The sequence below is a fragment of the Miscanthus floridulus genome, chromosome 2 (genome assembly GCF_019320115.1).
Source record: "Miscanthus floridulus cultivar M001 chromosome 2, ASM1932011v1, whole genome shotgun sequence".
In the NCBI taxonomy this organism is placed as follows: Eukaryota; Viridiplantae; Streptophyta; class Magnoliopsida; order Poales; family Poaceae; genus Miscanthus; species Miscanthus floridulus.
In genome coordinates this window covers 152,992,680-153,063,486 of record NC_089581.1, presented here as the reverse complement: position 1 = coordinate 153,063,486, position 70,807 = coordinate 152,992,680, and the positions used below count along the sequence as shown (strand labels likewise).

The 70,807-nt window shown below is 46.3% G+C and overlaps 5 protein-coding genes, 1 non-coding gene and 1 pseudogene across 11 annotated transcripts in view; 3 read left to right on the top strand and 4 right to left on the bottom strand.

Moving 5' to 3' along the window:
* The window catches only part of LOC136540158 (intracellular protein transport protein USO1-like), a 5,993-nt gene extending 5,364 nt beyond the window's left edge, over positions 1 to 629 (bottom strand). For all 3 annotated transcript variants that reach the window (XM_066532158.1, XM_066532159.1, XM_066532160.1), the window contains exons 1-2: positions 370 to 629; positions 76 to 267 (exon numbers count right to left, since the gene is read on the bottom strand). In XM_066532158.1, coding sequence (XP_066388255.1) covers positions 76 to 267; positions 370 to 525 — 348 coding nt within the window. In that variant the 5' untranslated portion in view covers positions 526 to 629. The remainder of the gene's footprint in view (positions 1 to 75; positions 268 to 369) is intronic.
* Positions 630 to 2,937: 2,308 nt separating this feature from the next.
* Positions 2,938 to 4,045, top strand: LOC136537282 (uncharacterized; annotated as a pseudogene).
* A 29,636-nt stretch (positions 4,046 to 33,681) lies between these two features.
* On the top strand, positions 33,682 to 36,878 carry LOC136533429 (receptor-like protein kinase HERK 1). Its single transcript, XM_066525985.1, has 2 exons — positions 33,682 to 33,917; positions 34,015 to 36,878. Exon 2 carries the CDS (start codon positions 34,200 to 34,202, stop codon positions 36,753 to 36,755), a length of 2,556 nt encoding a protein of 851 aa, XP_066382082.1. The 5' UTR covers positions 33,682 to 33,917; positions 34,015 to 34,199; the 3' UTR covers positions 36,756 to 36,878.
* A 190-nt stretch (positions 36,879 to 37,068) lies between these two features.
* LOC136533422 (calcium-transporting ATPase 4, endoplasmic reticulum-type-like) lies at positions 37,069 to 42,473 on the bottom strand. Its single transcript, XM_066525976.1, has 8 exons — positions 40,812 to 42,473; positions 40,461 to 40,527; positions 40,249 to 40,370; positions 39,643 to 39,921; positions 39,163 to 39,540; positions 38,918 to 39,027; positions 38,587 to 38,815; positions 37,069 to 37,910 (listed from the first exon to the last, which is right to left on the bottom strand). The coding sequence occupies exons 1-8, from the start codon at positions 42,234 to 42,236 to the stop codon at positions 37,335 to 37,337; spliced, it is 3,186 nt and encodes a 1,061-aa protein (XP_066382073.1). The 5' UTR covers positions 42,237 to 42,473; the 3' UTR covers positions 37,069 to 37,334.
* A 9,485-nt stretch (positions 42,474 to 51,958) lies between these two features.
* Positions 51,959 to 52,150, bottom strand: LOC136540996 (U2 spliceosomal RNA). The gene has a single exon (XR_010780112.1). It is a non-coding gene; the product is annotated as a U2 spliceosomal RNA (small nuclear RNA).
* A 5,824-nt stretch (positions 52,151 to 57,974) lies between these two features.
* LOC136540157 (protein SIEL-like) lies at positions 57,975 to 63,389 on the bottom strand. 4 transcript variants are annotated; one of them, XM_066532154.1, is made up of 8 exons: positions 62,830 to 63,389; positions 62,624 to 62,710; positions 61,871 to 62,104; positions 61,580 to 61,771; positions 60,623 to 60,763; positions 60,397 to 60,483; positions 59,719 to 60,170; positions 57,975 to 59,403 (listed from the first exon to the last, which is right to left on the bottom strand). In XM_066532154.1, exons 1-8 carry the CDS (start codon positions 63,214 to 63,216, stop codon positions 58,497 to 58,499), a joined length of 2,487 nt encoding a protein of 828 aa, XP_066388251.1. In that variant the 5' UTR covers positions 63,217 to 63,389; the 3' UTR covers positions 57,975 to 58,496. The 4 variants fall into 4 exon arrangements, with proteins under 4 accessions (XP_066388251.1, XP_066388252.1, XP_066388254.1 ...); XM_066532155.1 differs by having other exon boundaries at positions 62,849 to 63,021; XM_066532157.1 differs by having other exon boundaries at positions 62,624 to 62,706; positions 62,849 to 62,953.
* Positions 63,390 to 65,389: 2,000 nt separating this feature from the next.
* Positions 65,390 to 68,253, top strand: LOC136540156 (ABC transporter G family member 5-like). The gene has a single exon (XM_066532152.1). The coding sequence runs from the start codon at positions 65,502 to 65,504 to the stop codon at positions 67,884 to 67,886; it is 2,385 nt and encodes a 794-aa protein (XP_066388249.1). The 5' UTR covers positions 65,390 to 65,501; the 3' UTR covers positions 67,887 to 68,253.
* Positions 68,254 to 70,807: the final 2,554 nt, after the last annotated feature.

The following is a 70,807-nucleotide window of genomic DNA, read 5'->3' as shown; positions in this document are numbered from 1 at the left end:
CGCCTAATGAGTCCGGATCACGCAATGCCATCCAAAAATTTCTGGAAAAGCCAGCAGCCAGGGAGGGATGCTGACCAGCAGGGGCGCGGTCTGGTCCGTATTGTCCCCAAGTTGCGGCTCCCGCACCGCCTTGGTCGCGCGCTGGGTCTCCTTGAGCGTGACGAGCCACCGGCGCAGCAGCTGCACCCGCTCGTCCCCTTTGTAGGTGAGCGCCGCCTCTTCCAGCCTCTTCGCTGCCACCTTCACGCTCTTGTAGTTCCGGTTCCCCTGCGAGAGAACAGGCGCAAACCCTAGTCACGGACGATCGCCGGGAATGTACGGACAATGCGGCGGCCGTTGATGAGAGCGGAGCTAGGGGGTGGTCGGTACGGTGATGAGCCTGGCGCCGCCCGCGACAGCCTGGCCGGCGTGGTGGACGCCACTGACGACGGTGTCAAGGGAGGTGCGGACGGTGCGGGTGAGGAGGGAGCTGCGACCGCCGCTCGCCTCCACGGCGCGGTGCACCGCGCTGCGGAGCCACGACATCGCCCCGCGCCCCGGTCGTCGCCCGTCGGCTTCCCCGCCTCTTCACCCTCGAACTCTCGTTAACACAAAAAAGCGGAGAGCGTCTCGTGCGCGGGAGGCGGGGACGCGAGCGGAGCAAATGCGCCGATGCAGGGGGTGCTCTTCCCGTCCCGGTGGTGCGGTGCGGCCTACGAATGCGTGCGCCCGCGAGAAATTTGGCCCTGTTTAGTTCCACCCCAACTTCCAAAAAGTTGCTACAGTACCCGTCACATCGAATATTTGTGGCTTATGCATGGAGCATTAAATGTAGACGAAAAGAAAAACTAATTACACAGTTTGGTGGGAAATTGCGAGACGAACGTTTTGAGCATAATTAGTCCATATTTAAACACTATTTGCCAAATAAAAACGAACGTGCTACAGTAGCTCCAAAATCCAAATTTCGCGAACTAAACGAGGGCGGGCTTGGACAATATTGCCATTGAACCCTCTTCAGCTGTGATCAGCCGCCGCAGCGGTCGGTCCATTCATAGCTGCAACATTCCCTACATAAATCTTTTTTTTTTTTGCGATTCCCTACATAAATCTTTCAGCTGCTAAGCCACAAAGAAGGCGAACAAGCCTATCTCAAAAAAAAAAAAGCGAACAAGCCCAATGTTATTATCAATCTTTTTTTTTAATGTCATTTGGTTCATTTGTTATTTATTTAATGAGTTAAATGCATCAGCGATCCTCGAACGTGTAAGGACGTGCCATTTAGATCACGAACTCTCAAAATGCATTTTCAGGCCCTCTGATTTTTTTTTCACCACAGGTCCATGCCGGCAGTATTTTACTTACGTGGCATGTTAACATGGCAATCATTTTTACATCTAACCTCTTAGGTTTACTTTTCTCTGAGGAAATAGACCCTCTCTTTTCTTCCCGACTGTAATCTTCATCTTTTCCATTCCATACACCAGCCATGGGCCACGGCTGCAGTGGTGGAAACAGCAAAAAAAATAAAAGAGGGGCCAGACAAATCTATGGAGTACCGATAATGTGAAGCCATGTGAGAACCTTTGCTGTCAATGTGAAGTTATACCATCAGTTAAAACATACGTACTGATATGACCCTGCAGTGCTTCCTCCAGCATGCACGCATCGCCGGTGTCGACCTGGACGAACTCGGATTGGCCGAAATTAAAGCTTAGCTGCAACGGATTTGCCTTTCTCCCTGGCAAAGTGGCAAATCAAATTAAAACGGAACAACAGCACCTGGCATCGATTCATTTCATCCGCGGCAGAAAAGGCTAGACTGTTGCACCTACCGGTTGTTGCCTCCGACGAGGATGTCGAGGTCGGGGCGGAGCCTGGAGAGCGAGGTGGTAGTGGTCCGTGGATCCCCCGACGTGGCCGGTGCCGCCGAGGCCCGAGGCCGAGCATGAGCACGCGGCCGGTCATCCAGGGCTTGCTCCTTTGTAGCTCCACTGGGCTTGGGCGGCGTCCATGGAGCCGGAGGGTGCTGGCGCGGCCGCGGTGGCGGGAGCGGGAGGCGCGCACGCTCTCACAGCGATGCCCACGACGCCCATCTCGGTACTGTGCGAAACTGCGAATGCGATGCGACGCGAGTCTCCTCTCGTCCGTGATGTTTCCTCTGCTTCCAATTCTGACAGATGACTGCTCGCTTAGCTGATAAGTCATGAACCATGACTAAAAATATTGTTGACTGATTTATTATAAAAAATATATTATTCGTTGGCTAAAAAAATATAGCTTATAAGTAAACATGACCAGAAATCACACGACGGAGATCTGAAATCTTCCACGCTGCATGCTGGGTTGTGGGCTTGGCCGCACAGGGGCATCAAAAAGATTTTCGCCGCATGGGGGGAGGGGCCACGGCCCCTGCTTGCCCCCCTGGTTCTGCCTCTATAAATCCCGTTCGGTTTACCCTATATTCAGCTTGTTCGACTTCTTTTTTCAGTTGGAACAGTGTTTTTCTCTCACAACAATTCAGTCAGAACAGTATTTTTCAGTCAGTTTCAGCCAAAATTCTGCCAGCCGAACGGAGCCACATATGGCTGCCCACCCACCCCATCAGAAATAGCTCCAACACTGAGTTTTTTTTCTCGAATACGCAAAAGATTTACGTATCATTATATTAAGGAGAAGAGTTTAAAGAAACATACAACGCGCTTCTATCGAACGCCGAAGAAGATCGACCTAACACAGTCGAAGCTAGACCATCTAGCAAAACCCAAGACCCCTCGGCTGGCACGTCCACAGCTCGCGACCCATGATGAGAGCCACGCTGGGATTCACGGGGACTGAGTATGGGTGCGCTCACGCAGCAGGAGCGCGCGGTAGGCAAGAGAGGCGAGGAGAACGACATGCCATGGCCATGATGTCATCGTCCAGCGAGGAGAGAACGAGCAGCTCCATGCGGCAAACATGGTGCCCGCTGGCGCATGCTGTCATAAGCAAGATGTCACGCGCAGGCACGAGCTCAGCCGCGGGTGCTACAGGGGCGTGACATCGGCCTCCGGTGCAAGCGGGCACAAGATCGAGCCACCACTACAGGCGCCGCCGCTCCCGCTCATGGCACGCCCCATGGTGGGGGCACCCATGGCGCTCGCCGACGCATGGCCAGACGGGAGGAGGGGAGGCGGCGGTCGTGGCGGAGGCGGAGGCGGAGGTGGAGGCAGAGCGGCTCATTGCGCTCCTGCCGTGTGCTGTTCATGCTAGCCTCGTCGCTGACCTCGATGTCTAGGTCATCGCGCGATTGTGCCGTGTGCTAGAGCATGTTCCACGACGACGGCAAGTTCCGCCTCCTGCCCACCTGTTCGCACGACTTCCACTCCCGCTGCGTGGACTCGTGGCTTCGTGCGAACCCAGATCCTATCCGCTATGTCAGCGTGAGAAAGAAGAATGATAAAAACTCAGTTTGTATTTCATCAAGGCTTATGCCTATATACATGTACATCACGGTCATAACTAGCTAGATGCAAGGAGAGCCAAGGAACGTATGCATGTACATCTATCGGCCAGAACTAGCTAGACTCAAGGAGAGACTAGGAACGTGCTAATGTGCGCTAACACGCTGTGCCGCACCTCCATCGCACTGCCCCACCCACCGCTCATAGACCTCCTCCGTGTGGAGCTCGGCAGTGTCAGCAGCCACCGCTCCAACGAGGATGTTGCGGCAGCCGTCCGCGCATACCTGCTCGCTTGTGGCGTCCCCAACTCGGCGTCGTCAGAGTACCTCGTCAAGTAGGAGCTCCAGGTCATGCTCAAATTGAGCCCGCGCGCCACTGCCGGGTCCAGCGACCCACCAACCCTGTAGTCACATCAGCAACAGCAGAACAAGCTTGCCGCAGTGGAGCACGGGCAGCTGCCGTCGTCGTCGTCCGTGGGCCTGACCCCTACGGCATCGTTCATGTCAACAGCGGAGCGGTAGAGCAACTAGTGGAACAGCTGAATGCACCGGTGCAGCAGCAGGCGCTGGAGCAGCCGGTATGACACTAGGACCGTGATGACCGCTAGTGCCGCACGGGCGTGATCTTGACCGCCAACTACGCATGGTGTGTTGTTGTCGACATAGGCGAGCCCCCATGGGTATGACCTAGCCACGCCACCAAGACTTGTGAGGAGGGGCCGACGAGCTTCGTGTGCAATCGTGGAAAAATAAGTAAAGGAGACGCAAAATGAGCGTGAGGGGTTAAATGCAAAATTGACTGCCATGTTGGCATGCCACGTAAGCAAAATACTGCTGACAAAGCGGTATGGACCTACGGTGAACCAAGAATCAAGATAAGGGATCTAGAAATGCATTTTGAGAGTTCGTGGATCTAATGGCACACCCTTATAAGTTTGAGTACCGCTGATGCATTTAAGTCTTATTTAATTGATTTCGGTAAAGAATATTCGTGAGCTTTCATTTTTTTTCTCCTCTATAGTCAATTTACTTGTGGAGATGCTATCGCCCGGACGTACAACGCCTAGGACTTGTTTGAATGTAGCTCCATCAGTCAACGGTTAAACAATTCCACCAACCATGGGCTGGCGTCGCGGTCCACCAACGGGAGTCCAATCAGGCTGCTCATAGTAACAAAACAACGAAGTGGTATCCCTGCCCTACACGCATAAGAGAGAAAGGGAGAGCTCACGCCCGAGTCCGCGCCGCCATCCCTTGGCGTGCCCCATACATCGACCCACGTCGTGCCCCATTCACAGTTTGAGAAGGACGCAAGGCAGCAGAAGGCGAGGAGGAGACACCGAGACAAGGCAAGCAAAAGGTGAGGAGGGAGATGCAACACCCGATCTACTTTTAAAATATCCAGATGCAACACTTGCAACATATATATAAAGACATATGAAACACTTAAAGCATTAGTCTGAAACACTTGCAAGAACACCTAAAAACATTTGAAAATCATTCCAAACATACGCAACGTCCACATAAAACTACTTGTAACATATGTGCAAAACATATGCAACATCTAGATAAACACTCTTGCAACAAACATCTGAAAAAATAGAAGAAACAATGGGAACAGACATTAGCAACATACGTGTACAACCAATGCAGCATATGCAACATCTCGATCAACTTTTTGCAACATCCATATGAAACATTTACAACATACCTCTAAAAACATCTGCAATACTTGAAACAAATGCTTGCAACATTTACTTTCAAGCGCAACATTTACTTTCTACTTAAGAAATGGAGGCTTGCCGGACGTGTGGAGTTCACTTGAGGCAGCAGCGCCGTCACCACCATCGACCAGCGCCACCATCGACCAGATCGAATTCGCCTGCCACGAGGCCACGTGGGGACCCCTTTGTGGCCGTCGGTATCATGGGCTCCACGTAGCCCCTGCAGTCAGCGCCACAGTCCCCACCACCACCGAATCTCTCGCTACATAGTGGATCTAGTGGAAGGAGTAGCATGGCAGAGTGGGGCGGAGACGCGTGATGCGAGCGAGTGGCGCAAGCGATGCCGCGCGATGTGGGCGATCGGTGTGAGCAGGTTGGTCCGTCTGGATGGACGCCTGACTCTAATCATTGGCCACATTCGCTTCGCTGAAAAAACAAGCCAAAACACTATTCCAGCTGATTTGTTGTGAGAGAAAAACACTATTTCGACTGAAAAAAAACAAGCTAAAAAAGACGGATTATAAGAGAAGCGAACAGGGCCATTATTGATTTACTGGTGCCTTTATCATTGATAGGTGGGGCCTAATGCTTATCAGACCCACCTGGCAAATACATTATGTAGTTAGAGCCTGCTTGGTTCATTTCTAAATTTTGCCATGCCAAATATTTGGCAAGCCATGATTTTGGTTAGTACTTGGTTTGTTACCAAAACTTGCCAAACTCTCAAATTTGTCTTGCCAAATCTATGGAATGTGCGGGCTCTAAAACACCTGAGCATGGAGAGTTGACATTCAGACATTGGTGGACAACATGAAGATGTTTGGTTGCAAGTACTACAAGCATAGAATTGTTGATCTATTCTAATCACATAGTCATAGATCTAGCCGGGTACATCTTGTAAATGGATAGCATGTCCTAGTACATGAACTAGACAGAGATTAGAGGGAGGAGTAGTGCTAGGTTACCGACCATCGTAGGCCTTTGATCTAGAGGCGTCTGCCATGGGCGTTGCGTCGGTGTCGCCACGAGGGCAGCGACGGTCGGTGAAGACGGTGTCGGTGATGGCCGGTGGTGACCGGCGGTGAAGACCGGTGGTGGCGCGGTGCAGTGGTGGCGGTGACGCAATCCGGTAGCGGCGCGGCTGGTGGCTTCCCATCACTGGCTGTGCGCCCTCTAGATCGGATTAGGGATTTTGGTGGGGAGCTCGGCTTAGGCGAACCTCATACTCAGAGCCACCGGCCCCAACCTCTATTTATTGCATAGTGTGACAGGGGTCCTCCGCCATAGTGGGCTGGGTGCCCCCGATCAGGGCGTGGATCAAAGGCCCAACTAGGCCATTAGACCCAGTTTGGGATTAGAGATCAATCTAACAATCTCCCCCTTGATCTCCTACCATCTTTTAATTTTATATCATTTACATTTGTTCATTACATTACAGATTACCGCATAGAGCATATTTCATCATCACGATCAATTGCTGATAGATTTAATAACTACAACGCACCACTCTGTTCTAGAATAGATACTTAACTTTGGGCCTTCTTTTATCTAGGAATTATAGGCTTTCCCTTAAACCCATGCCGGTTACATGTTCTCTGAACATGTTGGGTGGTAAGCCTTTTGTAAGCGGATCCGCGAGCATCTTTTTGGTACTTATATGCTCAAGACTTATGACATGACCCCGGACTTTATCTTTCACAACATAATACTTTATGTCAATGTGTTTAGTAGCACCACTTAACTTATTATTGTGAGCATACTATACTGTCGGATTATTATCGCAGTATAACTTAAGTGGTCTATAGATGTCGTCAACCACCTTCAAACCGGGTATGAACTTCTTTAGCTAGTTCATCTGCCCCATTGCCTCATAACACGCTACAAACTCGGTATACATTGTAGACGATATAGTGACGGTTTGCTTTGAGCTTTTCTATGAAATAGCTCCCCCTGCGAGAGTGAATACATATCCAGACGTGGACTTTCTATCATCTTCCGCATAATTAGAATCTGAATATCCCACTATATGGAGTGAATCTAATTTTCTATATGTCATCATGAGGCTTTTCGTTCCTTGCAAATAACGCAAGACTTTCTTTACTAATTTCTAGTGTTTATTCTAGGATTGCTCTAGAATCTACCAAGTAAGCCGGTTACAAATGCCAAGTTAGGGCGCGTACATACTTGAGCATATTGCTAGCTTCCGACAGTTGAAGCATATGGAACCATTTTCATTTGATCGATCTCATACTGGTTCCTAGGGCATTGAAAATCCCCATATCTGTCGCCCTTGACTATAGGAGCAGGTGAGGGACTACATTTGTGCATACTGAATTTCTTTAAGATCTTTTCTATATATGCCTTTTGTGATAGCCCTAATACCCCTTTACTTCTATCTCAGTGAATCTCGATCCCTAGAACGAACGAAGCTTCACCAAGATCTTTCATATTAAATTTTAAGGACAAAAACTTCTTTGTCTCTAGTAGTTTACTGACATCACTACTAGCAAGTAAGATATCATCCACATATAGGACAAGGAAGATAAACTTTCCATTCTTAAACTTTGAATATACACAATTGTCATCTACATTATCTTTAAACCCAAAATTCCTTATTGTTTGATCAAACTTCAAGTACCACTGTCTTGAAGCTTGTTTTAATCCATAAATGGATTTCTTTAGGCGGCATCTCATTCATTTTTTTCCTTCCATGACAAAACCTTTTGGTTGTGCCATGTAAACATTTTCCTCCAAGTTCCCGTTGAGAAATGCCATCTTTACATCCATCTGATGTAATTCTTAATCGTAATGTGCCACTAATGCCATTATGATTCTAAAGAAATCCTTACATGAGACTAGAGAAAAGGTCTCATTGTAATCAATCCCTTCTCTTTGCGTAAAGCCTTTTATCACAAGTCGTACTTTATATCTCTCTATATTCCCTTAAGAGTTAAATTTTGTTTTGTAGACCCATTTACAGCCTACTGTTTTGGCTCCTTTAGGAATTATTTCCAAGTCCCAAACTTTATTGGCATTCATAGATTTCATTTCATCTTCCATGGCCTCAAGCCACTTTAATGAATGATCACTTCTCATGGCTTCTTCAAATGAGGTGGGATCATCCTCCATTTGAAATTCCTCAGTGTTGTATACTTTATAGTCAGTAGGAATAGCTGATTTTCTAACTCTTTGAGACCTTCTAGAGGCCTCCACATTTAGCAATTCTTCTGTTTGAGGCTGTTGTTGCTTCCCCTCATGTGTGACAATAGGTTCTACAGGATCCTAAAGAATAGGTTCCTCATCGTCATTCATTGTTGTCACAGACGGAATAACAACAGGTGCTGGCACCACAGCATCTTGCACTATCGGTGCAGCGACAGCAGGTAGTGAGAAAAATGGCTCATAAATCATCAGAGTGGGCGCATACACCTGCTTCTCTTCAAGGTCAATTTCTCAAGCTACCATGCCCCCCTCATCATTTCATCCTCTAGGAAGACAGCGTGTCTTGTTTTCACAAACTTTGTATGTCTATCTGGATAGTAGAAATGAAAACCTTTTGACTTTTCTGGTTAGCCAACAAAATGGCAACTTACTGTTTTGAGATCTAGCTTCCCAATGTTTGGGTTAAATACTTTAGCCTCAGCATGACTCTCCCACACACGTAAGTGATTTAGTGAGGATACTCTTTCTGTCCATAACTCATACGGTGTTTTGGACACCGACTTACTTGATACTCTATTGAGAATATGAATGGTGATTTTTAACGCCTCCATCCATAGGCTCAACGATAAGGCGGAGTAACTTATCATACTACGCACCATATCCATCAGGGTACGATTGTGTCTGAAAGGATCAAGATACCCAAGAAGGGGGTGAATTGGGCTAATTCTAAAATTCTTTGCAATAATTAAACCCTACGGTTAGCCCAATTAACCCCTTATGCCTAGAAAGTGTTTCTATTGATCTACCGCACAAAAGTTTAGCAAACTATTTTCTAATCCTACTCTAGCATGGCAATTCTTTGAATGTAAAAGACAAGAATTGAATTGCTCAAAGTAAAAAGAGAAGAAGGAACGCGGCGATATTTTGTCGAGGTATCGGAGAGTCGCCACTCCCTACTAGTCCTCGTTGGAGCACCCACGCAAGGGTGTAGCTCCCTCTTGATCCACGCAAGGATCAAGTGCTCTCTACGGATTGATTCTTTGACACTCCGTCGCGGTGAATCACCCACAACCGCTCATGACTCGAGTTGGGTTATCCATAAGCTCAGCTGGATGATCACCAAACTCTCAATTACCACCAAGCCATCTAGGTGATGGCGATCACCAATAGTAACAAGCACAAACTCTCACTTGACCATGACAAGCCTAATGAGAAGGGTGGATGCACACTTTGCTACTCTTGCCTTCACTAATGAGGGCGCTCTTTGAAATTCTCAAATCTCAATCACCTCACTAGGACCTTGCTCTTCTTGGCACTCTCAAGGGTGTTTCTCAGCTGTTAGAATGAGCAAAAGTACCCCACACACGAATGGAGGAAGTATTTATACACATGGCTGAAAAACAAACCGTTATGTGCCTCTACGGGGTGACCGGATGCTCTGGTCATGTTGACCGGATGCTCCGGTCAGTTCTCCCCAAACTCTAGTGTTTAAGTTATGACCGGACGCTGGGTAGCGTCCAGTCAGCACTGACCGAACATGTTCGATCACAATTTTTCCTCTCTAGAACCTTATTGGAGTCGACCGGACGCTGGGACTCAGCGTCCGGTCACTCACCTCTCAGCATCCGGTCGCACCAGATGAAATTACCTTGATCAAATAAACTAACCGCACTCTGCGCTAGCGTCCGGTCACTCCAGAACCAGCGTCCGATCAGCATTTGACCCTCCATTCAGTTTCAACTCTCGATCATACGTGAATAAAATTTGCTCCAATGGATCTAAGGGCTTTTTAGTAGCTACCTAGTGCTAGATTTAGCAAGTGTGCACCACACCTAACTCACTAGACTCACTTAGGTCAAGCTACCCGTCCATACCCCCTTAATAGTATGGCCAAAGGAAAAACAAAGTCCTAAACTACTCTAAGTGTCTCCTCAATACCAAACAACACTTAGACCTAGTCCATCCTTTGAAAACCAAAACAATTTCCATCGTAGGGGCATGACCACCATGATAGCCTAATCGATCTCCATTACCATGACCTAACTTAATTGCCTCTACAAAACACACGTTAGTCACAGTAATCACATATTGTCGTTAATCACCAAAACCCAACTCGGGGCCTAGATGCTTTCAATCCCCCCATTTTTTGTGATTGATGACAATACCACCTTGAGTATGTGAAAGAGATGAGGTTTTTAACATGCTTGGTTCATATAAGCTTTTGACAATAAGAACAAAAGTGTTAGGCAAGCTTATATGACCCAAGCCAATACGATGTACTCAAAAGATATGAAATAAGTAAGAGTACAAGTAATAAAGCTCATTTGCATCAGAGTAAAACATGGAAGCAAAGCAAATGAGCATAACACAAGTGATATGACATATAAATAATTCAAAGTAGAGTGCACACATGTCACATATCACATAAATATCACGATCACATTAATATCACGATTATGATCACACTTAAGTAGTTCAATGCATAATAGTAAACATGAATGCATAATGTATCACATATAAAACTCTAAATATAATAGATAAGCTATAAGCTAATAGATAGGCTCACCTAAATGTATCGCCCCCCTAAGACTAACTTACTCGATCCCTCTCCCCCTTTGGCGTCAAACACCAAAACCTAAGGGTCGATCAGTGGGGCTGCAATGGACGAGTCAGGTGCTGAGGTGCGAGGAGTGAGCTGGAACTATGTGCCATCATCATCTGATCCTGAGCTCTGAGCAATTTGACCCTCTATAGCTGGAAGCGATGCTGAAGCGGTCTGGGTCGGATCTATAACTAGCATTGCCTGCTTTGATGATGCAACTGACAAAGGAAGCGTCTCTATAGTCTCGATAATAGGTGCAACTATGGAAGGACCTGGGACATATAGCTCTGGTGGAGTAGGCTACCCTTTCAACTCACTGAATGAAGCACCAAGGCTCCTGAAAACTGGGGTGAGCACTAACGAACTTTGAGGCAGAGTAAAGCCCGTATGAAGAGGTGTGAACTATGGGGCTGGCACTAGCGAAGCAAACCACTAAGACACTTGCTCTATAGGTGAAGGAAACTATGGCGCTGGCGGTTCCTAACTCTGAAGCCCACTGGGCTAGAAAGCTGGAGTCATAGAAGTGGTGGCAGGCTGACCGAGCTGGGGTGAAGGCTATGGTGGTGGAGCTCCAATAGCTATCACTACATGCTGCATAAACCCAAGTAGCTGCTGCTGCATGAGAAGCTACTGCTGATGCATGGCCTGTAGCTACTGCTGTATCGCCTGCAGCTGCTACTAGATCGCCTGTTGTCGTCGCTGGAACTCATCCTGCTGAGTCTAAAATTCTACAAATGTAGCAGCGGTGTCCTAAGCCTAGCGAGCCTGATCCTGCCTCGTCCGCTCAAGTATAGCAAGTAGAGTGGGATCTGTCTGTGGTGTAGGTGGAGCTGAACTGGAGCTACCGGCCTCATGATCATGTCATCGTGGAGGCATCTAAGGGATAGGCTGGTAGTCATCATCTGAGCTATCACTGGGGTCGCTCGCGACCATCCCCTCCTACTGAGCAGCTAACTGCTCCTCCTTAGTAGCTGTTATGCCCCTGATGATCTCATCCTGCTGGGCTATAGTCTCTGGCACTTCTAGACGACGGCGCGGCTGGCTAGGAGTCCTCACTGTACTATGGCGGATCATTTGAGTTATGTTGTATGTAGAGAACTCTGTAGTAGCACCACTATACTCTGCCAGCATCTCAGGTGGCCTCACAGTAACTGCCCTGTGGATCAAGAATGTAATCCAGTGAGCATATGTCAGCTGCCTATGACCCCTAAACCCCTCTACAGTAGTATCCTCCATCTTTGATAGAAGGAGATCTCAAATGTCAAACACAGTCTGCTGCATCAGAGAGTTCAGTAGCCATAGCTGTATGTGAGTGAAGCCCTCATGATACAAAATTGGAAATGAGAACTTGCTACCTGACGAACCGGCAAACCAAAGAACAAGGAACAGATCGGGGAACCACCGGATCAGCACTGTGAAGCTAGGGTTTCGGCGAAGTGCTGCGACAGCCAAGAAGATGTTGGGTAGTGGATTAGGGCACGGCATGGAGCAATGTGGCACTGGTGCTTGGCTATGGTGAGGGCGGCGTTAGGGCACGAGCTCGACGGCGTTAGGGCAGAGGCTTGGTGGCGCTAGGGTAGAGGCGCGGGCACTGTGGTGGCGCTGCGGTTGAGGCACGGACTGGAGGCGACGTGCTGGAGTGGCTGTGCGTAGACACGGTGGCGAGGGCATGGGAGCAGGGCGACGTGGCGAGCTTACTGCACGGCTAGGCTTTGCGTGGCGCGGTGGCTGGGGAAAATGGTGATGTCGGCGCTGGTGCTGTTAAGGGATTAGGTCACAGCGCGTACGGCAGTTATATGGTGATTCCCCATGAGACAGAAAAGGAAACAGAGAAGAAGTCCTAAATCCACACGATTTCTACTGACCGGACGCTCTGGTGGCAACGGCCGGACACCGCCACCTAGAGTTTGGTTGATTCTAGAGCGGTCCAAAACCCATGGAATCACGACCGGACGCGTCCGTTGAACCCCAATCGGACATAGCCAGAGTCCGGTCCACACTGCTTTGATTGCCTTCGCCTGATCGGACGCTGAACCACCATCTGACTGGATGCTGAACAGCGGAGTCTGGTCACTCCATCGCAGCAGGTTCACCTCCTGTGAACTGACCGGATGCTAGACTTTAGAGTCCGGTGCAGCGTCTGGTCACTCTTTTTCCAGTAAATCTTCAAAGTCCTTCGTGCTGCCTGTTCCCAATCAAGTCCCAAAATGAATAAGACCCAAATAAATACCGATTGGGACTGATATGAGTGACCTCTCTTAACCCCTCATATTTTTTAAAATATTTTGCCTTAGGCTATAATTCTTTTTAAGAAAATAGGCAATAAGAGGGCAATTGAAGAAAAATGACAAAGCAACATTCATGCATATGCAATGCAATACTTGAAAGTAAATCTAGTTGCTTGTCAAGTTTGATCCAAGGTTAAGCTTCTTCACACGCTTTACGGCGGTTATCTTAACCATGTTAGACAAGCCCTAAGTGCATTACCATAAAGTAAACATGTTGTATATTACAATGCAATGCAAAGGACAACACAAGCTCAATTTTTAGTAAAGTTACTAAAATCAAGAACATTGAGCTCATTCCGCAATCGACAAAAAGTCGCCTCATCTAACGGTTTTGTAAAGATATCCGCCAATTAATCCTCGGTCCTTACACCTTCTAATGAAATATCATTCTTTGCAACATGATCTCTAAGAAAGTGATGGTGGATATCTATGTGCTTGGTGCGAGAGTGTTGAACTGGATTATTTGTAAGTTTTACCACACTTTCATTGTCGCACAAAAGAGGTACTTTTTCTAGAACTACACTATAGTCTAGCAAAGTTTATTTCATATAAAGTATTTGTGCACAACAAGCACTCACAGCAATGTATTCCGCTTCGATGGTAGACAAAGCCACACTATTTTGTTTCTTGGAGGACCAAGACACAAGTGATCTACCAAGCAAATGGCAACCTCCGGATATGCTTTTTCTATTCACTATACAACCGGCATAATCCGAATCAAAATAGCCAACTACTTCAAATATAGCTCCTTTTAGATACCAAATGCCAATGTTTGGTGTGTGCTTAAGATACCTAAGGATTCTTTTAACGATAATCAAATGAATTTCCTTAGGATTAGCTTGAAATCTAGCACACATGCACACACTAAACATGATGTCAGGCCTAGATGCGGTTAAATATAACAAGCTACCAATCATAGAGCGGTAGAGAGTTTGATCAACCGTGTTACCTCCCTCGTCTAGGTCGAGATATCCATTAGTTAGCATTGGTGTCTTGATTGACTTATATTCATCCATCTTGAATCTCTTGAGAAGATCATTTGTATATTTCTCTTGAGAGATGAAAATCCCTTCTCTCATTTGTTTGACTTGAAAACCAAGAAAGAATGTAAACTCTCCAATCATTGACATCTCGAACTCCTTCGACATCAACTCATCAAACTCTTTGCAGGAATCTTCATTTAATGATCCAAAGATGATATCATCAACATACACTTGATAAATAAAGATATGTCCATCAAGATTCTTGGTCAATAGTGTGGTGTCGACCTTCCCAATGGTGAAGCCTTTCTTAATGAGAAAATCCTGAAGGCGCTCATACCAAGCTCTTGGGGCTTGCTTAAGCCCATATAGCGCCTTGAACAACCTATAAACATGATTAGAATATCTAGGGTCTTCAAACCCGGGAGGTTGATCAATATAGACTAGTTCATTAATAAAGCCATTTAAGAATGCACTTTTCACATCCATTTGATATAGTTTTATTTCATGATGTGATGTATATGCAAGGAGGATACAGATGGCTTCTAGTCTTGCAACTAGTGCAAAGGTTTCTCTAAAATCCAAACCTTCAACTTGAGAGAACCCCTTTGCAACTAGTCTTGCTTTGTTCCTCAAAACAATGCCTTAATCATCTTGCTTGTTGTGGAACATCCACTTTGTTCCAATGACTCTTGCACCTTGTGGTCGCTCTTCAAGAGTCCACACTTTATTGCGGGTGAAGTTGTTCAACTCTTCATGTATGGCGTTTATCCAATCCAAATCTTGAAGAGCTTCTTCTATCTTAGTAGGCTCAAAGCAAGAGATAAAAGAGTGATGTTCAATAAATGAAGCAAGCTTTTGCGAGCGTGTCATTACTCCCTTTGATGGACTCCCTATGATGAGATTTTGTGGATGAGCTTGAAGTACAGGTGAATTTCTTCTATAAAACCACTTGAGGGGGAGGTTGTGAAGCATCAACATCTTGTGCTTGTACCACCATTTGCTCATGGGAGACATGAGTGTCTTCATTTTCTACTCTCCCTTCTTTTTCACCATCTTGTGGTACACTTAATGAAGAAGATGGATTGATCACTTGTACATCATCTTCATCATCATTTGGCTTGATGTCTCTAACCAGAATATTCTTCATGACCTCCCTCAATGGTTCATCACCTACATCATTAAGATTCTCATGTGCTTCTTGGGAGCCATTAGATTCATCAAATTCCACATCATATGTTTCTTCAACCAAGCCGGTGACATGATTAAATACTCTATATGCTTTGGACTTTAATGAGTAACCAACAAAAAACCAATATCACAACATCTTTGGAACTTCCCTAGGTGTTGCCGCTTCTTGTAGATGTAGCATTTACAACCAAACACCCTAAAGAAGGAGACATCTAACTTCTTCCCATTGAACAACTCATAAGGTGTCTTGCCAAGAAATTTTTGAAGGAATAGGCGGTTGGATGCATAGCAAGCGGTGTTGATAGCTTTCGCCCATAGAGCTTTGGGAGTATTATACTCATCAAGCATTGTTCTTGTAAGAGTGATCAATGTTTGGTTCTTTCTCTCAACTACACCATTTTGTTGAGGAGTATATGTTGCGGAGACCTCATGCTTGATCCCAACTTCATCACAATAGGCTTCTATGTTTCTATTGTTAAATTCTTTACTGTTGTCGCTTCTAATCTTTTTGAGCTTCACTTTCAAACTCATTTTGTGCTCGCTAGGCAAACTTCTTGAAGCATGATGCAACTTTGGATTTGTCATGAAGGAAGAATACCCATGTATATCTTGAATAGTCATCAACAATCACAAGACAATAAAGATTTTTTTCCCAAACTCTTATATGTTGTTGGTCTAAATAAGTCCATGTGAAGGACTTCTAGCACTCTTGTGGTTGACACAAAAGCTTTTGTTGGATGAGTATTTGCAACTTGCTTGCCGGCTTGACATGCACTACAAAGCTTGTCCTTCTCAAACTTCACATCCTTTAACCCTCTCATCAAATCATTCTTCATTAGCTTCTTGAGTGAGCTCATCCCAACATGAGTAAGTCTTCTATGCCATAGCCACCCAAGTGTTGTTTTGGTGAATAGATAAGTCTTTAAATTAGCATCTTCAGAGGTGAAGTCCACTAGATATAGATTGTTGTATCTAAATCATTTGAATGTCACTTGATCATCATCCTTCTTAAATACAACAACTTTCTTCTCGGTAAATAAGCATTGGAAGTCAAGATCACATAATTGTCCAATGGATAGTAAGTTAAAGCTCAATGAAGCAACATAGAGCACATTCGAGATAGAATGATCATTTGAAATTGTCACTTTGCCCAATCCTTTAACCTTGCCCTTTGAATTATCTCCAAATGTGATTCTTTCTTGTCCATCTACTTCTTCATCTAGTGAGGTGAATATACAAGGATCACCGGTCATATGTTGTGTGCAACCACTATCAATAACCTAATGACTTCCACCGGCCTTGTAGTTCACCTACACACAAGAGATCAAGCTTTAGGAACCCAAATTTGTTGAGGGCCCTCCACCTTCTCAACAAGTGACTTTGCTACCCAAATTTTCTTAGGCCTATTCTTGTTGGGAGGTCCTAAGAACATGACTTTCATCTTTCCACTAGAATCCTTTCTAAGCATGTAATGAGCATTAAAAACAAAAGGTCTAGCATGCTTGGGCAAAGATTATGGTGGTAGAGTTTGGCACTTATGGGAAAAGTGGCCTCTTGTCCACACTCAAAACATCTCTTTAGCTTTGGCTTTGACTTATATTATTGTTGAGCTTGAGCCTTCTTCTCTTGGTTTGTCAAGTACCCAATGCCACTTCTATCCATCTTCATGATGGTGTTCATTAGTAGCTCACTTTGAAGATGCTTGCCTCTTGTGAACTTGCTCAATTCAATCTTAAGATGCTCTTTCTCTAATTTAAGCTTCTTGTTCTCTTCCTTGAGAGCATCATTATTTTTCTCTTCTTTGAACTTCTTGTTCTCTTCTTTGAGCTTCTCATTCTCAAGAATCAAATCACTATCATGATTAAGAGTTTCTAGCATGTTGTGGCTTTTGATCTCTTCAAGATCTTTCTTGAGGTTTTCATTATCATCCTTGAGCTTGATAAACTTATCATAATCTTTGATCTCAACCACTTGCTTGCCCTTGCTACTAGAACTTTGCTCAATACTCTCAATGATCAAATCATCATATAATGTAGCTATATCAATCTTAACAACATCGTTAGTAGCATCATGTGGGTCATTGGATAAATATTCTTGAGCAATGATAAGATTATCATGATTAATCTTAAGAGTAGTATATTTTTCTTTTAGCATGTTGTGGCTAGTGATGAGCTCATTGTGAATCCTTTCAACTTTATCATGTTTATCTTTAAGATCTTTCTTAGAAGATTTAAGCTCCTTGAGTTTGGATGTTATAGCATCATTTGCTTCTCTAAGCTCAACACTAGCCTTTTTCGCTACATCACATTTAGCTAAAAGAGAATCATTCTTAGCTTCTAGCTTGTCATTCTTAGCTCTAGTCTTTCTAATAATCTTAGTATATTGATTTAGCAATTTGACAATATCATCATAAAAAGGTGATTCATATTCATCATCATCACTATCACTATCATCATTGCTAGCATTTTCATCATCACTACTATCATCATCATTTGGTACCTTGCATTCACCTTTGGCCATAAGGAATAGGTGTGTAGAGGATGATAGAGGTGGTGTCGGAGAAGATGATGAAGAGTCAATCATAATGGCGGCCACTTTCTCATTATCACTATCATCATTGGATTAGCAACTAGATGAATCAATGTCCGTGAGCTAATCACCGACGATGTATGCCTTCCCATTCTTCTTCTTCTTGTGGAAGTCCTTCTTCTCGCCATCTTTCTTCTTGTATGGCTTATTCTTCTTCTTCTCATCTTCATCTTCATTGCTAGAATCATCTTTCTTGCCCTTGTACTTATTCTTTAACTTGTCTTTCTTGGGCTTGGTGCATTGGTGTGCTAGATGACCAAGTTCTCCACAATTGTAGCAATCCATCTCTGAGATTGGCTTCCTTCTAGAGCTAGTGAAGAACTTCTTTTTATTGCCATCAAACTTGATGCCACTCTTGTTAAGCTTCTTTAGCATCTTGGTAGTTCTTCTCACCATGAGAGAAGACTTGCATCATCAATTTCATCATCACTTCAGCTCTCATACTCAAGCCTTACTTTGCCCTTCTCTTGGCTAGCTTTGAATGCTAAGTCTTTTTCTTTCTTCTTAGTAGAGGATGAGCCATCTTGTGATGTGATGTGCATGCACATCTCATGAGCATTGATCTTTCCTAAGATTTGTGTTGGTGTAGCGGTGGAAAGATCACCTAAATAAAACACGGTCACAATATGCCCATATTTTTTAATGGGGAGGACACTCAAGATTTTTCTTACAACATCGGATGGTTGCATTTGAGTGAGTCTAAGCCCATTGACTTCCTCTACAAGAATATTCAAATGTAAGTATATCTCATTAGCACATTCTTTAGGAAGCATCTCAAAAGAGTTAAACTTTTTTATGACGAGATGATAGCGTTCCTCATGCTCACTCTTTGTTCCCTCATGGAGCGCACAAACATCCGACCATAGTGCATGGGCGTCTTTGTGGTTCCTCACCCAGTAAAACACATCTTTGCAAATGCCTCTAAAGATGGTGTTTCGAGCCTTTGCATTCCATTTCTCATAATTCACCTCATCACCTTGTAGGTGTGTAGCGTTTTGAGGTTTTGGGAAGCCTTGTAAGGTGGCTCTAAGTATTTCAACATCTAGAGCTTCTAAGTATGCCTCCATGTGGATTTTCCAATAATGAAAATCATCCCCCTCAAAGATAGGAGGAGGTCCATCCTCGTGAGACATCTTTCTCTAGGTGGTTAAGCCTAAAAACGTGAGCATAAGGCTCTGATACCAATTGAAAGGATCAAGATGCCCAAGAGGGGGGTTGAATTGGGCTAATTCTAAAATTCTTTGCAATAATTAAACCATATGGTTAGCCCAATTAACCCCTTGTACCTAGAAAGTGTTTCTATTGATCTACCGCATAAAAGTTTAACAAACTATGTTCCAATCCTACTCTAGCATGACAATTCTATGAATGTAAAAGACAAGAATTGAATTGCTCAAAGTAAATGCTCAAAGTAAAGAGAGAAGAAGGAACGCGGTGATATTTTATCGAGGTATCGGAGAGTCATCACTCTCCACTAGTCCTCGTTGGAGCACCCGTGTAAGTGTGTAGCCCCCCTTGATCCGCGTAAGGATCAAGTGCTATCTACGGGTTGATTCTTTGACACTCCATCGCGGTGAATCACCCACAACCACTCATAACTTGAGTTGGGTCATCCACAAGCTCCGTCGGATGATCACCAAACTCCCAATCGCCACCAAGCCGTCTAGGTGATGGCGATCACCAAGAGTAACAAGCACAAACTCTCACTTAACCACGACAAGCCTAATGAGAAGGGTAGATGCACACTTTGCTACTCTTGCCTTCACTAATGAGGGCTCTCTTTGGGATTCTTAAATCTCAATCACCTCATTAGGACCTTACTCTTCTTGGCACTCTCAAGGGTATTTCTCAGCTGTTGGAATGAGCAAAAGTACCCCCACACATGAATGAAGGAAGTATTTATACACACGGCTAAAAAATGAACCGTTATGTGCCTCTTTGGGGTGACCAAACGCTCCGGTCAGTTCTTCCCAAACTCTAGTGTTTAAGTTGTGACCGGACGCTGGGCAGCGTCCGGTCATGATTTTCCCTCTCTGGAACCTTATTGGAGTCGACCGGATGCTGGGACTCAACGTTCGGTCACTCACCTCTCAGCGTCCAGTCGCACCAGACGAAATCACCTTGATCAAATAAACTAACCGGACTCTGCGCCAGTGTTCGGTCAATCCGAAACCAGCATCTGGTCAGCATTTGACCCTCCATTCACTTCCAACTCTCGATCATACATGAATAAAGTTTGCTCCAATGGATCTAAGGGCTCTTTAGGAGCTACCTAGTGCTAGATTTAGCAAATGTGCACCACACCTAACTCACTAGACTCACTTAGGTCAAGCTACCCATCCATACCCCCCCTTAATAGTATGGCTAAAGGAAAAACAAAGTCCTAAACTACTCTAAGTGTCTCCTCAACACCAAACGACACTTAGAACTAGTCCATCCTTTGAAAACCAAAACGATTTCCATCATAGGGGCATGACCACCATGATAGCCCAATCGATCTCCATTACCGTAACCTAACTTAATTGCCTCTACAAAACACACGTTAGTCACAGTAATCATGTATTGTCATTAATTACCGAAACCCAACTAGGGGCCTAGATGCTTTCAGCGTCTTTCAGCTACTCCATTCTACTGATGTTCGCACGGTGTAGAATACTAGGCTAATATGCCATTCTCCCGTAAGAACCTTGCAAAAGGTCTAGGAACTTGGCCATATGGGGTATGCCGATCGTAGTACTCCCCCCATGATTGGACCTGACTATCTTAATCTTTAAATTGTGTTGGTTTTCAACTTCTTCCTTAAATATCTTAAATTTATCCAATGCTTCTATTCTTTCTTTGATTAGATAAATGTAGCCATAACAGGAGTAATCATCTATGAATATTATGAATGAATTATAACCATCCACACTCTTTATAGGAAACAGACCACAAATGTCTGTGTGAATAATCTGTAAAATTTCTGCGCTTTATTTGTCATCTTTCTTATTTTTCTTTACATACTTTCCTTTTATGCATTCTCTGCATTGTTCTAAATCTGAGAACTCTAATGGAGGAAGAATATCATTCTTAACTAGTCTTTCTATTCTCCCCCTTGAAATATGGCCTAAATGACAGTGCCATAATTTCGACGATGCATCATGAGCTCGCTTTCATTTTCTGTTTACATCCGCAGACGAGGATACATTCTCATTGTCGCACGCAATGTTCCCATCATCGCATACAACATTCACATCATCACGTAGTGATAACAAATAAAGCTCATTTTATAAGATAGCAAGACCAACACATGCATTATTAAATGTTATCTTACATTTGTCATTTCCAAAATGGCAATCATATCCATCATTTTTCAAGCATGAAACACTAATCAAGTTTCTCTGTAAAGAGGGAACATAAAGTACACCTCTAAGTAAAAGTGTGAAACCACCAACAAGCTCTAGAGAAAGATCGCCAATAGCTTCGACATATGCTCGGACTTCATTTGCAACTTTAACGTGTCTTTCTCTTCTTTGTGTAGTCCTCGTCGAACGGAATCCCTATAAAGAATTAGCAATATGAATAGTGGCACCTGAGTCACTCCACCAAGTAGATTTTGAATACTGTACATATAGGGATTCATTTATGAACGTAATAATGTTCTCACCTTTCTTTGCCATGATTATCTTTAAGTAATTGGGACAATCTTTCTTATAATATCCCGTCTTCGTGCAATAGAGACACTAGTCTTTCTCTACTATGAACTTGTTCTACTAAGGCTGATGCAGTATGGGACCCTTTCCCTTTAACTTTGAGGAGTTAGTATTATTTTTTGTTGTTGTTGTCTTTCATATAATTGATAGTGTCACCATTGGCAGCTTTCATTCTCTCCTCCTTTTGCACACACATAGCCATGAGCCTCTCTAAGTTCCACTTCTCGGGCTGTATGTTGTAGTTGATAACAAAAGTATCAAATTCCTTTGGCAAGGAAGCAAAAATCAGATGGATAAGGAACTCTTCCTTAAGAGCCAGATCCATTGGTTTTAGCTTGGATGCCAAATTGCTCATCCTTAGTATGTACTCTCTTATGCCACTATTTCTAGAGTACCTCTCTATCATCAGTTGCTTTATTAGCTGGGTAGCATATGTCTTTGAAGACCTAGTGAACTGACATTTTATTTTATTGAGGTACTCGGTGACCGTGTCATACTCTAGGATTGAGCCCACAATTGCAGGCTCAATCGTGTTCTTTATCATAGCCAAACATTTCTTTTTGGCAGTGACCCACTTCCTATGCTTAAGGTGATAGGACATCTTTTGTGATTCAAAATCTCTCTCTTTAGTTGCCCAAGCGGCATCAGCCTCGTTTGTCTCTCTCATCGGTGCCACAGGCTCAGTGGGACACGGTGAGGTGACTACCCAATCCACCTCAGTCAAAATGAAGGTCAGGTCAATCTTTTTCTTCCACTCCGTGTAGTTGTCACCTTTAAGAGTGGGGATCTCTCTGATACAACCCATCAAGTTATATTCGTCTGAAAACACAATCCATATAGAGTGAGAACATAAACACCATAATAACAATTGCATGCCTTAGTTCCAACGTTGATCAAAATTAAAACATATAATTGTCCTCTACACTAATTCTACATCACCGTTGGATAGAAATATAATTAATGCATGACAAAACTCATAAATAACATTATAATATTGCCATTAATCAACGTTGGTCAGAATAATAACAATATTATAATAAACTAAAAACATATCCATTTTTCAAAATTAAATTCTCCCATTGGTTTGAATTTAATAATGAAACACAACAACTTTAAATACGCAGCGAAAAGCGTAAATATTCTCATTATTATTTTTTCTAGAAACTTTATAGTACTGTACTTTTCTCTGAACAAAATTGTCGTTGGATCAAAATTGTGCAGAGTTGGACATCAAAATTAATTTGAAATTCATCAAATATGTATCAAAAAGTTTCTGGAAAAAATAAAACAAAAGAACTGTTTCACTGTGCTTGTGGCCATTTCGGCCCAAAACAGCAAAAACGGCCCACGGCCCACTGCCGCTCGTGCGCTCCCCGCGCCTAGGCCACAACCTGGGCCTAGGCCGGAAAACTGGCCCGATGCTCGTGCCCGCCTGGGCCGCAAGTCGGCCCGATCAACCGGGGCCGTCCGTTCCGATCCGACGGCTGCGCACTGAGTTCGTTCGATCAAAACGGCGACGTGACGCCCTCCCCTAAAACCCTAACTCAGTCTCACTCCCTCCCTTTCCTCTCTGACCACCGCGATAGAGAGCAGAGAGCGTAGGCAGTAGCCATGGCGACCGGAGGAAGTGGCGGCGCCGCCGCGCGCCCCTTCGCTGGTGCGTGCGTCCACCCGAGGGTGAGCGCACCACTGTTGAAGGGCTGCGCTGCGGTGCCCTTGACGCCTGAGCCTAAGGTGGAGCCACACGGTGCCGTGACCTGCCTGGTCGGCGCCTTAGGTTCTTCCCGCACGCCGGCCATGGAGATGACGGGCGGCGAAGACGGTACGGTCGGGCCCCAGGTAGGAAACCCCTTCTCTACCGTCCCCTTTCTCGTTCTAGGGTTTGTCTAATTTGGGGATTATGGTTTGGTTAGGGTTAGGGTTTCACTGTTGTTCTTCCCCGTGACTGATTCGCGGGTTAGGTTTCGGCTTTGAGATCCGAGACCCTTTCTTTTCTCTGTTCTTTACCCGATTAGGGTTAGGGTTCGGTGACCCTCTTCTTTTCTTAGATCCGAACGGATCTCCTCTGTTTCTTATCGTTCACCCATTCTAGATCTAAAAGCCCTAGAAGACCTGGCTCTGGTACCATTGTTGAAAACTATTCGAAACACATGGTCATAGATCTAGTCGGTACATCTTGTAAATGGATAGCATGTCCTAGTACATGAACTAGATAGAGATTAGAGGGAGTAGTGCTAGGTTACCGACCATCGTATGCCTTTGATCCAGAGGCGTCTGCCATGGGCGTTGCGTCGGTGTCTGCGCGAGGGCAGCGACAGTCGGTGAAGATAGTGTCGGTGATGGGCGGTGGCGACCGGCGGTGAAGACCGGTGGCGGCGCAGTGCAGTGGTGGCGGTGACACAGTCTGGTGGTGGCGCAGCTGGTGGCTTCCCGTCACTGGCTGCGCGCCCTCTAAATCGGATTAGGGATTTCGGTGGGGAACTCGGCTCAGGCGAAGCTCGTACTCAGAGCCGCCGGTCCCCACCTCTATTTATTACGCAATATGACAGAGGCCCAACTGGGCCGTTGAGCCCGGTTTTAGATTAGAGACCAATCTAACAAGAATGACCTCGATTCATCTTACCTAGGTTACTTGATCTATCGAGCTGTATTCTTAGGGAGCCCATTGTGCATGCCTAATGTCATGCATTATGTAATCCAACTCTTATATCTAATACAATAATGCAGATGGTTAGTACATATTCAAGGAATATAACAATGTTAGATATGTGTCAAATATATGTATAGCTTGGTTACGCTAATAGAGTTGTACAGTAGACGCAGCCGCAGCCGCACCCAGCCCAAGTAGCGCGGCCAAGCTGCCTAATTCACAATTTGCAGTGTAGCCACGGCATCCGACTTGTGGGATGTAAAAGCAAAGGCAAAAATTGATCCCTTTTAGATTAGCTAATATAGTTAACATGGATCTTGATTTATCGGTTAAACTACATGTCATATTATGGTGCCGGATTTTGATTTATCGGTTAAATTATCATGTCATATTATGGTGCAGACAGATTTGAACCTAGAATCACTATTTAAATTTAAACGATATATATCGAAAAAAATGCTTTTGGCTTGGCCTATTAGGTGCCGCCACGTCACAAGAGGTTGGGCTTTCGAGCAGATCGGCCGCCCAAAAAAAACCTTGTGATGGAAATGTTTTGGGTTGGACAAAGTTCAGTTTTGGGAGCCAAATTGGTTTGGCAAGGCCCATGTTTGGACTGGCATCCTTCGGCGTTCGGCCTACATCCAATAGTCCGTCCACCGGCTTTTATCTGGGCTCCAAACAAGCAAAATCGTTGGCGCTCGTTGACTTGCGCCCGATCTGCATCTGGCCCGCGCAACCTGACCCAGCCACAGCCACCCATCCTCCGTCGCGGCTCCCGCAGCGCACCCTGGCGGAGTCCCGTCGCATCTGCAACGCGTGGCGCCCCGTCGTCGACGCCCGGGGGCTACTGCTCCCCTCACCTCCTGCCGCACGCCGTGCGCGGCATCCTCATCAACTTCATCGACTACCGGTGGGCGGTGGCCGCGCTTCTTTGCCCGCAGTCCGCCCCTCGTCGAAGCGACCTGTAACCGATGGTTAAACTTGAATTCTTGCCTGAGTACAGCACAAGTTTCGTGCCCATCGTCGATCACCGCAATGGCCTCCTGCTTTACGGAGGCGGCACAAAGTATTTTTGAAGTATTAAAAAAATACTCTTTCGGTTCTTTTAAGTTTATCCAGAACTACTTTTCAGTCATAGAACAATGTTTTTCTCTCCTAATATTTCAACATAAGCATCAACATAAGCCAAATTTCAGCATCAACGAACATGATGACTATAGTTTTACAGAATACTTTGGTTTTTAAAAGTTAACGGGTGTTTGGATGCAACAAGTCTTGTAGTCTTTAAAACCATGGTTTTGTCAAAACTATAGTCTTTTTGGAGTTTTAGAAACTCCACTCATGACCTCTTTTTTTAAAACTACGGTTTTGTGTCTCTTTGACTTATAAAACCACAGTTTTGTGATACTACAGTTTTCAAAAACCGTGTCATCCAAACATGCCCTTATCGTTGTCAACTCGGCAACGCGACGATACATGGAGTGCCTGCCCCCTCGCAGACGCATGGAGTTACTGGACTATGACCCTGTTCGCTTCGCTAAAAAGTTAGGCTAAAAATATTGTTCGCTGATTTATTGTGAGAGAAAAATACTGTTAAAGCGAACATAGCTTATGTCACGTACCTTCGGTTCGACCCTGCCATTTCGCCTTACTACGAGGTGTTCCGGATCCCTCACGTGCCTGAGAATCCAAGAGACGCACCGGCAACATTCGACCTGAACTGGCTCCTAACTTCATTGAGTGACACGGAACTACGCAAGACGAACCTAGTTGTTCCGCGGAGAACCAACAAAGTTCATACCGGTATCAGACGACCCTGACCTGTATCGCTTGATGGAGTGGCCATTTTCGCCATGCACACTGCGGCCTTATTTGGATACGCATGTATTCATCTCAATTTTCATGTGGTGGATTAGAGTGAAATTAAACTAAATTATATTCTATTTCACTCTAATACATATGGATTGAGATGCATCAAATAAGCTACATGTGTTCCCATGATCTCGTCAAGTACAAGGCAGTGGGAGTCAAGGTCGTTTATTTGAGAAGGCAACGTTGTGGGAACGGTCGAGGTCGAGGATGGGCGATTGGATTCAATCGTACCAATCTTTTCAGGCCCGCGCTGGCGCAATGGAGTACACTGGCGGGGAACGCTTTTTTTACATTGATGCGGTGCTTTCGTGATGAGGTACGCTTTAATTAGCTTTGCAATGTTCTTACCTAATGGTGTGTTCGCTTCAACTCATTAGTCGGCTTATCAGCTAGAATCTACAGTATTTTTTTCTCACAACAAAACAGCTTTAGCTGGCTTATCAGCCGGCTTTAATACCAGCCGAACAGACACTTCTGTTCAATCATCAAACAACCCCTATATTTTGTATTTTATCGAACTTCTTTGAATAAACACACATCGTACCCCACTATAAACACCTTCCAAATACTAGACTGCTGAATTTCGAGATTCTTGAGTCACCACATGTGCCTCGCTATTGACAGACACGATCGCCTAACGCTGGAAGAATAACACTGTTAAATCATCAAATACTAAAGTAAATACAGAAAAATAGGAGCAGTTGCATTGATGACTAATTGAGTGTAGTTTTGTTTCAATTTTCTCTATAATATTCAATGTTATTTTATCAGTTTTCTTTTGTATTGTAAAACAAACATTTATTTGGTTGTTAGACACGCTCTCACCCCAAAAAGAATATCATCCTAGGTTTAGACTAAGTTAAACTATTTTGAGCATGACTGTGTATCGTATTAACATTTGTATCGAGACCCGTTGAGCGGTCAAGAACCCGATCCCCTTCTAAGGAGCCCATTCCTCCCCTTATATCGTGAGGATGGCATGGTTACAAGTAGGTTTCGGTTCTAGTTTAAGGCTTCTACGCCGAGTGCTCAGTGTCCTATGTCTCGGCATCGTCTAGTATTTCTTTGTCGTGAAGGAGGGAGTCAACAACGTCGCAACCACTTGCTGACGCTGTTGCCATAGTCTTGCGTAAGGCTGGATAACGAGCCGGCTCGGCTCGTTTGGGCTCGGCTCGTTCTGGCTCGTTAAGATAACGAGCTAGTTCGGCTCGGCTCGTTATCCTAACGAGCCAGAAAGCCAGCTCGGCTCGGCTCGTTAAAAGCTCGAGCTGGCTCGTTAAGCTCGCGAGCCAGGTATAAAAAATACACAAAATATAATATTTGTATTTATCTAAAGTTTGAGAATAATAATAATACAAAAGAAATGAATCTAACAACCTTAAATCGAATAAAAAAATTAATATGCGCTAATATATATACAAGTATAATAAAATACTATAGTATTTATGCATCTAACTATCTTAAATGATACTTTTTTTCCTAGAAGATTGGCTCGTTTAGCTCGCGAGCGGCTCGCGAGCTGGCTCGAGTTGGCTCGTTATAGCTAACGAGCTAAAATCTTGGCTCGGCTCGGCTCGTTATCTTAACGAGCCGAGCCGAGCCGAGTCGAGCCAGCCACAAGCCGAGCGAGCTAACGAGCTTCGAGTTTTTCGTCCAGCCTTAGTCTTGCGCTTGACTTTCAGAGGCTGTCTACCGTTGTGTGGCCTTCTCGAGGCTTCCTTGGTGTGCAAGGCGCGCCCCAGCCTAGAGGGGCTGACAGGTGTAGCCCAGTGAAGTGTTTTCTAGAAATGCAGATGTATGCATTTTTTCTGAGACACGGATGTATTCATATTGAACAAACAAGTGGCCTGTTCGCTGGTTGGTTTCTGGACTGATTTGGGCTGACTGTTGCTGATTTATTATGAGAGAAAAACACTGTTGACTGGCTGGTTTGGGCTGGCTGAAACCAACAAGCGAACAGGCTGAAGTAAGCTATCTGTCAAACGTACTACAAATGGGCCCAATGCTTCATTGCGAAATCGTCTCTTATTCTACGGACTCGGTGATAAATAGTCAGTTAACCAAAATAACATTCTAATATAATTCATCTGTAGGAGTACTTGTTTATTTTTTGCGAGATTCTAAAAATCTAGCAACGGATGGAGAGCGGGAAGTCATTGGTCATTAGCGGCCAGTAGAGCACGATAGGATCATCGGCCTTGTTCCCGTTATGACGTGAAATCCGCCGTCTGCTCCTAGGCATAGGGCCACCGGCGGAACCAGGGGGGGCTAGTAGGGGCCAAGGTCCCCTATGGTCTGAATTTTTTTAAACACTCCCGCTTCATCCATCGTAGTAGTAGCTATTTTAAAAGCAAAGAGTTCGTACTTTCTCCATGCCTTATCTTCATTTTGGCTCCCTTTTACACTCTGTTCGTTTGAACTGGTTTACTTTATAAGCTATGGCTGAAAGTGCTATTGATTAGTTCGATGTAAGAAAAAAATACTGTTTGTTAGCTAATAAGCCATGACTTATAAACTAGATACACGCTAGCGAACATGCTGTTAGTTTTTTTTGGTTCCGCCTCTGCATGGGGCCGCGCGAGACCGAGGTCTCCTTGGTTGCCGCATCTTAGCCAAGTACCATGATGAATGGCGAAGGAAACTCGAATCGGTCGCTGGGTGGTGACGCGGTTATCACCATGGCTGCCATCCGCATAGCACGCGAGACGTGGCTGATGAAACAGAAAAGCGAAGGGCACGTGAGGCAACTAGCGAGACTTTTGGACGATGGTTTTTTTTATGGCCGATAAGCTGACGGATGCTGTTTTATTGTAAGAAAAAAAAACGTTATACCGTAACTGATAAGCTGAGCTGATAAGTTCAAGCGAACCGGGTCTAAATGAAATCCATCAGATCCACAAACGTCGGGCTAGACACTTGGATTGGACATGGGTAGGGTCCGGCCTAGATAGTGTGTTCGGCCGGTATTGTTGTGGAGGAATTTGGATGGTTTGGAGGAATTCTGGAGGAATTTGTGAGAGAAAAATATTGTTTCGGATGAAAAAAGAAGCGGATCAAGCCGGATTTAAGAGCACGCGAACGGAGCCATGTCCATGACAAAATTAATTTAAACTAATTATCTGGCTGCTTTAATATTCGTGCAATTTTTTTTTCAAAAGGACCATCGGAACAAACTCAATTTTGTAGGTTAGGCTTAACAAACGATACATGTATCACGTGATTAGAACACCAATAGACATTGAAGAGGGCAAACATGCGCGGCCTTTTCTTGGGAACTTAGTGAGCACAGAGAAAGGGTGCTGAAACGTCACAATAACCTTGGGTGCTCTGCCTTGTGGGAAGCGGTGCGCTTGAACTCCAGTCAACAAATTAATGGACCGTGGATTTTGGAGGATGACAACAAGGTGCTGCCAGAAGAGTGTTGTGAATGGCGCTCTGGTAACGATAATGTTATGATGATGAAGGTGGTGATGAAGACAGATTCAGTTGCACTCGCTTCCTGTGACAGAGGTCGTTTTCTTGACGATATCATTTATAGGAATACCTCAAGGTTCAGTACTTAGGCAAAATGCGTCCAAATTGTCACTAACAGCCGGTGTATGTGAGTCGTGTCCATATATCCCCTTGCATGATTGGAGAACTTGGAGAAACCAATCAAGAAACTCATGGGAAAGATCAGCAATATAAATAGGTTGCAAATAGCTCAACACTGCACGCAAGTGGCGACGTGTGTGATTGTTTGTAGCTGATCCTGATGTTATTAGATCATCAGTAATTCAGTGTGTTTGTCGTGTGAGTAAAATTTATATTACGATCCATTTTATCGTCTTCAGAATCAGTTTATTAATTTGTCGCATTACCTGTACCTACAGCTGCATTACTGTCCATTGAATTAACTAGTATTTCTCTGTATATGTTTTGTGATTGCAAGAAAATGATCGTGCCTGGCCATTCCTGATCTTAGTTCCTTAACCATGTTGGACATGCAGAAACTAATGGTTATGTGTTAACCATTGAAAGTGATATTTTCTTTACTCTACTTTGCAGCAGTAAAAAATCAGTAGTTCCAACTTTAGGTTCATAATAGTGGTCGTCGCTGTTAGTTTTTCAAAAACATGTAAATATGTAATTATTATACACGTCTCAGTCCCTTCTAGGGCAAGCACACCATGCTTTGCAGTGCACCTGTTGTCGTTACAAGTTGAAGAATGGGGATATTGGATCGTCTTCGAAGATAGGATTTGAAGGATATATGCTTTGGAAAATATGTCCTCCTCTGATCCTTACAATATGCTGTATTGCTCTGGAAGCCTTTACGATGCCATTTACGGCCAGGATAGGGCACAGCCGCACAAGGGAAGACGGGCCTCACCGTCCCCATCCCATACATAACCGCGATCCTACGCCAACCGCGATCCTACGTGCTGTTTATTTGGGCTGATTTGACTTATAGTCCAGGGTTGAAAGTATCGTTGACTAATTTAATGTAAAAAAATATATAATTTGTTGGCTAATAAATCGTAGCTTATAAGGGCAGTCCCAATGCTAGAAACTACGTATAGTTTCTATACCTATTAATTTTCATAGACACTATGTATAGAAACCATGGTTCCAATGGATAGTTTCTACAGAACAACTTTTTATCCAATCACATACACTCTCTCTCAATTCTCTACCAATCACATCCCTTCGTGTCTTGGTTTTCGTGTAGACATGGTTTCTAACTTAGACCCGGTTTCTATGATTTTTGTTCTCTCTCTTCAATAACTACCTTGCCACATCAGCAAAATACTTAGGTGGCAGTACAATTAATGCCCATAAAAACTATAGTGATTTCTATATTGGGAGTGCCCTAAGTTAAATACGACCAAACAAAGACATGTGCTAGTTTCTTGTCTGTCACTACAACTTTGACACAGACACAGAAACAAGTGGCCGCCTCCTTTTATTATTTGTTATTCCTAGGGCGTTGGTCAAGTCAAGGAAGGAAGAGAGATGCCGCGTGAAGGCGTCGCTTTCCGCCACGTCTCCGCTCATCCAGCTGCTCCCCAACACTCTCGTCCTTGTCCCTCCACTTCGTCGTCCGGTCATCCTCAACCGCAACCCAACTCCGGTCAACTCGCGTAGGCGCCGCCCCGCAGGGACCCCTGCCGGTCTGCCCCTAGGGGCTAGGGCGAGACGGTGCCCGAACTGCCCGTACCATACGTGTCCCCCTCGCGGCGCCGACGCGGCGCGTACTGGTGGCACCAGGGTTCACGTCTCCCTCGGCCGCCGCGCGTTATCCTCCAGTGCCAGTGCGCTAACTGACCAGTGGATGGAATGGAGGTGTGGGTTTACACTCATTTTTACCGGTCCTTGTGTCCACACTCCAGTGTCGTCTCCCCCGCGCGCACGCGAAACACGCAGCCCCGTCTGTCATAGTGTCATCCTCTTCGTATAATACATGTCTTTCGTCTATGATGATCAGGAACAGACAAAGCATCACGGTGCAGCGAGAATTCCTCTGAAAATAATGGATCCGATCCGATCCAGCGTGCCAATCAATCCGATTCCGTCGTGTCACGGTGCCATCTAATCTAATGAGCCCTGAAACGTGTGCATCGGCAGTGTATGATCTCGTCTCGTGGTGGGGCGCACGACGACGGCACGACAACGACGACCGCGCCTGCCCTGCCACTGCTCTGGTGGTCGGGTTGCGTGCGGGCGTGGCGGACGACGGGTGCCGCTGGAGACTTCCGCGGTCCTTCCCACCTCGCGACGCATGGATTCGGAGGGCCTGCGACTGCGAGTTGGGAAAGCAGGAGCACTAGCACCGGGCTAGAGATAATCAGACTTTGTTTAGTTGAGTAAAATTTATAAATTTAGCTATCGTGTATTTTTGTTTTTATTTAATAATTAGTATTCAATTATAGACTAATTAGGCTCAAAACGTCCGTCTCGTAATTTCCAATCAAACTGTGCAATTAATTTTTTTTTCGTCTACATTTAATGCTCCATACACGTATCGCAAGATTCAATGTGATAGCTACTGTAGCACTTTTTGGGAAAACTTTTTGAACTAAACATGGCCTTAATGCTCAGAAACGAGTGCTCGGCTATCATTATAAACCAGTCGAATAAAACCGAGAATTCCTGGTCCCTAAAAAGGCATGTATCGTATGCCGTTCTCGATTCTTCGCTCCCCCACTCGTTTTCGCCTGCTGCCAATTTGTCGCTGCTGTGAATGGAACCTCGTTGAGGTCGACGTGCGCGCACAAACGGCCGAGTGAGGACCGGCAATGAAAAGTGAAAGAAACCTGTTTAATCCGCCAACTAAACTATAGCGTTTTGTTCGTTTGGTTTATAAACCATATTTTTTTAATTTATGAATAGTATTTTTCTCTTACAATAAATTAACCTATAGTACTTTTAATCATGACTTATCAGCCAAACGAACAGAGTATATAACGGGTCAAATTTAGTTGCCAGAGATTCAAACAGTCCAACTAAAAGACCAGCTAAAGTATAACTGACTCTAGCTGTTTCAACTTAGTTAAATTTAGCTCAAGTTTAGTTGTGTATTAGCTGGAGCCCAACACTCCTACTAAAGTTTAGCTATGAGAATTTTTTGCTGAGTAAAGTTTAGCTTTAAAATTCTACTAAACTTTAGTTTGGTGGATAAAAAGGGGACTAAAGACGGATGCTTGCCTACTTGGCCTGGTGCCGTGATCTACCGTTTCTTCCTCTTGTTCAGTGATGGTAAAATGCTCATAATCATAAACACAGAAGAGGATCTAGGACGTGTGTGTGTCTATATATATATATATATATATATATATATATATATATATATATATATATATATATATATATATATATATATATATATATATATATATATATATATATTCTGTAGCCACATTCATTTACGATAATTTTATATACTAATTTACGATAATGCCAATACATATTTATGATAGTTGGGTTACTATAACACATGGGATATTTACCATAACGATATAGTAAATCACTTAGTAAGGAGTTACTATAATCTCGTAAATTAACATAGTAATTATCGTAACTCAAAGTGGCTATAGAATAAGTTATTTTGTAGCCAGCTACAGAGTAGTAGTTCTATATATATATATATATATATAGGGAGAGTATATTTAGTAGGCAGCTACAAAATAAGTTATTTTATAGCCACCTCCATTTACTATAATTTTATATACTAATTTACGATAATATCAATATATATTTACGATAGTTGGGTTACTGTAACACATGGGAATATTTACCATAACATTACAGTAAACCACTTAGTAAGGAGTTACTATAATCCCGTAAATTAACATAGTAATTATCGTAACTCAAAGTGGCTACAGAATAAGTTATTTTATAGCCAGCTACAGAGTAGTAGTTCTATATGTGTGTGTGTGAATGTTGCTAACGTCATATTAGAGGTAAATGTCCTGACCTTCCTTTAGAATTACGTCAACGAGCTACAAGATCAAATACGGGCGTAGTAGGTCTTTGGAATTACGTCAACGAGCTACCAGATCAAATACGGGCGTAGGTAGAGTTTGCCTGACAACCTGTAAACCACGAAAATGACAGGATTAAAGGGATCACGATAAAATATCCAAGCCCACCCTCTACCTGAGATCCTCGGAAAATGACAGTGATATGCTTTCCCCACTAACCAAAAGTTCCAGCGCCTCCAATATTACCTCCATGGCTAACCAAATCTCCAAGCACCAAGCACCGGTTCCGCGTTCCTGTGGGTAGGCAGCGCCTACTACCTGCTGTGCCTATCCTGCCAATTCGCAGATTCACTTTCAGCCCGCTGCCAAACAAGCTGCAGGTTTCTGAGCAGCTCCTGTCCAGTCCTGTGCTAATCATCCACCATGACTCCCATAGGGCCTTGATGCTGCCTGCCCTGCGCCGCAGCCAGCCTCGACGTCTCTGTTCCAGGGAGACGTCCATGAGCTGCTTCTGCTTCTAGAGCCACGCTGATGGTCTTGCCGCGATTCATCTTCCACCCCGTCCATGGCTCGCCCCGTTCTTGACATGCTCCTTCAGGTCGCCGTCGTGCTGTCCGCGCTGTTGGCCGCCGCGCGCGCCGCGTTCACCCCGGCGGACAACTACCTCGTGCTCTGCGGCACGGCGGCGAACGCCACGGTCGACGGCAGGACGTTCCTCGGCGACGCCAGCCTCCCCGCCTCGGTGCTGTCGGCGCCCCGGGGCTCCGAGGCCAACGCGTCGGCGACGGGGTCGGCCAGCGGCTCCGACGATCCGGCGCTGTACCAGTACGCGCGCGTGTTCGCGGCGCCGTCCTCGTACACGTTCGCGGTTAAGACTCCAGGGCGACACTTCGTGCGCCTCCACTTCTTCCCCTTCCGGTACCAGTCCGGTGACCTCGCCGCGGACGCCAGGTTCAGCGTGTCCGTGCAGGGCCTGGTGATCATCGACGGGTACGCGCCCGTCAACGGCACGGCCGTGGTCCGGGAGTTCTCGGTGAACGTCGCTGGCGGCACGCTGGCGATCGCGTTCACGCCGACGCCGACGGGAATGGTGGCGTTCGTGAACGCCATCGAGGTCGTGTCGCACCCCGACAACCTCTTCGTCGACACGGCGCAGAAGGTGAATCCCATGGGCCAATACACGGGGCTGTCCACGCAGGCGCTGGAGACGGTTCACAGGGTCAACATGGGCTCTCCCAAGATCACGCCCAGGAACGACACGCTGGGGAGGACGTGGCTTCCCGACGAGAGCTTCCTGGTCGACAGTTCCGTCACGGTCCACAGAGATGTGCCGCCCTCGACGCTCCGGTGGACGGCAGGCTTCGCGACCGCCGAGACGGCGCCAGGCATGGTCTATGCTACAGCGACGGAGATCAACACGACTCTGATGTCCGCGAGCACCATAAGCGTGCAGTTTAACATGACATGGAAATTACAAGCCACGCCGGGGTCGGCGTACCTGCTCCGGCTACACTTCTGCGACATAGTCAGCAAGGCGGCGAACGTATTGGTCTTCAACGTCTACGTCGGCGGATGGATTGTGCTGCCGGACTACGAGATCTCCAGAGACACTTACAGCGTCCCGGCCGTGCCGTTGTACAAGGACTTTGTGCTCAGCGCCAAGGACGCCAAGGGCAACATCACAGTGAGCATCGGGACGTCCACGCTGGGCAACGCGGACCCAGACGGCGTCCTCAACGGCCTCGAGATCATGAGAATGATCGGGAGCACCGGCGGCGGTGGCGCCGCCTCGTCGCAGAGCGGTTCAAAGAAAACCACCATCGCAATCGTCGCCGGTTCGACCGTCGCGGGAGTCACGGTGATGATGGCTGTCGCGCTCATTGTCCTCACGGTGCGGCGAAGGAAGAAACAGGAGAAGAAGGCGTCGAACACCTGGGCCGCGTTCTCGGCGAGCGCGCTGGGCTCCCGGTCGCACTCGCGCAGCTTCGGCAAGAGCAACAGCGGCGGCGCCAGGAACAACACGATCACGCTCGGGCAGAGCGCCGGTGCCGGGTACCGGATCCCCTTCGCGGCTCTGCAGGAGGCGACGTGCGGGTTCGACGAGGGCATGGTGATCGGCGTGGGCGGGTTCGGGAAGGTGTACAAGGGCACGCTGCGGGACGAGACGCGGGTGGCCGTGAAGCGCGGCAACCGGCAGTCACAGCAGGGGCTGAACGAGTTCCGCACGGAGATCGAGCTGCTCTCCCGGCTGCGGCACCGCCACCTGGTGTCGCTCATCGGCTACTGCGACGAGCGCGGCGAGATGATCCTGGTGTACGAGTACATGGCCAGGGGCGCGCTCCGGAGCCACCTCTACGACTCCGAGCTGCCTCCGCTCTCGTGGAAGCAGAGGCTCGACGTCTGCATCGGCGCCGCCAGGGGGCTGCACTACCTCCACACCGGCTCGGCCAAGGCGATCATCCACCGGGACGTCAAGTCCGCCAACATCCTCCTCGACGACAGCTTCATGGCCAAGGTCGCCGACTTTGGGCTGTCCAAGACCGGGCCGGAGCTGGACAAGACGCACGTCAGCACCGCCGTCAAGGGCAGCTTCGGCTACCTCGACCCGGAGTACTTCCGGCGGCAGATGCTGACGGACAAGTCCGACGTCTACTCCTTCGGCGTCGTCCTGCTCGAGGTGCTCTGCGCGCGCCCCGTCATCGACCCGACTCTGCCCCGGGAGATGGTGAACCTGGCGGAGTGGGCCACGCAGCGGCTCAAGAACGGCGAGCTCGACAGCATCGTCGACCAGCGGATCGCTGTGTCGATACGGCCGGAGTCGCTCAAGAAGTTCGTTGACACCGCGGAGAAGTGCCTCGCGGAGTACGGCGTGGAGCGGCCCGCCATGGGGGACGTGCTCTGGTGCCTCGAGTTCGCGCTGCACCTGCAGGAGGCGTCGCCGGACAGCTCTGGCACAGACAGCACGCAGCTAGTTCCCAGGAGTGCGTCCAGATTCCATCGCAACCAGTCGACCGTCAGCGACGGGACAGAGGCCACCGTGTCAGCGAACTTGGGGGACCTTGATGGTATGTCGATGACGAGAGTTTTTTCCAAGATGACCAAGAGCGAGGAGGCTAGGTGAAGCTAAAATTATCTTGCATCTTCGCATCATCCCATGTACAGGACAGCAAAACGGCAAAGACAATAACCCCGTTTCTGTTCCATATATGTAAATTTCAACAAGTGCAGAAGAAACAATGTACATTCACTGATTCACACATGTAGAAACAATGTCCTCTAGACACCCTAACAATGCTATGGATCATCATCTGCCCAAGAGGAATCTCACAAAAAAAAACACACATAACTGCTCATACGACTGCAACAAACGTATTACTGAGCAACATGTCAGAAGATTCGCAACATAACAGTAGCGCATATAGCGCACCATTAGAGAGAAAAAGCGTCAGGTAACCATTGCTGTATCTCCAGCATGTTCACAGTACCAGCATTTGTTACAACGAAAAAAATGCAATGTGTTCAACGCGATCTGATTATGAGTTCTATAGAATACCCTAGCTTGTCCTGCACGGTCATATTCCCAATCTAAAACACTCAGAAAGGATCGAGGCCCTTAGCAACTCAAAAAAAAAAAGGGGTGTCACATCGAATATAGATTCCCCGTGGCACTACAGATTCTAATACCGATGATCACTAGCATCTACTCTGCCTTCCTCTTCCCTGATTGTTTGCGGGCACGCGCTGTCAGGCACCGCCCCACAAATTTGAGAACCTCATCGATCAGCACCACTGGGAAGGCCACTGCTATCACCAAGAGCCATTCGTTCAAACTGAGGGGCACAATCCCAAACACTTGAGCGAGGAAAGGCACGTAGAGGATCAAGAAATGCAGCCCAAAAGAAACGGACATGGCCAGAAGAAGCCACGGATTAACCCATGGCGGCATGCTCAGAAGGCTGCCATCCTCTGACAGAGCATTCAGTGAGTTGAACATCTCAATGGCCACCAAGACAGACAAAGAGAGGGTCGTTGCTTTGATCTTGCCACCCTGCAAGTAATCGCATGGATTTGCATCAAAGCTGAATGTCCTCGCTCCTGCAGTGAATGGCGACACCTTGAAGCCCTCCCATGAGGAGCACTGGCCCCAGTTTGAGAGCTGGGAGTACGACACAAGTGTATGACCATCACTAGCCAGGTCAATTCCCAGGAAACTGCCATGCGTGTACCAGATGATGAAGACTCCCACCGTTGCAATCCCAACATAAAGGCCAATAACCTACACATGCATGGGCATGGCTCTCTGGTTAGTAAAAAAGAAGTAGCACAGCTTGTTTCATGTGGTTGCATAGGCCAACTAGAAAAATAAGGTAGCATCAAAATCCACAAGGCTATTTAATAGATTTACAGGAAATATAATTCTCTATAACCCATTCATGCTTCATTTCTTATCATCAGATATCCTTTTCACTTTAGTTGCAGATCAGTTAGATCAGATTTGACAGGCAAATAGATCTGCTCCAGACATAACTTTACATATTTATTCAAACATGCGAGTCTGATGCTGCATTTTATGTTTCTTCTTGTTACTAGAACAAAGACAGATATATCATATCTAAGTGGTGGATGTTTAAACACCAAATGTTGTTCACATCATTAATTTATCAGAAGAAAAGCTCAACCCTAAGTTAGCACATCCAAGAACACTTTGGTAAATTGGTGGCCATATTCATTCTACTGGGCTCAAGATCTTAAGGAAACTTAGTTACATTATGATAACGCTTACAGGTTTACACTACAAACTATTCACCATAAAACAATTTAGTAGATATAACTTGTTCAAAAGCATGTACGTTTCAATTTGCTACACAGCTTCATTGGACGGGAAAAAACAAGAGACCACCATATTAATCTCAAATCCATCAACTAATCAAATGATCAACTGGAAAACGTACCATATACCGAAACAGGATCCAAGGAGTGATCAACGAGTCATCACTTCTTCGAGGAGGTTTCTTCATGATGTCTTTATCAGGCGGGTTGAACCCCAAAGCTGTTGCTGGAGGGCCATCTGTAACAAGATTGACCCATAGAAGTTGCACTGGGATGAGACCTTCTGGAATACCTAAAGCCGATGTCAGGAATATGGATGCGACCTCTCCGATATTTGAGGAGATCATATATCTGCAGTTCACATAGCACACATGACTCAACAGCTCACACATATTTTAGTTTAACCAACAATTACACAATGAAAGTTTAGCCATAGCTTATCTAAAAACAAACCTAATAAAAGCCTTCATGTTGTTGTAAATAGACCTCCCTTCACCAACTGCTGCGACTATAGTACTGAAGTTATCATCTGCAAGTACCATATCCGAAGCTTCTTTCGCAACCTTACACAAGTTGATAGGACAACATGTCAGACACTCTTCCAACCAAACATGAGAGGAGAATAAGCGGCCGCAGCCGCTTATTCTCGCAGCCAAACAGGCCCCAAAAAAAATCAACAGTAATGCAATAAGCAATACCTCAGTCCCTGTAATGCCCATTGCAATTCCAATATCAGCCAGTTTAAGAGCCGGTGCATCATTCACCCCATCACCAGTCATTGCAACCACTTCACCGTCTTCTTTGAGCAATCTAACTATCTCCTGCTTGTGTTTTGGTTCTGCCCTGGAGAAGAGAAGGCCACCCTGTTGTCTTAAGAGCTTCTTTTTATCAGAAAGCGCCATGAATTCCTTCCCTATGAAGCTTTTTGAACTGATATCTTCATAAGGGCCGAAAACCCCAATCTCACGGCAAATGGCCTCTGCTGTTTCTTTGTTATCTCCTGTTATCACCATAACACGTATTCCAGCAGCTCTGCAATCTTCAATTGCTCTGTGGACTTCTTCTCGGGGAGGATCCTGTCAATAGTGTCTTTGAGTGTTACAGGTATATGCAATAATGAACAGAAGGAAGAATATACACATTTGAATAATCTTAACCAGTTAAGTAAAAGTTCTCACCCTTAGACCAACAAAACCACAAAAGATCATATTACTCTCTATGGAAGAGTAGTATGAAGGATCGAGTAGATACTTGTGAGCTGCATGTTCTTCACCATCATATGTTGCAAATTCTGCCAATTCATCCTTGTAAGCAAAACCCAAACAGCGCAAAGCACTGGCAGACATGTCACGGAGTGTAGATAATATGAGCGCCTTGGCACCATCATCCAACAGCACAACAGATCCATCGAGCAACTGAATGTGGGTACATCTCTCTAGCAGATTCTCTACTGCTCCCTGCAAAATTTATTTCCACCATGAAACAATAATATGACAAAGAAAAAGACACGGCCAACACATTGCAAGCAGTAGTAAAGCATGACATTTCCATCACAAAAAATTTTCATAATTTGCAAGGAAGTAAATGACATCTGAGTGATAAAGTATCAAACAGGTAATATGATGCAACCCTTTCAAGGGAAAAGGAGGGAGTAGCAAAATGCACAAATGGTTGGACAACATCAAAGCTTAAACAGACCAACAACAAGAAGCAGGTGATTGCTGTGCACTTGAAACTGACGATCTAAACCCACAAGGGATGCAAACTCCAGCACAAATACTTACCTTAACAAGCAGCAAGTTCTTCCCAGAGTTTACTTTCACAATAACTCCCATTGACTTTCTGGTGCGATCAAATTCCAGAGTTGCTACTCTCTTAGCAGCATTGTTCCACCACTGGCAGCACCCTTAAACAATAAATAAAAGAATAGTAATTATTACAGAACCTTTGACGATGTGTACGGAAAACATTTTACAAGGCAGAAAGGAATACATACTGAGCAAATCAGATGAATCCAGAGATGGAGTATAACCACCAGGAAGCCCCATTTTCTCAACCAAAACCTGCCAAAAGTTGAACAGTCACACCACAACGTAAATTCAACAATTTCAGGTACCTTGATGAAAGAGTTGTGTTCAATCTTTTTAATTGTAGAGGTCACTGAAAGTAGCTACCAGTTCTTTTATCATCTTTTTATTTTGTTGTATAAATTGCTATTAACTTTTTTTGCAGATATACATTACCTGCTCCCAAGCTACATGCAAGATAATTTTGCAGTAGAAAAAAAAAACTTAACCATAACAGCATCCCAAATGAAAGGAAATTTTATCACATGAACAGATCATACTTTCAGAGCAGCTTCTGTGGACATCCCAGTAGCAACATACTGATGCTCAGAGTGGGCAATGCTTGCATCATTGCAAACCGCAGCGATCTTTGCGATCATCTGGAGATTTTCATCCATACTCAAGCTAGGCCAATCATGTATCTTCCCATCAGTCGGATCATAAGTGGTTCCATCAACCTTAAAGCTCCTAAGTGTATCAGGCCACCTCCCAATTGCCACAAGCTTCACTGCTGACATCTGGTTCGTGGTCAAAGTTCCAGTCTTATCAGAGCAAATCACAGTTGTACAACCCAATGTTTCCACACTGGGCAGCTTCCTCACAAGGGCATTCTTCTGGGCCATCTTCCTTGTGCCGAGTGCCAAGCACGTGGTGATCACAGCAGGCAAGCCCTCTGGAATTGCTGCAACGGCCAGTGCCACTGCAATCTCAAAGTAATATGTGCACTTCTCAAATGAGAATTTGAAATTCCTAGGCCACCCGTCAACATACTCCCAGGAAAGGAAATACTTCAAGTTGATGAGCCAGACCAAGGCACAGATCACCCCAATTATGGCAGTTAGCGCCTCACCAAACTCATTGAGCTTCTTCTTCAGTGGCGTGTCGTCCTCCTCCTGAGATGCCTCCTGGATCTGGGCATGGATCTTGCCAATTTCGGTGGCCATGCCAGTGCCCGTCACAACACAGACAGCACTGCCGTTGACAACAGTGGTACCGGCAAAAACCATGCACTCCTTTCCCTGGATGTCAATGTCCTCCAACTCGATCTTGTGGCTGGTCTTATTAACAGAAGCGGTCTCGCCAGTGAGAGATCCCTGCTCGACGCGGAGGGTAGAGCTGATGAGCTGGAGCACGCGCATGTCCGCGGGAACCTTGTCCCCGACCCGGAGCTCAACGATGTCCCCGGGGACGAGGTCGCGCGCGGGGAGGCCATGCGACCACCGCCCATCACGCTTGACGGTTGCGTGCTCCGACTGAATCTCCTTGAGCGCCTCGAGCGCCTTCTCGGCGTTGCTCTCCTGCCAGACGCCGACGACGGCGTTGACGATGAGGATAAGGAAGATGACGAGCGGCTCCACGAAAGCGGTGATTCCCACCTCGCCCCCTTCCGCGCCGTCGTAGAGCGCGAGGACGAAGGAGACCACGGCCGCCAGGAGCAGGATGCGCACGAGCGTGTCGTCAAACTGCTCGAGGACGAGCTTCCAGACCGACGGCGGGGCATGCCGCTCGAGCTCGTTGGGCCCGTACCGCTGCAGCCGCGCCGCCGCCTCCTGGGAGCCGAGGCCGCGGTCCGCCGAGACGCCCAGCTCCGCGAGGCACTCGCTCGGGGTGCGCGCCCACGCCGGGAAGACCGTCGCGGCGGTGTCCGGCCCGGGAGCGGCGGATCCGTCCCGCCGCTTGCCTTCGTCCTGCCCGCCCTTACCCATTGGGTCGCCGACTCTCTAGATTCGAACGGAGAGGAGGCGTCCCTACTGTCCCGGGCCACCGAGGCCGCGAGATCGCATGGAACAGAAACCCTAGAAGAGGGAAGGGAGCGGAGGAGGCGGCGGCGCGGAGACTGGGCAAGGAGGCGATGGCGATTGGTGGCGCAGCGCAGAAGCAAAAGGGAGGGGTGCGAAGCGTTCTCCTATCCCTTTTTCTATATAGTGGTTCTATATAATGGCGTAAACTATTTTATAATTGCGGGCGTAAATGGACGGATAGATTGGGAGGAAATAGTTTAGTGGGCGATTAAATAAGGGGATTCGTGGGCTGCGCTCGCCGGTTTATCCCTTTGCTTCCTTGGACTCTTGTGGCTCTGCAGGTGGGGCCGAGAAGGGGCGCCCACGTGGGGACAGTCTGTCAGTGACAAGAGGGTTCGTTAACGTGGCGGATAGGGTCAGTTCGTTGTGAACTTGTGATGATGAGGTGTGCGGGTTAATTAACCGGGTAGAGGCAGCGGAGCTTCATGTTTGCGATAGATGCCTTGCTTGAGCCGGGAGGAGTTCGGCGACGTCAGCAGGAGAAGCCTGGTGACGCCACGTGTGCGCCCGGGGATCTGGGCTTCGAGGCCCGTTGGCGTTTGGGCCTGCGCGAGCACGGGAAAAGGGTCTGCCGCTCCTTGCTCTCGAGACTGAAACGTGGGGCCTCTATTGCGCGCCGCTTTGCTCGGATCGGGCCGCGAGGAATCTTTTTTGCAAAAAAAAAAGTGCGACGTTAGCCGAGCGAACCGGTTTCCTCCACGTCTCCCGAGCGAAAGTTGGTGCCCGTGACGCCACACGCACCAATGGCGAGGCGCCACGTCATCACCCGCTCCAGGCAAAGCTGGCCTGCAGCTGGCACTGGCAGGCAGGCTGCGGAAAGTTCTTGGAAGCGGCCCGGCGCGCCGGGCGGCCAGGAGGCACGCAGCCAGCACCGTTCCGGGTCCGGCCGAGACACGGAGTTTTGGTGGTGTTCGTTGACTGTACTTTCAGGCTTATCAGCTAAATAAGCTTAGATAAATAGGGATGGCTGCCTAGCGCTGCCGGTGTAGGGCAACGACACAAGATTCGCGGCAGCGCGCCGCACGCTCACACGGCACGCCCCGTGCCGTGCCGCCGGCCCGTCGCCGTGCGGTCTCGGCTTGCACGCTCGGGGAATCACGCACGGTTCGCGATCGGAGCAGCTGGAAGTCGCCGGCCGTGCTACGGACGACGCACGGACAGCGCGCGCAGATCTGGGCAGATGGGCTACAGAACAGGCGCGAGGCACGTTGCTGTCCGTCGGCCGGCCCCCGGGTGACGGCGCTGCAGGCATCGAACTGAATTGTAGCAGAGGACTGACTGTACACAGTGCTACCGGGCGAGGACAAGGGGGGCAAGGGATCGGTGCTTCTGCTTTTGCGGTACGGCGTGGTACAGGAGGAGATACTCCGAATCGTGTCCGCACTTCGGCGTGGCGGGTCCCGTCCCGTGGCCAGGCAGAACCGCACATGCGACGGCCACGATTGGCAGGCAGTGCGCACGGGAGACAACCAACCCGGAGGTGGAGAGGGTGCGCTCTGCGTGACAGCACGCTACTACGACAGCAGGTGTATATCGAAAAGGAAGGGTGGACGGTGGAGAGAGATTGGAGCTCTGGCATCCATCCGCGTATGCACGAATGCGACCGTGGAATGAGTTATCTGACTTGAGTAGCTACCAGTCCCAGGGCCTTGTTTAGATTGAGGTTAGGAATCAATATTTGATATTATAGCACTTTCGTTTGTATTTGACAATTATTGTTTAATCATGGTCTAACTAGGCTCAAAAGATTCGTCTCGTAATTTACAATCAAACTATGTAATTAGTTATTTTTTTTATCTACATTTAATACTCCATGTATGTGTCAAAGATTTGATGTGATAGAGAAAGTGAAAAAACTTACAATCTAAACAAGGCCTAGCTCGAAAGCAAGGGCTCCTGTTGATGTTGGGATTGGATGCGAGCACCAGGAGACGATCGAGTTCGATCTAATATTGAGACGGCAAGGACAAGATTTCCTGCTGAAGTGCAAGATTTGTGCTCATCACCGATGCTTGTTTTTTTTTAAGGTTTAACTCGGATTCTAATAAAGCCATAGAGTTATACAAGCTGGGGATTCTAGCTGACGATGAGTAACAAATCTGAGAAGTCCATAGCGAAGAAACATCTCAAGCCATAACAGAGCAAAATATTATGTAACTACATGTCTGAACGAAGCTTTCTTGTTCACCCGCTTAGTTAAACAATGTGCTATTACTCGTCTTGGCTTTTCGTCTTTCTGCTTGAGAAGGTATGTCTAAATCTGCATAAGATTAATACCCATATAAATCGCAACAGTCGGTGGATTGAACAATGCTCTTATGGCGACAAGGAAATAAGGAGTGCGTCATCCATGTGTGCCAAGCGCTAGAAGCTGCAGCTTTGCAATTATTTTCTTCATTTGGATGACCTTTTAATGTTAGGGTTGGGTTTTAAGTTAGCTATAGTTTCTGTTATGTCAATTAGTCTTATTCTCCTGCTTGCAGGGGATGAAAACGGATTTTATCCATTATCTAAAAGAATGCAGGGTTTATCGTTGTTTCATTCACTTGGAAACAATGTCAACTATGTTTCATGGGGGATGAAACTCATCTCCTTTTCTCTTCTTAATCTTCATGCTACCTCATCACTTTTGCTGATGTGGGTATGTCACACTATAATAAATAATCATGAAATCGCTACGAAAGCTTCACTGAAACTGACCTGATAAATAAATTTATAGAGTTTAATCCATTATTCCAAAGGAATGTACATGAACTTTTTCTAGGGATCAAAATTCTCCAAAATTCATATATTTTTCCTTGTTCCAAGAGGTCTTAACATTATGTACCACCCAACTAATCCATTTTACAAGGAATCCATACTTTGTCTAAGAAATCCATACAAACGTGGCATATGTCTGTTCAAAGTCTATCTTAGGATCATCCTTGGTCAGTACTTTTCTTTTAACTCGCGGACAACTTTATTTGAAATCCAAATCACAACAAACGTGGCATATGTTTGTTCAAAGTCTATCTTTAGGATCATCCTTGGTCAGTACTTTTCTTTTAACTCGCGGACAACTTTATTTGAAATCCAAATCACAACTCCCTCCAAATTTTTTCTACCGGTGTCTTGCTTATTTAGTTATATTGATCAGCTAAGACCGAGGAAGACTAATTATTCTGTCTTGTAATTACGATAATGATATGTCACGGGCGTCCGTCCCATGACTCCCGTCCAGACGCGGCTCATTCTCATCCACTCATCCGCGGACACAGTTCGCGTCGCCCGCCCGCTCTGCGCTGCGGCCCCTCGCTCGCGGGACGGACGGGCCGGCGCCACACCCTCTCACATGGACTCGCGCCTCTCGTCGTGACCGTGCTCCATCCGCCTGTCGCAGCCACTGCCGAGGTCCGTGCCACCGAAGAGCTCCACACCGGCGACCTCTGCGCACTCCACGGCATCGAGCTCCACGCCGGCATCGAGCTCCGCGCCGACAATCTCTATTCGTCCAAGCAACAAGGTGACATTGCGTTGAAAAGCATGTTGCAAGCGTATGTTACAAGTGTTTCGTATGGATGTTGCAAAAGTAGATCGCGATGTTGCATATGTTGCAATGGTTGTACATTTATGTTGCAAACATCTGTCCCAATGTTTCATCTGCTTTTCTAGACGTATGTTGCAAGTGTGTTTATTTAGATGTTGTATATGTTTCACACATATGTGTCAAGTGTTTTATCTGGATGTTGCGTATGTGTTGCAATGGTTTTTAAGCGTTTCATATGTTTTTTGCATGTGTTTCATACGCATGTTACAAGTATTTCATCTGTCTCCAGACGTATATTGCAAGTGTTGTATCCGGATGTTTCAAATGTAGATCTAGTGTTGTATCTTTCTCCTCACCTTCCGCTGTCTTGCATCCTTCTCATACTGTGGAGGTGTGGCAGAACCTCCTAAGTTATAGGGCCCACATGCACCTGTCACTGTCCGACGACCTTTGACATTTATGCATATGTTTCCATTAACTTAAAAAGACTATCGGGTGTCCTCGGGGAACCCCGAATCATCCACGATTTCCGAGCAGGATCACGTTACAGAGTCATTGCAGTAATACAACACTTATTCAAATATCGACACCAGAGTAAAAACAGCGGAAGTCTTACAATAACATAATTTACAAAACAGTAGTTTCAAACCTCGCAACTAGGTTCGATGTTTATTACAAAACAAAATAGTGGAGTGGCATTATAATATAATACAAAACACACAAGGAGATTGCCCTGCCCAAAGGCCACACATTTACTTCTCATCGTCATCACAAGGTACAACTGTCATGCAGCACGATCCAAAACAGATCTGCTCATGAGGCTCACCTGCAACAAGGGTCAACGAACCCTGAGTATAAAAGTACTCAACAAGACTTAACCGAAATAAAACTGATAGAACTCAGGAATGCAGGCTCAGGGATTCAAGGTATGGTTTTAGCAATAATCAAGTTATTTTGCGTAAAAGCTCTTTGACAAAATTCTTTGTTTGAACAGTTTAAACTTTATAAAATCATATACAAAGATGACACGATCCGTAATGAGATCATGAAACTTCATATCCAACACCTTCATCAACCATTCTCAAGTTCCAGTTATTAATACTACGATGATGAACAGTGAGTTGAGTCTCCATAACCGAGGAGCAACGAAGATTCGAACCGATTATAAACCCAGCTGGGAATTCCAGACCACACGACATATGCAGGTCCCTGACCTACATATACCAACCTACCCTCGGATCCTCTAAAACAAGAACGGGTCCGCGCCACCCGAGAATACAGTACTCCACCAATCCAGCCCATAGCCACGTGGGTACACGCTATTCCCGCCATCTCTCCACTCCCAGTGCGTGAGTAGCCATTCTCGTAATAGAATCGCCAAGTTCAGGCTTACCGGAGTATGTGGTTAGTACTACAAATTCTCACCTCATGCAATTCAACAACGGACGTGCCTTAATCGACACAGGCGGAAAGAACCCGCTCACAAGACCTCCATGTCTTGTGGCTCACACACACCGAGTCCGCCCGGTCTAGATTTATTACTCCACATTCCCATATCATATGATAGCATAAGTAACCAAGGTTCCATTTAAAACTTGCAGGTGGCAGGTAGTCACCCGACTTCATCGTTCTACGCATAGCTAAGCAAAACTAGGCATATACGAGTTCAAAACTGGTAATATGGTAAATATGGAATAACAAGGGTGGTAATGCACCAATTAGGCTTTTACTTAACTCCTAATCACTTAATGCAGTAACGGAAAGCAAAAGCGAAATTAATTTGTAAAACACAAGGTAGGGTTGTATGCATCCGGGGCTTGCCTTCGTTGACGGAAAAGTCCGGCTCCTGCGACGTTACACAAGTATTCGATCCGACCTCAACAGACGGATTAACCTCCTCAACAACTTGATTAACTACCACATGTTCACCTTCGTTCACTACACATAATAATAATACCATGTTTAACATGATGCGGAATACGAAACATGATGCTCGATGATGGATACAAAATTTAACAATTTGAATACAACTTTCCTTCGCGGTACAGTTGCAAGTCAAACAAACTAAATCTTTTTCGTAACACATACATCAACTGCCAAGGATCATTATCAACAAATGACCCAAGGTCATCACTCAATCCAAAATTACAAACAAAACCTAAATCACTAAAGGTTACTATTTGCTTTTATGAATTAATTATTTAATTAAAATTATGAAATAAATCAACTTATTCTAATTGAGCTCAAAATTTTAGTAAATGTTCATTACATGATAACTAAGTGGCAAAACAAATTTCATAATTTTTGGACAAGTAAATAAGCCTAGAAAAATCATGGAAAGTCATTTATTAATTAATTGAGCAATTTTTATCATACCCCAAAAATACTGAAAATCAATATTTCAATTTTTTGTTATATAATATACCTCATAGAGAATTCACACAAAAATTTTCATAATTTTTGGAGCTCTAAATAATTCTACACAAAAATAACAAATTACAGCACTATTCATTTAATTCTGAAAAATAGAAAATCTACTTAGAACGCTGAGTCACTTACACCCGGGTCCCACATGTCATCTTCAACCTCCGACGTTGACCACGGCAGCGACGGCTCTGACCGGCGAATTCTCGTCGACGGTGAGTTCACCGGCGACGACCAACGTACCAAAATGATCATCAAGTCTAGGCGCATTGATTGACGTCCCTATCAGCACTGATTACGGTCCTATACTAGCTCGTCGTCGACCATGGCGGACGTGGTGGCACGGCAGCGCTACGCCGGCGGTGTGCGACCGGTAGAGCTCAAACAAGGGATCCAGGAAGCACCAGTGGCTCACCCCGAACGCGTTGAAGCAAGGAGCGAGGTCGGAGAAGCAACGGAGAGGCGTGACGACGATCACGGTGATCACGGTGGAGCAAAACGTCGTCGGCGATGGTGTACCGGCGACTACAGTGATCAAAATGAGCAACCAGCTATGGATTAAGTACTACAGCATCGAGACGAAGCAGAATCAGCCAAAACCAGGGACGAAGATGCCCCGTGGAGCTCTGGCCGCGGCGAATCGTGCTCGGCGGAGGAGTTGCCGGCCGCAAGGAAGAAGACGATGCAACTCGAGTTCCCGACTTCGACTAGCTGAATTGGTGGGTTGGCTGGATGCGTAAGGATACGGCGGAGCTGGAGCACGCTTTGCCGAGACGGCAACGGCGCTAGGTCGACGGTGAGAGCTCGACGGAGTGGAGCAGCGGCGACGGGAAAACAGAGCAAGAAGAAAGGGCAAAGACGACGGCGTCGGAGCTTTATAGGGCGGCCAAGGAAGCAAGGAGAAGCCACGGCGACGCCTTTTCCGCGCCAGCGCGAAGCCAAGGCCGCCACGCGCGCGCCTGGAACGCCGAAGACGGTCGCCGGCTATGTAACTTCGGCGGTGAACACTGTTCACAATATTTACAAGTTTGCCATTCGCCAAAATTCACAAATTACTCTCAAATTTTCATAACAACTCAAAAATCTCCAAAAACAAAAGTTGTTCAAAATCAAAAGTTCTACAACTTTGCTTCTATAACCATCTCCTAATTCGGTCTAGATTTTGAAATAAACTTTTGAATTTGAATAGGGAATATTTAACGAATTACGCCTTTTTGAATTACTCCAAATTTTTCTAAACAACTTGAAAAACTCTAAAAATAAACTTTGTATAACTTGTTAAGCTCTACACTTTTGCTTTTGGGATCAACCCCAAAATATGCTTATATTTTGAAATGGATTTTTTGGGTAGGATTTAAATGCTGAAAAGCGGAGTTTTCTCGAAAAATTCAAAAATCCAAACAAACTTTGAATTTAAGTCAAACAATACAATTCAACACATACCACATGAATATAAACTCGTTTTAGTATATGCATCTCAAAGTTTTCACCAAATGCCAAATGCTTTGCAATGCATATGATGACATGTCAGGTTTTAGTATTTTAAACACCCGAGGTGTTACAGGAGGGGGCGTAGCGAGGGCCGTGGAGGGGCGTGTCGAGGGATTGCGGCGTGGACGTGAGCACCTTCTGTTACGCGGGATGCTTAGATGAGACGGTCCTCTTGGTGGGTTGTGACGTCAGCCCACGATTCGGTTGGCTGAGCTCCATCTGGACACGCTAATAGCATCGGATGTCCGTGCGCTAGTGCCTCCGCTGTAATTAACGTGCAGACTGCAGCGAGCGGTCGATGTGCTTGTCCATTGCAGGAACGCACAGGCGGCCTGTTCGCTGGTTGGTTTCTAGGCTGGTTTGGGCTGGCTGAAACCAACAAGCGAACAGGCTGAGGGACGCGTGTACGCTTAGTTATTACGTTTCATTTGAATCGACTTTTTTTTGAAGAGGGTGTCCTAAGTCCAAACAAGTCCTCGTCAGTTGTCACCTATTAATCTTGTACTTATTGCAAGGAGCGCACGTCACTTGCAGAAGAAACCAAGTTTTGCTGTCACGGCACTCGTTTAGTTTACATTACCGCCGCCTCTACCCTCTAGTCAGCGGCACTGGAGCTCAACGTGCCCCAGTACTCCAGTAGTCGACGTCCATTGTCCAATACCAGAGTCCAGAGCAAACCAGGCACCAAACTCCCCTTAAATGAACGTGTTTTCACTTTCCAGCGGGCTGGATCTCCCCCGATAGGATTGCGAGAAGCCGAGAATAACGTAATCAGCCTGTTCGTTTGTCAGCCAGGACTTATCAGCCAGCCAACAATATTTTCTTCTTACAACAAACCAGCATCAGCCAGACTTATCAGTCCAGAAACCGATCAGCAAACATGCTCAATAAGTGAAGCGAAAGAGATCCTCCGGCGAATGGCTATCGGAGATGCCGCTGGTGTACGTGGACCGAACCGACCAGGAACACTGTGACAATGCAACAGGTAGCTCGGCGAACGAATATGTTCATTCAGCCGCCGCCGCCCCTAGTAGAAAAATATTTTGTACGTATTGTATTGTAGGAGTACTCCACTGAACTAGATGCTAGCTGCTCCGCGTCTGGGTCAACACAGCCCCTCGGACCGATCCGCTCAGAAACAACTCGCCTTTTGTTTTTCCTCATTTCCTGCTGCTCGAGCTCATGCTCATGTAACCAGGCGTGCAGCGTGCTGCCTTGCGTTATCATCTGACCAAAGTGGCCTGGCCCGCTAGATGCCAACCGAGCCGCGGTCTCATTCTTCGTGACTTCGTCGCCTCCTCTGCAAAAGAAACGCTGTTCCACAGCTGATTACGGATTAAAGCCGGCTGAATAACACAAGCGAACAAGCGACGCCTGATTTGCTCGTCAGCCGTCAGGCTCTCAAGTTTCAAATTCCGTCCCTGTCCGGCTGCGGGTTGTCCACGCCTGATTTGCTCGTCAGCCGTCAGGCTTCAAATTCCGTACCTGTCCGGCTGCGGGCGGACCACGGCACCGCCGGTCTCAATTTGAACCAGCTCACCGAAAGAGACCGGGCCTCGCGCCCTCGCCGGAGAGCGGAGACGTCTACACCTTCGTCCCGGGGTTCATGGAAGGTACGTAGGCCCGCCTGTGCTGTGCGGGTGCGGCATGTCCGCACGTTGCTTGCATTGACATTGGTGAGTTGGTGACCCATGAGGCCATGAAGAGGCCCTTACTACGACGATCATGATTTTCCTGAAGGAAGATGTGATGTCGCCGTCGCGACAGGCTGATCCCTTCCGAGGTGATGATGAGTGATCTAATGGTTGGTACGTAACGTAATAGCCTCGACTTTTTTTAAAAAAAATGTTGTATGGAAAACACATTTCTTAAAGAAAAGCAATTTAAGAGGGAATATTCTTTTTATATTAGATGAAAAAAAAAGAAAAAAAAAAGAGAGCTTGCAATTTGATCGGACGGACGATAGTGGTGGCCAGAATATATAAGATTCATATTATACCGCATTAATTTCATTTTTGTTTTACCCTTAATGGTTTTAAACAAATACGTAACTCTATTGTTAATTAAAAAGTTGAATTACACATTTTTCTTCGGTTCCAATATAAACCAATTTAGAGAACCAGACCCCATGAACTGAATTCAACAATTGATTTGGTAGGTAACTTTCAACAATTGATTTAATTTATAGGGGTGTGCCAAGCCCAGGCAATAATGCAACACTAGGGCGACACAAGAATTTTAGTAGCAAGCTACCATATTACATTCTCCCCAAAAAAAAAATTTAATATCATTATGGGCATGTGTCCCATGTATCAGATATTAAACTGATAAGAAAAGATACTACACTTGATCTTAGCCAAAAGGCCGAGAAAGGTATGAGTTGTATCGTTGCCACGCCCCTTGTTTCATACACGCCTTCCCAGCCATATGTCTGTCACTGTGCACGATGTGGTACTACTAACTAAAAGGTTTGTTAGCGTAAAAAACAGGCCGCGTTATGACGCCAGGCTCCGCAAACGTCCCATTAAACTATCTTGGCTTGGGCTTCCCGCATAGGCCGAGGAGGAGCCCGTAGCAGTTGTCCCGAAAGCTGTTTCTAAAAAAAAAAGGTTGTCCCGAAAGCTAGCCGTGGCAGCCATCACGCCACATGCGGACATGCCCACATCACGAACTGATTGGAGAGGATCAATTCAGTAGGCACAATTTGACGCTACAGCTGTTCGTGATTTATGCCTGACATCGATGGAACTCCCTGGAGATGTGTAGGTACAAGTTCTGAATTCTGGCCAACTGCCGAACACCACCGATTGAGCTTATAAGTCACAATCAGTCCTACTTTTTTTTTTAGATATGGAACAATATTTTTCTCTCACAGTAAACCACCTCTACAAATCAGCCGCAGCAGTAATAAGTCTTGCCGAACAAAGCCACGAGAGATTTATTTATATTTAACATGCATAAACCTAAATAAAATCTATAACTAAGTTATACATGATCCAATGAGTATAAAAATTTTACTACAGTTTAAGCATACAATAATTAACCCACCATAAAAATTTCACCACAATTGGACCATAGAGACTGTAAATATGAATTATTCCATTTAATTACAGAAAAACATATATCTAAAGCTACAACAAAAACTTTGTACTAAAGCATACCATATTATATGTTCACTGTGTAGATCTACTCATGTGGAGTCCAACAAAATTCGATTTTTTATTTTATGATTTTTCTATGATTTACTATGATTTTTTAAAGATTCACCCGAAATAAATAAAAAAAGATAAAGATAAAACTATCTTCAAAACCGCTTATAACCGGGCCAGGAAGGTAAGATGAACGGTTTTAAAAATTGAGGGAGATGTTTTGCCCTGTTTTGGAATTCAGGAAGAAAAAGTGGACTTTCACGAAAGTTGAGGAAGATAATATTGACTTTCCTATTGTCCTTACGGTTTCTCGTCCATCTGTATCCATCGTCCTCTGTTGAAGATGGTCGTTGCAATTTTTTTCATAAATCACGGGAAGAAGTACATCATATACCCCGTAGACTATTATGTATATTCTCTTAAGTCTAGTCTTGGACCCTTAGGTTTGAATCTGTTTATCTTTCCTTTTAAGAATTATTAAACACGTTCACTTTTCAATCTTGGCCTGAAGTAAGGGTGTTTTTTCACACAGCAATCGTCGTAGCTACTCCCTCCGTTCCAAAAAAAAAAAACGCAATTCTAGCTTCGAATCTGGACATGACGCGTGTCCATGTTCAAAGTTAAGGATTTTTTTTTTCGGAGAGAGCAAATAGTTTTCGAATTTTTAGAAAGAGGAATGTCTTATTGCAAACGGGTTAAACATATGATTTACCACTCGCGTTTATGATTTTCAGTGACTTAAATATACTCCATCCGTCCTATAAAAAGTTATGACAAGTCAAATATTTTTAACTTTGATCAAATATATAAAAAAATATTAATATTTATGGTACATAATTAGTATCATTAGATAGATCATTTAATATATTTTCATATATTAAACTTTTTTGGAGATACAAATGGTGCTAAAATTTTCTTCAATCCTAGTCAAATTTAATAAATTTTGACCAACACTAATCCCATAGTGATGATTTTTATGGAATGGAGGGAGTATGTTTCACTAAAATATGTGGTTCAGATTTTTTTTTCCGTCATTGTTTTCCTAAAATATACTAGTTTTGAAGCATGATTTCCAAAATTTGGAAATGAGTATATGAATTTTAAAAGATTATAGAAAACGATAAGCAAACGCGATCAAAACTATTCATAACATAAATTAATTTAGTATTGATTCAATGAAATTATATTAATATGACAAAAAAAGTTTTAGCTTAGTTTAAACACACAATTTCCAGTCATATAATACTTTATTTCAGCTCTATTAGAAAATTAGTTGGGTTATAAGTATTCTCAGCGCGAATGATAGTTTTTGAAGTTTCCTAAGCCATTTATTAAATTTTAAAATTCAAAGACTTGGTCTTATTGCCACAACGAGCCATGACCACGCCATGTAAAACACTCAAATTTTGTTGAGAGATGAATAGTTAAATATTTGAGAGTTTAAAAGTAAACATTTTTTTCATGTATTTGAGTGTTAAAACCAAACTCAATCTATAGATGAGAAAATGGACCTTTTCGTAAAGGATCTTTACAATAGAAAACATGATAGTTTAGGAAAGACTTTTAAGTTAAGTGTACGGGGATATATACGGAATTGCTATATGATAGTCGGCTAAATATTCGGTAGCATCAAATTCGGACTATTTGGAAATACGATGTAGTTCGTTTTTGTTGTACAACGTCTCCGTCTCTCATAGTCAGCACAATAAATGAAAGTAGAACAAGTAGTCGAAAACTATTATGTATATTCTCTTAATATTAATGATTAATACAATATTATGATTTCTCAATTTTCTTTATTTTCTTTATTTAGTCTAGAATCTGTACTTTGGCTCAATATATGTCGTCCTAGCGGGCTACGCGCGCTGCATGAGCTAGCGTGTCCATTCAGCCTCCCTACTGCCACTTCCTGTCGTCAGAATGTTTTGCTCAATATTGCCATCGGCCGGTTCCTTTCGTCATAAATGATCGTGGATTATTTACTGCTGGCTGATTTAGCGTGGAAGAAAAATACTGTTCCAGCTTATAATCTACGATCGTATACGAGCAAGCGAACATATGTTGATGGTGCTGATGTGCAGGGGAACTAAAGCCTATCTCGGGTTTGTGCCAGTGTTGTTAGCAGCGGCGTCACGGGCATCGTTTCTCTCCTTTGAGGTGTTGACAAGAATGTCCCTCTTCATTTGGTGTTAACCTTCGGTGTAAACAAAACTCTCGGTGTTCACCTGTTGGCTGTTGTGTCCAACATGTACTAGAATAGTCAAAACAGCAGGCAAGCATTCCAGTAGCCATTTACCAATCCAAACTGTTATACAAGCCAAAATAATAGGTAGGGCCTGCAGACATGTTCGCTGTGGATATCTGAGATGAGACGACGCACCAGAACAACACACGGAGAGACGTCTCTGAACAGACTGCGCTAGGCTAGGAACTCTCCAGTTGAACTTGAACCCTATTCAGAACAAATAAAGACATGAACGAATAAGATAAGAACATCCATCAGTAGATCAGCATGTAACGTCTCAGAAAGTAACAACAAACTAGCACATAAACCAAATTCGCCTCCTTTAACATGCTTCTGAATCTTTCGTCAGCGTTAGTTCCTCCCAGTATTAGAGTGACGAAGGATCAGAGGCCCTAGATGTACTTTCTTGCGTTCTCTTCTTTACCACATACATTCAGATATATCTAGACATCATCTCCCAGTTCCATGTAGGAGTACTTTTAGAAGCCATGCTACACAGATGAACAAAGAGACATCACATTCTTCTTATAGAGACATTGCCTTGAAGTTCCTCTGGTCTGGTTCCGATTACCTTGACGATGTCTTGTTGCAGTCCAGAACAAGTTAGTGAGTGACAACTTCGACATCATTAGTTTCTAAGAGACATGTGATGTGAACAAGTCAAAACAGGCTAGAAAGGATGGCGAAGAAATTTTGAAGCTGTCTTTCAAACCTTTTCTTAGTTCTTAAGCTCTTTTTCATGTTGTTTTGTGCTCCTCAGATTAGAGGATTTGAGCCTAAGAGGTATCGTAACTTTTAGTTGTATATATCCATGTGGATATAAACGCTGGACGTTTTACAACAGTTTTTTTTCCCCGACGACGTACGGTACGGCCTAGTAAACTAATAAACTAGATTAGATTTGATCAGCACCTGTTCGTACTTTACCTTAACGGCGAGGCGCCCCATCATATAAAGCACAAGCTGCAAGCACGTACCCACAAAAGCATGGCAACTCGTTAACCGAGCAGGCGATCGGCGGGCGGTGTCGATGGCGCCGCGCGCGCTCCTTATACTGACATGCTTCAGCGATGACGCTGTTAATGTTCCTGTCCCGCCAAGAACTCGCATGGAAGTGAGAAGCGGCGGCGGCAGCAGCGGTGGACCGATGAGATCAAGTGGAAGATCCTGGCGGCGACGCGGCGGCGGCCGCGGATCTGGGCGGTGAGGGAGGAGGAGCCGTGCGACGTGGACGTTGAAAAGCAGAGGGCGCAGGCGCTGGAGCCAAAGGCCCCGGAGCAGCGGGCGACGCCGCGGCGAGAAGGTGCACGTGCACCGATTTTGCAGAGTGACAGGAGCCCTAGCGATGATGGCGCACCGGAGGCCATGGCCGTGGCCGTCGACGGCCAACATAAGAGGAAAGGCCTCAGGGTCCGCTTCGACCTCCTCCGCAGGAGACCATCAGCGCCGCGCCGCCCGTGCAGCCGCGGTTCCCAACTGGAGTGCTGGGCGAGCCGCCGGAGAGCTTTGCGCACTCGGGCGTGGACATGACCGCCGCGTTCCTGATGTCCGTCATCGCCGAGAAGAGCAGGGGAATGGACAGCGCCACGCAGGTCGACCGTGGCCTTGTCGCCTGCTAGACGGAGAGGAAGGCGGCCTGCTCGCGCCGCCTGAGCTACCTCAGGGACTACTGTCCCTTTCAAAGAGAGGAAGAGGAGAGCGAGCCGGAGACGACGACGACGACGACGCGACCGGAGGCAGAGCCCGGTCATGCGGAGGTTTGGTCGGTGAAGGCCGGGCTGCCGTTCGACAGTCCGGAGTGTGAGGCCGAGTTCGTGAAGGCGATTCGTTCGAGGTACCTGCGCAAGGACGACTTCTTATTGCGCCATGGGCATGCATACCAAAGAAGTCGTGAGCAGCAGAGCCTGATGGCCGCCAGTGAAGCGAAGGTAATATTCCATGAACTGAAGGTTTAGGCAAAGTGAAATAGGATAGCCGTGGAAGACGACGCCGATGAGAAGCGGGACGCACGTCTCCGTCTCAGCGCATGCGGATGAACACGTCTTGTGAATCAGGCCCGTTCTACGGGGATTGGATTTTTTTTCCCCAATCTTGACAGTCCCGTTTGGTGAATCTTCACTGCTCACGTACTGTTCAGTGTTCACTAAGCTTCTCAAAAAAAAAAAATTATCAATCATGGTATAGTGTTTTTTCTCTCATAATAAATCGGTAAACAGTACTTTTACAGCCTGCCTTTCAACCAATATAAACACTTTTCCCTTGGCCAGCATCCGCTTCCCCACTCCCCAGCTACTCTAGCAAGGAGCATGACAGCATGTGAAGCTCAATCAAACACTGTCAGTCCTTCGCTGGTTCGGTGTCTCAGTACGCAGTTGAAAATCGTAGCTCAATCTGATAGAAGTTCGTAGATATAACTAGAATAATGGATCAAATCATCAAATGAAAACACAGAGATATCGGAGAATTGACTTTCTTTGTTTCATGTTTGAGATGAGATGATTCCTTTGTGGGTGTACTTCACACATGTATACCCCAACGATCGAGCAGGGAAAATGGAGTTGCCAAATCTCTCTAAAGTGTTCTTTCCACGAATCAATCTAATCCCACGTTTCGAATTGAATCATAATTGGTGCGTTGCTATTTATGTGCCGGCCTCCAAAGACTATCTGTAACATTTTTCTGCAATGAGGGGATAAGGTTTGGACGGTGATGATTGATTAGGGCGATCAGAATTTCTTTCAGCAGAACGAAATTTGAACAAATTATTTAGTTGTAAACCAATAATCAGCAGATCAAATAGACCACACAAAAGTTATCTCATGGCCATGACCCGATATCTTATTAATCTGGACCTGATCATCAGTAAACTGCACAAATTAAAACTTGAATAACTAAATTGAATAACTAAATTACAGAACCTGGATGATTAAATTGAATAAGTATTAAATATATCATGAACTGTACTGTAAAATTCCGAATTTCTGATCGAGCAGTTTCTTGTCCTAGCCCACCTTCTCCATTGTCACTTCATCTGGTTCGCCTTCCGTCTGAAGTTGTAGGTCCAAACAGTCCATTGTCACTTCGTCTGGTTCACCTTCCGTCTGAAGCTGTAGCTCCTAAGGAACTGTGCACCTCCAAACTATGCATACGGTCATGGAACATGCGCCTCATCTGCTTTGCTTTTGCTATAGCTACAAAAATCTCAGCGCAACTGAACCCTTTTCCTCAGAAGAGATCGTGGATCAAGAGCGAGCATTATGCATACCACTCAATCAAGAGCCTGTAATATGATGAGCATGGAGAGCATATGATCACTTATATTTTAATCATCACCATTGCACAGCACTAACAAAATAAACATCCAGTTCATCAGAGAGTTGAACCACATAATCACTCGGTCCTCCATCTCCGTGGTGGGTGCTGATCCCTGCAGATGGACATTCCATTACCACACATACCCTAAGCACAAATGAACATGCCTTTGGAGTAGCATACAGAGGAACAACCATAGAGCCGCTCTTCACCTCATCATTGCCTCCAAAACAAGAAAAATCTAGGAAGGTATGTTGCATAGATTCACCAATAGTCATGCAGAGCCACAATCTATGATGACTAGATACGTTCCACAGAGATATTTTAAAGCTGACGCCCACTGGTAATTCACAAATGTATTGTAATGGGTTTTCAGAATCATTATCACAGACTCGCAACACTACATTTATCATTTTAAGCATTCCAAAGTCTGTTCTTGGTTTTAGACGGAAGAGTTGAAACAAATTGTTAATGCTGCCAATCAGATTGTCGCCAGTAGGGTTGGTATCACAGGCCTTCTTAATTTCTCTACTGAAGTCAGACAGTTCACAGGACCCATCAGCACACAGATCCTCTAAGCGATTAATTACCCAAAGCAACTTACCCAGAACTAACTTGGAACAAACTGCAATCTTTGACAGTCTACATAAATGAGCTATCAAAGAAAGCTCCAACACTTGGACCTCCAATACTCTATTTAATCCAACATAACAGTATTCCATCCTTCTTACAGACATATCCAACTTCTCCAGTAAAATATCAAGTGACGTTAGCCCAAAAGTATAAGGATTGTCCAACTGAATCAACTGCCATATTTCAACAATGAACAATATTGCATCAAGATACTCACTCAGAAACCTCAAGAATGCACCAACTGATCCAGAAGAATTTTCTGCCAACAATCTTAGCTCTTCTTTGCATGTTCTACAATCAAGAAAAATTGAATTAAAAAGATATTTCACAAGATAGACTATATCGAGAATATATCCAATGTTACTTGGGTTGCAGTGTTACCAACGCAAGGTTGCACCCCCAAGCGCATAAAAAATTCCACAAAAAATACTAACACCCTTCCCCAGACCCCGCACAGCGCGGGAGCTCTCTGCACTGGGTACGCCCATATAGCATGCTATCATCGACCATCATGCAAAATTTGGGATTAAACAGTAATACTGGATATGCACTCGAGCAATGTAGAATGGCTTGGTTGTGTGCAAAAGGAAAAGGAGTCATTAGTACCTCAAAATAGTTCGGACTTCACAGACATTGCACGACATTCTCATAGTCCAGGCTCCTTCAACTATTTCTAGTATGGATTTCATGGATTGCATTACCAAAACTTCATCTAGACACTTGGTTTCCTTTGCAGTATTTTCTATATGGGCATCAATTTCCACTGTTTCAACATTGCAGCTTTCAGATTCTCCAAACTCTGCAGATACTGATCTGTTTTCCCAAAATGGCATTCCACCTTTATGACACAAGTAAGATAAGAGTGAATCCTGATTAACCTCTCCTCCTAGTGCACACGAGACCTTCTCCAGTAGAGGAATTGCACGTGAGAAGATAATCGAAGGTATGTCCAGCTTCTTGTGCTTATCATCAGAAAAAGGTGCTGAAATAGACACAATTAACAATGCTTTGACCCTTGATTTGTCCAAGATAAGCTCTCCATCAGATGCCATAGTGATCTATGATATGCAGATAAAAATAACATTAGAAAACATACCTTAGAAAAGAATGCAAAAGATATGATGGAGGAAATTGTAGATACCAAACACAGATATTGGTGCATCTAACTAGACAGTGGTTACTGAATGACATAGCAAATTGAAGTATAGAGAAAGGTACAACTAGCAGCATTGTTCTCAGATGGCATGCATGTAAATACAGCTGGAAGTTGGAAATTGAGAATACCTCTTTGGCCAAATGTTTAGCTATGTTAGCTGAAAAGCTCCCATGATTCTTACCAATGGAAAACAGAATACCATATATATCCTGTTCCTGCATGAAATAAATAAATCCAGTTAAACCATGAAAGAGTGAATATATTACATGCTGAGTTGCTGACCCATAACATAAATTTAAGAGATCTGAAAAACTGTGATGATTATTTTTCAGCAAAGATGTGGCACTAAGATACCTCTGGATATTTCTCCAAACTTGTAATAAGACCATCAACTGCAGATTTGAATATTTGAAGTTTTGGCATGTTGATTAACCCAAAGATCTTGCGTGCTGCATCTCGAATTAAGGCATTGGCATCAACCAGCAATCCAAGAAACTACAAAAACAATTACATACATAAGGTTGGAGAATTTACTAGCATTTAGCAAGATCAATAGCAAAGATATGTCTAGATTATTTGGAAGATCCTTTTAAACAGGTACAAATCCAATTATAAGTCATTCAGACTGCAGAGAGAGGACTTTCAACAAAAACAGAACTCGAACCTGCTTGATCTTTTGATTATGCATGCTTTTCTTTTACTTAAAAACTGGGGCTAAGGTTGCTTTGTGACGGTAAAATGCACAAGAATCGAAAAATATGGACCCACCACTTTAGGAACTACAAAACTGAGCTGTTTTGACACAAAATTATATTTTCATGAATGTTTCAGATTCTGGCCAAGTCCACTATCGGTGCATATATGTTTATGGTCGATGTTGTTCCATATTGTTCCCTTGAAAACCACACATTCAATGGTGCAGATCACTATCAGCTAAGATATATCTGTGCCAGTACTCTATCTTCAGTACACTGGTACTGGCTTGAGGAACTCTGGCTAGTGGCTACAAAAGATTTTCCTACAATTGCAACAAAATATTTCAGAATAATAAGGCTGTGTGATAAGCTGAGGATATAAAAAATATATCCTGATACGCAGCTCTCTCGCACGTTCCGGGAAAAAAAATCTCCATTCTATCCAACAACCTGTGATATCATTACAAGGCATATCTTATAAACAGAGTAAGAAAAGATAACTAGCTATGAATTAAAAGGAGTGGCATAGGACTAACATGTGGCATGTGCTACCTAAGGAATGGCCAATTAATTAATATATGCTGATTACTTGGCAAACTATGTTCATAGGTAATACCATATGCATGTGCTTCTCCTGCACACTCAAATATCCATATGTTGCCATATGAAATAGTGCTTCCAAAGTCTGCAGCCTAACTGCTTCCATATCATCATTCATCATGTCCATCAACAAGTCCAAGGCCTTCTCTGTGTACTGAGTAGAAAACTTTGCCAGTGCTCCTAATGATTTGCAAGCAGTTCTTCTCACCTGTAATGTGGAAACAACAATAAAATAAAATAAAAATATCAATAAAATAAAATAAAAATATTGCAATTTTAGTGGAAACGATGCTGAGAATGACAGAACCTGGTAAAACTCATCTTCAATTCCATGGGAAAAAATCCCAGCAGCACAGGGAATTTTTAGTTTAGGAGGTAATTTTTGCCCGTTGATGATAGAAACACCCATACTGTCAGTTTTTATGACCTTCTTATACAGCGACTGTAGCAGAACACACTCAGAAACTCGTCGCATTTTACCAAGGGCAGCGAATGCTTCCATTCTCACTTGTGTGCACATGTCCCTAGCCATGGAGCTTAGCTGAGTAGAGACAAAAGAGGAAGCATAAGCATTAGAGTGAAACAAAGCATGCTATTTACAGATGAAATGTTTGTACATTTTGTTAAGGAAAAAAAAATTTATTTAACACTATAAAAGAAAGTACTTCGATATTAACATTGTTTCAGGATCAACACTTTCTCCTTATACTATCACAAGGATCTCAGCTGATATGAATCAAATGGTAAGCAGTGGAAATATGTCTTACTCCCTCCATCTCACAAAGAGAGACCTTATAGCATTTAAAATTTCTCCCAAAAAGAAAGACACCGTAGACTGTTTGACACTGTTCAGCACTGTCTATCATTGTCCACCAGTACTTTTGAGGGGTATCCAACTCATTTTGCTTGGTCCTTAATTTTTGCTACAAATCAAATGCTGTTGGAACACGAAACCATGTAAATGCATGCTTATTAGAGAGTGCTTATTTTTACGCCTATTCAATTCTACTCTATTGTAAACCTGTAATATCAACTGCAGCACAAAGTGTGCAAACCATACCTGTAGGAAAATCATGTCCATAAGGTCACCATAGCCATTGGCATCGAAATCCAATTTCGCTGAAAAATTTCGAGCACACGCGTCTACCTATCCAGGGGGAGCAGGAGATTTCCTCAATACCTCAGATTGATTTAAGCCAATTAATTCATTAACCTCACCGAGGCGTCCAAGCGCAACAAAATACTAACGAAACGACAAAACCTCACCAATCGCACGACGGCTAACCTGACGCCGTTGTCGTCGTCCCTCATGAGCTCCACCGCGCATTTGTAGCAGCACTCCGTGATCCCTGCGCTGACACGGCTGCTGGGGTCGACCTTCTCGAGGACCGCGGTGAGTCCACGGAGCGCCTCTGCCCGCGCCAGCGGGTACATTCCTCCGGCCATCGATACAAGAGCTCGTACATCCGCCTCGACGTACGGAACGCAGCCGCCGGAAGCGGGCGGCTCCGCCGCAACCCTAGGACGCTTGGCGAAGGACGGGGAAGGATCGGACGCGGCGAGGCGCTCGTCGATGGGGCCAGGGTGTTTTCGAGCCGAGGAGGAGGCAGCGGCGGTGGGGTGGGCGGAGGAGAGGAGGTGCGGGTCGCCCATGGGATTGGAAAGCGGTGATGGAGCGACGGACGAGGAGAGCGCTCCGGCGGGAAGTGGGAAAGGGCTGGTGGCGTTGGGGGCTTGCGGCTTTTGGTGCCGAGCGGAAGAAAACGGCGCCGCACCGGTCGGCGGTCGCCCCTCTGCTCCGCGCCAGGGCGTGCTCGCCACGACGGGCTGGCCTAGCGGCACAGCCAGCAGGCCCAAACGCTCACCAAACGCAGGCCCGGGGAAAACGACGCTGCCGGCCGGGCCCCTCACGGGTCCACGCGCTGACGTCCGCGCTTGCTCGCCCGAAGGCCGAGCCCCCCCAGCCGCGCGCGAGGGATTGCCGGATGGGAGACGTCGGGGAGGGGTTTGAGATGGGCTGTCGACTGTTGGCCCGGGCTAATGATGTGGCATTGGTCGGTTTCCGGCCCACCATACTTTAGGTCCTGCCCCTGCTCCCGCACTTCACGGTTGCTCTCCTGCTAAGCGTCTCTGACTATTTTGAGCTGGATCAACACTTGAAATGGGCATATATTCTTTTTTGTTCAACTTTCAACTACTAGTACCATTACCGTGCCACCGAGAAATTGATGAAACCAGAATCTTGAAGATGTGCTGAAACCACACATACGTTTATCAAATGTTTTCCCATGATCACTGTGTTATTACTTACACTATGCTAGAAGCTTTCAACAGTACCTCATCCGAAAATCTTAGTTTTGTCTTTAGCTCATGAGTCCGGTCTCAATGGGGATTTCATCTAAGTTTTATTTGCATTTAATATTATGACATGTCAGCAGATTTGATGACTTCATAGGTTAATTACGAAGAGAGAGATACGGAGAGTTTCATCTAGATGAAACCAGTTATCACAATCATCTACATAAAAGCTGATATGATAATCTTGATAACTATGTCACAAAGCTTCTCACTAAAACTGGTATGTGGAAAACTTGGAATTTTAAAAGAGCTCTTGAAAACCGCAAAATAGATAGTGCTGGTCAACTTAAGGTTGACTTGGTTAGAATAAGTGTTGGTCGGACCAATCTTTTCATCACAAGGAGCTAGTGTTGGTCAGACTATGATCATAATAAAAGGCTGTTCCAAAAAGCATCCCATAAAGCTGCATGCATTTGATTCCACCCCATTTTACTTTTCATCCGAAACTGCATTTTTTTACCTGCCTACTGAAAGTCTGAATTTTTCTACGTGCATCGGCCGTGAGAAAAAGACTAAAAGCGACCTATTCGGTCAGTGGCTCAGTGCCTGACCAAACAGCGTATTCTGCTGGTAAGACTTAGGGCGTTGAGATACGGATAGGTAGATGGCGATTTGTTCACCACCTCACGCTCGTCCCCCAGCCCACGTACACACAGAGCAGTGCGACTGGCGAGGCTATCAATCATGCCGCGTGACCGCGCGCTCCTCCACCGCTGCAACAAGAAACCAGACGTGCAAACTTGGCGGACCGCGATTTCCAACGAAAGCCGGAAAGCGGCAGCCGGCAGCCCATAACGTGGTGTGCTAGGTTAAACAAATCAGCGACACGACATGCAAGGCAGCTCGCACCTAAGACCTAACAACGTTGCTAAAAGGGATAAGTGAGTCAATTTCAAAATTCCGTAAACTTTGGATAGTTAAGGTGAACAATCTAATAACCCAATGATGTGCTGCTCCAAAAGCGAGTGATTACAATTTGTTTTGCCCCTACGACATTTCCTGACTTTGGCCAACACCTCACACCACTCCCGGCCCCCAACCCTCCATGCGTTCTTTGGCATACTTTTGCGCATAGCCCGGTGCTCTGCTACGCTGTTGTTAGCTGCCCATTTGGTGAACTTTGGGCGAGGGACGCTTAACCACCTCGCGCGCCAAAACTTGCGCGCACGCAGGCAGGCACGGTGAGGGCGAAGGGAGCTCCACCCACCGCACCCACCGCCTTGACCCCCTCTCCTAAACCCAAGCTAACCCCTCCCGTCTCCTCCTTGGCTCCTCACATCCATGGCCGCGGCAACTTAACCGATTCCAACTAACAGCAAGAAAAAAAAAAACCCCAGAGCGGTGGCGCGGGCAGCCAATCTCCCTTCACCAACCTAGCGCCGCTTTTGACTGCTCCAGTGAGGAGCTATAAGAATGGTTACTTACTTGCAGTGTGGTCCTCTGAGTCCAAGCCAACGCCGATCGAGAACCCGCCTCTCTATCTCTCTCTTTCTCGCTCGCCGCGGCAGGAAGCTAGGTGGGGTGCCGGCCGGCGGTGAGGGGGAGGGGAGGAGCACGTACGTGTTGAGCGCGGCGCGGCGATGTCGCGGTTCGTCGACAAGCTGCCGTTCTTTGACCGGAGGTCGTCGCCAATGGAGGAGGCCGGGGACATCCCGCGGAACGGCCTCCTGCACATGCACCACCACCAGCCGCACCACAGCGGCCTGCTCATGCAGCCGCAGCCGTCGCCGCCGGCGAAGCAGTCGTCGTTCACGCTCGCGCAGCTGCTGAAGCGCGTCAACGAGGCGCGCAGCGACGCCTCGTCGCCCACGTCCTCGCCCACGCACTCGCACTACACCATCGAGCTGGGCGGCTCCGTGCCGGGCTCCACCGGCAGCGACCTGAGCGAGCGCATGCGCGGCGGCGGCGACCGCGGCGGCGACTGGCCGCTCCTCCCGTTCGTGCTCAAGTTCACGGACCTGACGTACAGCGTCAAGCAGCGGAAGAAGGGACCGTGCCTGCCGGCGCTGCCGTTCCGCCGCGGGGGCGGGGAGCCGGCCGGGCCCGAGGTGCCTCGGATGAAGACGCTGCTGGATAACATCTCCGGCGAGGCACGGGAGGGCGAGATCATGGCGGTGCTCGGCGCCAGCGGCTCTGGCAAGAGCACGCTCATCGACGCGCTCGCCAACCGCATCGTCAAGGAGAGCCTCCACGGCTCCGTCACGCTCAACGGGGAGTCGCTCGACAGCAACCTGCTCAAGGTCATCTCCGCGTACGTCATGCAGGACGATCTCCTGTACCCGATGCTCACCGTGGAGGAGACGCTCATGTTCGCCGCCGAGTTCCGTCTGCCCCGCTCGCTGCCAACCAAGGAGAAGAAGAAGCGCGTGCAGGCGCTCATCGACCAGCTCGGCCTGCGCAACGCGGGCAACACCATCATCGGCGACGAGGGCCACCGCGGTGTGTCCGGCGGGGAGCGCCGCCGCGTGTCCATCGGCGTGGACATCATCCACGACCCCATCGTCCTGTTCCTCGACGAGCCCACCTCCGGGCTCGACTCCACCAGCGCGTTCATGGTGGTCAAGGTGCTGCAGCGCATCGCGCAGAGCGGCAGCGTGGTGGTCATGTCCATCCACCAGCCGAGCTACCGCATCCTCGGCCTCCTCGACCGCCTCCTGTTCCTCTCCCGCGGCCAGACGGTGTACTACGGCTCGCCACGCGCGCTGCCGTCCTTCTTCAACGACTTCGGCAAGCCCATCCCTGGAAACGAGAACCCGACGGAGTTCGCGCTCGACCTCATCAGGGAGCTGGAGACCATGCCGGACGGGGCCAGGGACCTCGTGGAGCACAACAAGAAATGGCAGACGCGCATGGCTCCCAAGGCGAAGCACCACGACGGGCACGGCGAGAAGCCGTCGCTGTCCCTGAAGGAGGCCATCAGCGCCAGCATCTCTCGCGGGAAGCTCGTGTCCGGCGCGACCGACGGATCCGTGTCGGTGCATTCGCCCGGGGAGTTGGCGGCGCCGGCGGCCCCGGTGTCGAAGTTCGCGAACCCGTTCTGGGTCGAGATGGGCGTCCTCACCCGTCGCGCGTTCCTCAGCACGAAGCGCACGCCGGAGATCTTCATCATCCGCCTAGCGGCCGTGATGGTGACGGGGTTCATCCTGGCGACCATCTTCTGGCGCCTGGACGACTCCCCCAAGGGAGTCGAGGAGCGCCTGGGCTTCTTCGCCATCGCCATGTCCACCATGTTCTACACCTGCTCCGACTCGCTCCCCGTGTTCCTCAACGAGCGCTACATCTTCCTCCGGGAGACGGCCTACAACGCGTACCGGCGGTCCTCTTACGTGCTCTCCCACACCATCGTCGGCTTCCCGTCGCTGATCGTGCTCTCCTTCGCGTTCGCGCTCACCACGTTCTTCGCCGTGGGCCTGGCCGGCGGCGCCGACGGCTTCTTCTTCTTCGTGGCCATCGTGCTGGCGTCCTTCTGGGCCGGCTCTGGGTTCGCGACGTTCCTCTCTGGCGTGGTGACGAACGTGATGCTGGGTTTCCCCGTGGTGGTGTCGACGCTGGCCTACTTCCTCCTCTTCAGCGGCTTCTTCATCAACCGGGACCGCATCCCGCGGTACTGGCTCTGGTTCCACTACCTGTCGCTGGTCAAGTACCCGTACGAGGCGGTGATGCAGAACGAGTTCAGCGACCCGACGCGGTGCTTCGTGCGGGGCGTGCAGATGTTCGACAACACGCCGCTGGCGGCGCTGCCGGCGGTGCTCAAGGTGCGGGTGCTGCGCGCCATGAGCCAGTCGCTGGGCGTGGACATCGGCACGAACACGTGCATCACAACGGGGCCAGACTTCCTGCGGCAGCAGGCCGTGACGGACCTCACCAAGTGGGACTGCCTCTGGATCACCGTCGCTTGGGGGTTCCTCTTCCGCATCCTCTTCTACATTTCGCTGCTGCTCGGGAGCAGGAACAAGAGGAGGTGAGCGGTTTCCCGTCATGCCTTGTTTTCTTCCCGTGCTGGTGCGATCGGTATGCACGGGGCTGTATGTTCCTCGAGTTGTGTTATCGCGTGTACATTTGCTTGTAAGTTGTAAGTTTTCCTGGCAAGTTCAAACTGTAACTCGACAATATTTATTCACTATTGCTATCTATCAACCGGTTAATTTAAGAGCCTGTATCAACTGATTTTTGAACCGTTCGTTGCCGTCGGCCGATGGCCCAGGCCGTTCAATGCGTCCGCCATTGTTAGGTGTATGTATCCATCATCCGTGCGCGCGTAGTACGTGGCAAAAGTGGAGCAGCGGTCGCCGCTGGCTGGGCGCGTGCACGCAGGAGATCCGATCCAGGACACGTCGCATGCAGTTCGTCATGCACGCTTCTCGCTATAGAAAAATTTGTAAATTTGTAAGTTGGTGAAAAATTTGATGATATTTATGAACAATTTGATATATATTTGTCTGATATCTGAAATCCATAGAAAAAATTGTGATTTTTTTTGAAAGATTTGGTATATATTTATGTTATTCCCAAATTATATCACTCTGTTTAATAAATTACACTGAATAAATCATTGTAAGACAACGTAAATATAACTAGAAGACGATATAAGTGCATGAAAAAATTCAGTTGATAGGAGAGGCCAAAACAACCTAATGTCACCTAGACATATCCTATTTATTTATACGACGGTTCTCTGTTATTGTTCTCGCGGAAGGTATTTCAAATTTGCATGAAGAGAATCTGCCGATCTGATTTTGTTCGGGGGTGATCGTGAATCAGGCAGGTCTAGCAATAGACATAGCTGATGGACTTATGGAAAGGCGAAGGCGTGATCTGGATGGACTTATGGATGTGTGTGCCTATCGTCCGTTCTTCTCTGTGATACTTATGGAAAGACGAAGGCGTGAAATGGCACTCAAGTTCTGTAGTAGCTCTGAACTCCAGAGCTACTATAAAACTAGAGTGCCATTTCATATCTAAGGTTTTCTTACAGAGCTCAAAGCCATTTGATTGAACAGATGCTTCTTCTCAAAAATTATTGTCAGCCACTCTCACTTACGAGCAGACCCCAGATGTCATCCACAGCTACTCCTTTTCCATACTAATCACCTCACTGATGTCTGAGACCGTCCTCGCTGGCCTTCGGTCGCCGACAGTGTTCTTGCCGGCGTCCGTGTCGGCGTCGGCGATGACGTCGAGCTCCGAGCAGATCTCTTGGACGACACGCCGTTCTTGGCCAGCCTTCGCAGGCAGGGAAGGTTGACGGCCGACGAAAGGGGATCGTCCCCGGTGGCAGCCAGGTGAGGTCAACGGCCGGCGAGCAGCCTCCGGTTGAGCGAGCTGATCTCCATCTCCTTGTGGAAGACGGCGGCCTTGAGGAAAGCGAGTGTGTCCTCGTCGTGCTGGATCCGCTCCTCGACCACCCGACGGAACTGCTCCACCTCCATACGCTCCGTCGCCTTCTCTGCCTTCAGGCGCCTGCCGCCTAAGGGCCTCCCGCAGCGCAGCCACCTCGCCTTCTTCCTCAACTCCGGCCATCGACCGGCAGAGCTCGCACCCGGCGGATCTCGCGCGCGGTGACCTAGGCACGCTGGCCGAGGCTCGCCGGCTGGGGCTGCAAGCAAGGCAATGGGGCTACCAGAATCGAAGAGGAGAGCCGCCGCCGCGACCCTGTTGCGTGCGCCTGCGAGGAAGGTTTCACGCAGACGGTGAAAAAGAATCGAGGAAAAAATGAACCGGCAGGTTATCGTGAAAACTTGGAAGCCACGACAGGTCTGGTGTAGTCCTGGTCTTGGCACCCGATACGGTGAGGCTCCAACGACTCGTTAGCAGTACGGCATGTTTGGTGCACCCGTTCAGTGCAGACCGGACAACACCGGTGAGTGCCGAGCCGCCAAGTCCTACTTGCAACCCTCTATGGTAGAATAGTGCGGTGCACTAATCCGGTGAATGCACTGTGCCAGCCTACACCACTCCACAGGACCAACTTACTTTTGCCACTTGATCGTTTGATGGAGGAATTACAGGGAGCGTAATTAGTTCTAGCTATAACAAGGTCAATTGCGATTACTCCCGTCGGTTACTCCATAACACCATTGCAGCAATTCCTTATAACTCTGTTTGTAGGTGTATTCTTCGCTGTTACAGGATCAATCGTGATTACTTCTGTCGGTTACTCCGTAACGTCACATGCGGGAATTCGCGATAACTCCGTTTGTCCAGGTGCATTCCCCCGACGCTCTGACTCTCCTCGGCTAGGGCATAAGTCTAGGCGTCCCTGCGAACCATCGCACCTTTCTTTGTTCCTACTGCTTCCGAGTTTCCTCGTTTCAATCTTTTGTGTGCACAAAGAGATTGCAAAGAGGAGGCCTCTGGAACCTACGCCAATCTGCAACACCTGCTCGGGTGTGCGAGCAAATCAGGTTTTTGCAGGGCGTAGTGCACGACTATCCCTGTTCCAAACGATCTACGACGTCTTCTTCCCGGTGACTGCCACTGCATTGTTTTCTTCTTGGCGAAGTAGTACCTATGCTCATCTTCTTTCTTGTGGTTGTTCGCGGGACTGCACTGCGAACATCTACATGTATCGCCTATCGGCCTATGGTTCACTACTTCACACAACACACTGTCGATAGTGTGAATGACATCATTGATGCCTCCAGCACTGGTCTCACCTTGGAGTATACTACTTTACACTTTGTTTTTAGTGTTTTAACACTATATTTGTTGTGCTATATATGTTTATGTATGCTATTACTGATAGATCGTGCATGCACATATATGTTGTCATAAATATGCTACTATTTATGTGTCAAATGACACACACAACGTAATATGCTACTTTTTATCTAGATTAAATTATGCCTGAAAATACCTATATATGTAGTAGAACAGAGATACTGCT

Bases quoted from the DNA above. Each gene is read 5' to 3' on its own strand.
- LOC136540157 (XM_066532154.1), bottom strand. From the start codon at position 63,216: ATGGGCGACCCGCACCTCCTCTCCTCCGCCCACCCCACCGCCGCTGCC. The intron at 62,105-62,623 runs GTATGGTTTGCA...GTCTCTACTCAG, and splicing joins TGGACATGATTTTCCTACAG to CTAAGCTCCATGGCTAGGGA. The intron at 60,484-60,622 runs GTATCTTAGTGC...TATTTCATGCAG, and splicing joins GTTTGGAGAAATATCCAGAG to GAACAGGATATATATGGTAT.
- LOC136533429 (XM_066525985.1), top strand. From the start codon at position 34,200: ATGGCTCGCCCCGTTCTTGACATGCTCCTTCAGGTCGCCGTCGTGCTG.
- LOC136540156 (XM_066532152.1), top strand. From the start codon at position 65,502: ATGTCGCGGTTCGTCGACAAGCTGCCGTTCTTTGACCGGAGGTCGTCG.
- LOC136533422 (XM_066525976.1), bottom strand. From the start codon at position 42,236: ATGGGTAAGGGCGGGCAGGACGAAGGCAAGCGGCGGGACGGATCCGCC. The intron at 40,528-40,811 runs GTATGATCTGTT...AACTTTTGGCAG, and splicing joins CCACAGAAGCTGCTCTGAAA to GTTTTGGTTGAGAAAATGGG. The intron at 40,371-40,460 runs GTATGTATTCCT...TTATTGTTTAAG, and splicing joins GGATTCATCTGATTTGCTCA to GGTGCTGCCAGTGGTGGAAC.